The sequence below is a fragment of the Oncorhynchus clarkii genome, chromosome 23 (genome assembly GCF_045791955.1).
Source record: "Oncorhynchus clarkii lewisi isolate Uvic-CL-2024 chromosome 23, UVic_Ocla_1.0, whole genome shotgun sequence".
Taxonomy (NCBI): domain Eukaryota; kingdom Metazoa; phylum Chordata; class Actinopteri; order Salmoniformes; family Salmonidae; genus Oncorhynchus; species Oncorhynchus clarkii.
In genome coordinates this window covers 29,489,977-29,543,653 of record NC_092169.1, presented here as the reverse complement: position 1 = coordinate 29,543,653, position 53,677 = coordinate 29,489,977, and the positions used below count along the sequence as shown (strand labels likewise).

Genomic DNA, 53,677 nt, shown 5'->3' with positions numbered 1-53,677 from the left:
AGCCCTCAGAATGCATTGCTCTCTCACATGCACACAGCTGGATGTCAGTGTTTTATGGCCAGTGTTCTCTCCCCTGTAGCAGATGCAACACCCTCACAACTATGTGCAGCAGGCCTGAACCAACCACGGAACAGCTGTGGTCTGACTAGTAGTTAAACATAGGCCTGTAGGAGTCGACTGTGGCGGAAGGCTGCCACACACACACACAGAGAGGGAGCTGCCCCATTCAGGGGCCCAACCAGCTGGGCCTTTTCAATGTCAAAACCAGCTGACCCCACCTGTGTGAGGCGAGGTTGGTCTGTGACCCCACCTGTGTGTGAGACGCTAGTGTTTTGGAGATGGAGAGACCCCGCACCAGAGCCCTTTACAAGGACTGGCAAATATACAAGGGTATAGGCAGCGAACAGGTAAAGTGGTGTCCTCCATAGCTCATCACACAGAAGTGTGTGTGTGTATGTGTGTTGGCTGGTCCTCTTTTTACTACCACGACAGCCAGCTCAGAAAACAATGCCATTTTTTCCCATCACATTTTATTCACGGACCTTCAATCCTTGGACAGATCACATTCAAGAATATTAAAAGGAAAGAGCCTTGTTTAAATTCCCTCTAAAACCCAAGACAATGAAACACTTGAGAAATACACTGGTCATTTATCTCTGTTAAAATCTATCAACACCAGTGGAGGCTGGTGGGAGGAGTTATAGGAGTACAGGCTCATTGTAATGACTGGAATGGAAAGACCGGAACAGAGTCAAACATGTGGTTTGTTTGATACCGTTCCAATTATTCCATTCCAGTCTATCCTCCTATAGCTCCTCCCACCAGCCTCCACTGATCTACATATGCAAATACAATAGATTACATAGTACAGGTGTAATATTTACTCTACTGCATGCACATAACATATGAATAGGGGTGGCAGGTAGCCTAGTGGTTAGAGCGTTAGACATGTAACCGAAAGGTTGCAAGATCAAAACCCCGAGCTGACAAGGTAAAAATCTGTCGTTCTGGCCCTGAACAAGGCAGTTAACCCACTGTTCCTAGGCCGTCACTGAAAATAATAATTTGTTCTTAACCGACTTGCCTAGTTAAATAAAGGTAAAATAAAAAAATATGGGGGCGAGTTATATACAATTGATCATCAAAAATGTAGTCTTTTTCTATTTTATTTATTAGGTTCTGTCCAAAATGGCACACTATTCACTAGATATATATGTATATATATGTATATATATATATATATATACACTCATATGGGCTGTGTTCTACACTAGTTAATTATTTAGGGAACAGAGTGCCATTTCAGAGTTGTCCTATAGCGTTTTTGTGTGTGCGTTTTTTAAATGTACATATTAACACACGTAACCTTTTCTCAGGGGAGTAAAGCACAGTGTACAATGTTGCCCTGTCATCCTAGTAAACCAGTAACCACACACCGTATCTATTATTTGTAAGCAAATTACCCTCTACTTCACCATAAATAGAAAATTACAAAAATATACCCTACTTCCAACAGAACTGCAGCGAGAAAAGAGCTTGGAGCATGGAATAAAAAACTGAGCAAACTGTACAAATAAGAAAAATATGGAAAGAGAGGAAAGAAAGATCGAATGAGAGGTGGAGAGAGGTAGTCTGGGTAACAGTCTGTTTTGATATCATTCCACTCCTTGCCACTCCTGTTATGCTTTGGCATACAGTATGACAGTACAAGGAGTGGAATATAAGACAAACGGACTGGTACCGAGGCTAGGAGAGAGGGAAGAGGCTGGTGTTGTGGTGAAGGACAGTAGAAAGGTCTGGAATGTCCTGGGACGGAATTTCTTAACAGGGTGGAGGTGATATGGTTAGGCTGGTGGGTCTCCTGGGATGGGTTTCCTTCCCTTTGTACCCCCAAATACAAATAATCAATTTTGAAGAGCAACAATGGAAGTTGTAGTTTTCGCGAGAAATGTAGTTTAGTAAACAACGTGTATTGACCAGCAAGGCAGTTAAAAACTTTCTTCAAGTCCATGTTTAGTGTGTACATTCACAAGTACAACCCGTCCTCCCACAGGCTTAGGGTGTGTGTGTGTGTGTGTGTGTGTATGAGAAAGCAGACAGCTGTGCTACTTCTTCTTAGCATTGACACTCTTGCAGACCCAGTTCATTCCATCCTGAAAGGAAACAGAAATAATAAAATGTCACTTCCTGAAGTGAAAACATGAATTGACCCCAACCCCTGTTGTAGATTGATGGGTTAGGGCTGGTGTCTCACCTGTACACCCTCTCCAGTGAGGGCGGAGCAGGACTGGATCTGCCAGACGCGGTCCCGGATAGTGTGCAGGTTGAGTCCCTCAGCAATCTCAGAAGCTGGGGCAGCCGTCAGCAGGTCTTGCTTGTTGGCAAAGATCAGCACTGGAACCCCACTCAGCTTCTCCTCATCCAACAGCTCAGCCAGCTCCTAGAACACAAACCAGCATGGGGTCCCTAATATAAACGTATGTATACGTCGAATGTGCACATTACACAGCCCACAAACATCACTGAAGAAAAAGAAAACTCACCTGTCCCGTCTCTTCAAATCGTTTTCTGTCCGCACTGTCGATGACATAAATCTGAAATACGGTAGTATCTCCATTCAAAATGATTATTCACACACTACTGGTGGTGTGTGTATGTATATATACACACACATATTTATATTTATTTATATAAGTCATACCCCCATAAAGGAAGCTACGGTTGAGCCACTCACCAGCACATCAGTGTTCTCAAAGTAGTTTCTCCAGTAGGGTCTGATCTTCCTCTGTCCCCCGATGTCCCACACATTCAGCTTAAAACCCTGAGACTGAACACTCTTTATGTTGAAGCCCTGGAGAGAGAGGGGGGGCTTGGGTTTAGAAGTGTTAGGGCTCTATTTTAACAAAACTAATGCAATGGTAAAACTAAGTGCTGGCAGCAAGGCTGGGTTTCGCTGAATAAACAAGCTGTAGGTGTGACGAGGGCTTGGCCACTCACTGGCCAATCAAGGCGTTCCATGGCTTAATACTGGATGAGTTTCTCTTGTTCTGTAGGTTATTGACTGTTATGACTAACATACTCTTTCACGGAATCATGGCTCTCTCCAGATATACCGTCACCGTCTATACAGCCAGCTGGGTTCTCAGTACACCGCGCACAGGAATAAAGAACTCACCGGGATGAAGAAAGGCGGGGGTGAATGTTTCATGATTGGTCATGGTGTGATTGTGATAATGTACAGAAACTCAAGTCCTTTTGTTTACACAACCTAGAATACCTCACAATCAAAATGGTGACCGTATTACCTCCCAAGGGAATTCTCTTCGGTTATAGTCACAGCCGTGTATATTCCCCCTCAAGCCGATACCACTAATGCACTCAAGGAACTACACTGGACTTTGTTCAAACTGGAAACCACATATCCTGAGGCTGCATTTATTGTAGCTGGGGATTTTAACAAAGCAAATTTGAGGAAAACGCTACCGAAGTTCTATTAACAACTTGACTGTAGTACTCGCGCTGCTTAAATTTTTTTTTTTTTAAATAAACTTGACCACTGCTACGCCAACTTCCGGATGCCTACAAGGCCCTCCTCGACCCCCGGCAAATCCGATCATGACTTAATTTGGTTCACCCCATCCTATAGGCAGAAACTCAAACAGGAAGTACCCGTGCTAAGGTCTATTCAACGCTGGTCTAACCAATTGGAATCCAGGCTTCAAGATTGTTTTGGTCACGCGAACTGGGGTATGTTCCTGGTAGCCTCTAGAATAACATTGAGGTACGTATACACAAACGGTGACCGAGATCATCAGGAAGTGTATGGCGGATGTTGTTTCCACTGTAACTATTAAAACCTAACCAAATCAAAATCTGTGGACACTAGGCAGTATTTGCACAAAACTGAAAGTGCGAACCACTGCATTTAACCATGGCAAGATGACTGGGAATATGGTTGAATACAAACACTGTAGTTATTCCCTCTGTAAGGCTATCAAAACAGTACTGATCCTCAACACAGGGGCCCCGCTCAGCCCCCTCCTGTACACCACAGCTGTCGTCTACAAACTTGGCGATGGAAGAAATGGCAGCAGTTTTAATGTGTTTTTTCCACGTTGTAACTTATTTTGTACATAATGTTTCTGCCCATCTTACGGCAAAAATGAGCTTCTGGACAGCGATCACTCACCTCGGGTTAGACAAAGATTTTTTCTTCAGCAAGCAGGAAGCACAGGATATACTGCGAACACCCGACAAGGCCAACATCCCCGTTATTGGCAAGAGAAAGAGATGCAGGTACAGAGGACAGATCGGGGTGCCTCGTAAGGATCCGGAGAAGGCGAGTGGGGAAGCTGCCGTTACCGTCAATATTACTCGCCAACGTACAATAAATTAATTATACGAGGTACGATCACGAATATCCTACCAACGAGGCATAAAAAAAAACTAACATCTTATGTTTCACAGAATCGTGGCTGAATGAATGATGACATGGATATTTAGGTAGCAGGATATATATATATAGATATGCATATTATTATTAGTATTGGATAGAAAACACTAAAAAGTTTCCAAAACTGTCAAAATATTGTCTGTGAGTATAACAGAAATGACATTGCAGGCGTTTTGCTACCTGACAAATTTACGGTTTTTACTTTTTAATTACCGTTTATATTTTTGTTTTTTCCTCCTCAACTTTTTCACTCCGGACGCTTTATCTGGACACGATTCGTCAGGACCTCCAACAGCCGAAGCTAAGTAGTAACATTAACATGATGCCTTCTAATTGCAGTCGCTGTACTCGCCTTACGGCGAGGATAGCTGTGCTACAAGCCCAGCTTCAGACGCAATCGCTAGGCAAGGGTAATTTGTAGGAAAGGATGAAACAGCGTCTGTGCCACCAGTAAGTACAGATAGTAGTATAAATCCCCTGGCACAGTCCCCGCAGCCGGACAACTTTCTCACGGTTTCTGGAAGGAAATGCTGTAGGAACGCTCAACCGGTGTCGCTCATTCAGCCGACAGAAACTTTCAACCTGTTTTCCCCATTAAGCAGCGGGTCGGAGTCAGAGGCCGAGTCTTCTCTGGTCTCTACTCCTCCCGTTACGGGGTCTGAGACGCCGAAGCTTCCCACCATTAGCTCTGACAAATTGAAAACTCTAGTCATTGGCGACTCCATTACCCGCAGTATTAGACTTAAAACGAATCATCCAGCGATCATACACTGTTTACCGGGGGGCAGGGCTACCGACGTTAAGGCTAATCTGAAGATGGTGCTGGCTAAAGCTAAAACTGGCGAGTGTAGAGAGTATAGAGATATTGTTATCCACGTCGGCACCAACGATGTTAGGATGAAACAGTCAGAGATCACCAAGCGCAACATAGCTTCTGCGTGTAAATCAGCTAGAAAGATGTGTCGGCATCGAGTAATTGTCTCTGGCCCCCTCCCAGTTAGGGGGAGTGATGAGCTCTACAGCAGAGTCTCACAACTCAATCGCTGGTTGAAAACTGTTTTCTGCCCCTCCCAAAAGATAGAATTTGTAGATAATTGGCCCTCTTTCTGGGACTCACCCACAAACAGGACCAAGCCTGACCTGCTGAGGTGTGACGGACTCCATCCTAGCTGGAGGGGTGCTCTCATTTTATCTACCAACATAGACAGGGCTCTAACTCCTCTAGCTCCACAATGAAATAGGGTGCAGGCCAGGCAGCAGGCTGTTAGCCAGCCTGCCAGCATAGTGGAGTATGCCACTAGCACAGTCAGTGTAGTCAGCTCAGCTATCACCATTGAGACCGTGTCTGTGCCTCGACCTAGGTTGGGCAAAACTAAACATGGCGGTGTTCGCCTTAGCAATCTCACTAGGATAAAGACCACCTCCATTCCTGTCATTATTGAAAGAGATCATGATACCTCAATCTCAAAATAGGGCTACTTAATGTTAGATCCCTTACTTCAAAGGCAATTATAGTCAATTAACTAATCACTGATCATAATCTTGATGTGATTGGCCTGACTGAAACATGGCTTAAGCCTGATGAATTTACTGTGTTAAATGAGGCCTCACCTCCTGGCTACACTAGTGACCATATCCCCCGTGCATCCCGCAAAGGCGGAGGTGTTGCTAACATTTACGATAGCAAATTTCAATTTACAAAAAAAAAAAAAATAATGACGTTTTCGTCTTTTGAGCTTCTAGTCATGAAATCTATGCAGCCTACTCAATCACTTTTTATAGCTACTGTTTACAGGCCTCCTGGGCCATATACAGCGTTCCTCACTGAGTTCCCTGAATTCCTATCGGACCTTGTAGTCATAGCGGATAATATTCTAATCTTTGGTGACTTTAATATTCACATGGAAAAGTCCACAGACCCACTCCAAAAGGCTTTCGGAGCAATCATCGACTCAGTGGGTTTTGTCCAACATGTCTCTGGACCCACTCACTGTCACAGTCATACGCTGGATCTAGTTTTGTCCCATGGAATAAATGTTGTGGATCTTAATGTTTTTCCTCATAATCCTGGACTATCGGACCACCATTTTATTACGTTTGCAATTGCAACAAATAATCTGCTCAGACCCCAACCAAGGATCATCAAAAGTCGTGCTATAAATTCACAGACAACACAAAGATTCCTTGATGTCCTTCCAGATTCCCTCTGTCTACCCAAGGACGCCAGAGGACAAAAATCAGTTAACCACCTAACTGAGGAACTCAATTTAACCTTGCGCAATACCCTAGATGCAGTTGCACCCCTAAAAACTAAAAACATTTCTCATAACAAACTAGCTCCCTGGTACACAGAAAATACCTGAGCTCTGAAGCAAGCTTCCAGAAAATTGGAACGGAAATGGCGCCACACCAAACTGGAAGTCTTCCGACTAGCTTGGAAAGACAGTACTGTGCAGTACCGAAGAGCCCTTACTGCTGCTCGATCATCCTATTTTTCTAACTTAATTGAGGAAAATAAGAACAATCCAAAATTCCTTTTTGATACTGTCGCAAAGCTAACTAAAAAGCAGCATTCCCCAAGAGAGGATGACTTTCACTTTAGCAGTGATAAATTCATGAACTTCTTTGAGGAAAAGATTATGATTATTAGAAAGCAAATTACGGACTCCTCCTTAAATCTGCGTATTCCTTCAAAGCTCAGTTGTCCTGAGTCTGCACAACTCTGCCAGGACCTAGGATCAAGAGAGACGCTCAAGTGTTTTAGTACTATATCTCTTGACACAATGATGAAAATAATCATGGCCTCTAAACCTTCAAGCTGCATACTGGACCCTATTCCAACTAAACTACTGAAAGAGCTGCTTCCTGTGCTTGGCCCTCCTATGTTGAACATAATAAACGGCTCTCTATCCACCGGATGTGTACCAAACTCACTAAAAGTGGCAGTAATAAAGCCTCTCTTGAAAAAGCCAAACCTTGACCCAGAAAATATAAAAAACCATCGGCCTATATCGAATCTTCCATTCCTCTCAAACATTTTAGAAAAGGCTGTTGCGCAACAACTCACTGCCTTCCTGAAGACAAACAATGTATACGAAATGCTTCAGTCTGGTTTTAGACCCCATCATAGCACTGAGACGGCACTTGTGAAGGTGGTAAATGACATTTTAATGGCATCGGACCGAGGCTCTGCATCTGTCCTCGTGCTCCTAGACCTTAGGGCTGCTTTTGATACCATCGATCACCACATTCTTTTGGAGAGATTGGAAACCCAAATTGGTCTACACGGACAAGTTCTGGCCTGGTTTAGATCACAAGACGCAGGCCTCCTCAATTGTCCCTAGAATTTCTAAGCAAACAGCTGGAGGCAGGGCTTTCTCCTATAGAGCTCCATTTTTATGGAACGGTCTGCCTACCCATGTCAGAGACGCAAACTCGGTCTCAACCTTTAAGTCTCTACTGAAGACTCATCTCTTCAGTGGGTCATATGATTGAGTGTAGTCTGGCCCAGGAGTGGGAGGGTGAACGGAAAGGCTCTGGAGCAACGAACCGCCCTTGCTGTCTCTGCCTGGCCGGTTCCCCTCTTTCCACTGGGATTTTCTGCCTCTAACCCTATTACAGGGGCTGAGTCACTGGCTTACTGGGGCTCTCTCATGCCGTCCCTGGAGGGGGTGCGTCACCTGAGTGGGTTGATTCACTGATGTGGTCAGCCTGTCTGGGTTGGCGCCCGCCCCCCCCTTGGGTTGTGCCGTGGCGGAGGTCTTTGTGGGCTATACTCAGCCTCGTCTCAGGATGGTAAGTTGGTGGTTGAAGATATCCCTCTAGTGGTGTGGGGGCTGTGCTTTGGCAAAGTGGGTGGGGTTATATCCTTCCTGTTTGGCCCTGTCCGGGGGTGTCCTCGGATGGGGCCACAGTGTCTCCTGACCCCTCCTGTCTCAGCCTCCAGTATTTATGCTGCAGTAGTTTATGTGTCGGGGGGGGCTAGGGTCAGTTTGTTATATCTGGAGTACTTCTCCTGTCCTATTCGGTGTCCTGTGTGAATCTAAGTGTGCGTTCTCTAATTCTCTCCTTCTCTCTTTCTCTCTCCCTCGGAGGACCTGAGCCCTAGGACCATGCCCCAGGAATACCTGACATAATGACTCCTTGCTGTCCCCAGTCCACCTGACTGTGCTGCTGCTCCAGTTTCAACTGTTCTGCCTTATTATTATTATTCGACCATGCTGGTCATTTATGAACATTTGAACATCTTGGCCATGTTCTGTTATAATCTCCACCCGGCACAGCCAGAAGAGGACTGGCCACCCCATATAGCCTGGTTCCTCTCTAGGTTTCTTCCTAGGTTTTGGCCTTTCTAGGGAGTTTTTCCTAGCCACCGTGCTTCTACACCTGCATTGCTTGCTGTTTGGGCTGGGTTTCTGTACAGCACTTTGAGATATCAGCTGATGTACGAAGGGCTATATAAATAAATTTGATTCTGATTTGATTTGATTTGAAACCCTGAGGAAAATCAAACCAGGAAGTGGCTTCTATTTTGAAAACTCCATGTTCCATAGCCTCCCTTTGCTCCATTTAAAGGGATATCAACCAGATTATTTTTCCTATCGCTTCCTCAAGGTGTCAACAGTCTTCAGACATAGTTTCAGGCTTTTATTTTGAAAAATGAGCCAGAAAGATAACATCGCGTCAGGTGGTCGCATGAGTTTTGCTCGCGAGTTTGGGCTGCGATTACCTTTCCCTCTCCTACTGATAAAGACATTTGCGGTTGATATATTATCCATTATATATTTTAAAAACAACCTGAGGATTGATTATAAAAACCGTTTGACATGATTCTGTTGAGATTATGGAAACTATTTGGAATGTGTCTGCGTTGTCGTGACCGCCCTTTCCTGTGGACCTCTGAACATAACCCGCCAAACAAATGGAGGTATTTTGGATATAAAAATAATCTTTATGGAACAAAATGAACATTTATTGTGTAACTGGGAGTCTCGTGAGTGAAAACATCCGAAGATCAAAGGTAAACGATTAATTTGATTGCTTTTCGCGACCAAGCTACTTGATGCTAAGTGTACATAATGTTTTGTCGAGTGATAAATAAACTTAAACGCTTGGATTGCTTCCCCTGTAAAGCATATTTTCACGACAGGTGGATTAACAAAAGGCTAAGCTGTGTTTTCCTATATTACACTTGTCATTTCATGAATATAAATATTTGTAGAAATATTCATTGAATGTGGCGCTATGCAATTCAGCGGTTGTTGATGACAATTATCCCCTTAACGGGATTGCAGCCATAAGTTAATACAGGGAAACTTAAATCAATTTTACCTAATTTCTATCAACATGCTAAACGCACAACCAGAGGAATAAAAAAAAAAAAAGTCTAGATCACCTGTACTCCACACACAGAGACGCGTACAAAGCTCTCACCCACCCTCCATTTGGTAAATCTGACAACAATTCTATCCTCATAATTCCTGTTTAGAAGCTAAAATTAAAGCTGGAAGCACCAGTGGTCAGATGAAGCAGATGCTAAACTACAGGACTGCATGGCTATCACAGACTGGATTATGTTCCCTGATTCTTCCGATTGCATTGAGGAGTACACCACATCAGTCACTGGCTTCATCAATAAGTGCATCGATGATGTCCCCACAGTGACTGTACACACATACCCCAACCAGAAGCAATGGATTACAGGCAACATTCGCACTGAGCTAAGGGGTAGAGATGTCGCTTTCAAGGTGGGGGACTCTAACCCGGAAGATTTTAAGAAATCCTGCTATGTCCTCCGACAAACCATCAAACAGGCAAAGCGCCAAAACAGGGCTAAGATTGAATTGTACTTCACCGGCTCAGACACTCGTCTTATTACAGACTACAAAAGGGAAGCACAGCCGCGAGCTGCCCAGTCACACATGCCTACCAGACGAGCTAAATCACTTCTATGCTCGCTTCGATGCAAGCAACTGAGGCATGCATGAGACATGCATGAGAGCATCAGCTGTTCACTCTCTCCATAGCTGACGTGAGTAAGACCTTTAAATAGGTCAACATTCAGACGGATTACCAGGAAGTGTGCTCCAGGTGTGTGCTGACCAACTGGCAGGTGTCTTCACTGACATTTTCAACATGTCCCTGATTGAGTCTGTAATACCAACATGTTTCAAGCTGACCACCATAGTCCCTGTGCCCAAGAACACTAAAGGCAACCTGACTAAATGATGACAGACCCGTAACACTTACGTCCGTAGCCATGAAGTGCTTTGAAAGGCTGGTAATGGCTCACATTAACACTATTATCCCAGAAACCCTAGACCCACTCCAACTTGCATACCGCCCAAACAGATCCACAGATGATGCAATCTCTATTGCACTCCACACTACCCTTTCCCACCTGGACAAAAGGAACCCCTACATCAGAATGCTATTCATTGACTACAGCTCAGCGTTCAATATCATAGTACCCTCAAAGCTCTAAACTAAGCTAAGGATCCTGGGACTAAACGACTCCGTCTGCAACTGGATCCTGGCCTTCCTGACGAGCCGCCCCCAGGTGGTGAGGGTAGGTAGCAACACATCTACCACGCTGATCCTCAACACTGGAGCCCCTCAGGGGTGCGTGCTCAGTCCCCTCCCGTACTCCCTCTTCACCCACGACTGCGTGGCCAGGCATGACTCCAACAACATCATTAAGTTTGCCGATGACACAACAGTGGTAGGCCTGATCACCAACAATGATGAGACAGCCTATAGGTAGGTCAGAGACCTGGCCGGGTGGTTACAGAATAACAACCTATCCCTCAACGTAACCAAGAGTAAGGAGATGATTGTGGACTACAGGAAAAGGAGGACCGAGCACACCCCCATTGTCATCGACGGGGCTGTAGTGGAGCAGGTTGAGAGCTTGCTGCTACTCTCCGTTTACCATATATACACATAGTCACCTTAACTATACAATAATGTACATACTACCTCAATTAGCCCGACTAACCGGTGTCCCTGCACATTGGCTACCTGGACTATCTCCATTGTGTCCCGCCACCCCCCAACCCCTCTTTACACTGTTGCTACTACTCTCTGTTTACCATACCAACATGCACGTACAACCTCAATTAGCCCGACTAACCGGTGCCTGTATATAGCCTCACTACTGTTATAATTCACTGTCTTTTTACTGTTGTTTTTTATTTCATTAATTATCTATTGTTCACCTAATACCTATTTTTTTTACTTAAAAATTGCACTGTTGGTTAGGGTCTGTAAATAAGCATTTCACTGTAAGGTCTACACCGGTTGTATTCAGCGCACATGACAAAAGAAAAAGCTTTTATTTGATTAATAGGCCTGATTACCAACAATGATGAGACAGCCTACAGGAAGGAGGTGAGGGCCCTGGCGGAATGGTGCCAGGAAAATAACTTCTCCCTCTACGTCAACAAAACGAAGGAGCTGATCGTGGACTTCAGGAAACAGCAGATGGAGCACCCCAGTATCCACGTCAACCCGACTGCAGTGGAGAAGGTGAAAAGCTTCACCAACGACCTGAAATGGTCCAACCACACAGACAGTGTGGTGAAGAAGGCGCAACAGCATCTCTTCAACCTCAGGAGGCCGAAGAAATGTAGCTTTGGCCCTAAGACCCTCACAAACTTTTACAGATGCACAATTGAGAGCATCTTGTCGGGCTGCATAACCGCCTGGTACGGCGACTGCACTGCCCACAACCGCAGGGCCCTTCAGAGGGTGGTGCGGTACCCATAACGCATCACCGGAGGTACACTGCCTGCCCTCCAGGACACCTACAGCACTCGATGTCACAGGAAGGCCAAAAAGATCATCAATGACATCAACCACCTGAGCCATTGCCTGTTCACCCCGCTACCATCCAGAAGGCGAGATCAGTATAGGTGCATCAAAGCTGGGACCGAGAGACTGAAAAACAGCTTCTATCCCAAGGCCATTCGTCTGTTAAATAGCCATCACTATGTAATTCTGCACCTTAGAGGCTGCTGCCTTAAGACATGGACTCACTGGTCACTTTATTAATGTTTACATACTGCTATACTCATTTCATATGTACAGTGCCTTGCGAAAGTATTCGGCCCCCTTGAACTTTGCGACCTTTTGCCACATTTCAGGCTTCAAACATAAAGATATAAAACTGTATTTTTTTGTGAAGAATCAACAACAAGTGGGACACAATCATGAAGTGGAACGACATTTATTGGATATTTCAAACTTTTTTAACAAATCAAAAACTGAAAAATTGGGTGTGCAAAATGATTCAGCCCATGATCACTCTGGATGAACTGCAGAGATCTACAGCTGAGGTGGGAGACTCTGTCCATAGGACAACAATCAGTCGTATATTGCACAAATCTGGCCTTTATGGAAGAGTGGCAAGAAGAAAGCCATTTCTTAAAGATATCCATAAAAAGTGTCGTTTAAAGTTTGCCACAAGCCACCTGGGAGACACACCAAACATGTGGAAGAAGGTGCTCTGGTCAGATGAAACCAAAATTGAACTTTTTGGCAACAATGCAAAATGTTATTTTTGGCGTAAAAGCAACACAGCTCATCACCCTGAACACATCATCCCCACTGTCAAACATGGTGGTGGCAGAATCAGCAGGGACAGGGAAGATGGTTAAAATTGATGGGAAGATGGATGGAGCCAAATACAGGACCATTCTGGAAGAAAACCTGATGGAGTCTGCAAAAGACCTGAGACTGGGACGGAGATTTGTCTTCCAACAAGACAATGATCCAAAACATAAAGCAAAATCTACAATGGAATGGTTCAAAAATAAACATATCCAGGTGTTAGAATGGCCAAGTCAAAGTCCAGACCTGAATCCAATCGAGAATCTGTGGAAAGAACTGAAAACTGCTGTTCACAAATGCTCTCCATCCAACCTCACTGAGCTCGAGCTGTTTTGCAAGGAGGAATGTGCAAAACTGATAGAGACATACCCCAAGCGACTTACAGCCGTAATCGCAGCAAAAGGTGGCGCTACAAAGTATTAACTTAAGGGGGCTGAATAATTTTGCACGCCCAATTTTTCAGTTTTTGATTTGTTAAAAAAGTTTGAAATATCCAATAAATGTCATTCCACTTCATGATTGTGTCCCGCTTGTTATTGATTCTTCACAAAAAAATACAGTTTTATATATTTATGTTTGAAGCCTGAAATGTGGCAAAAGGTCGCAAAGTTCAAGGGGGCCGAATACTTTCGCAAGGCACTGTATATACTGTACTCTATTCTACTGTATTTTAGTCAATGGCACTCCGACATTGCTTGTCCTAATATTTATATATTTCTTTATTTCTTTATTATATTTCTTTATTCCATTCTTTTACTTTATGCGTGTGTATTGTTAGATATTACTGCACTGTAGCTAGTAACACAAGCAGTTCGCTACACCCTCAATAACATCTGTTAAATATGTGTATGTGACCAATATATTTGACTTGATAAATACCAATTCGACTGGGGGCACAGAATATTCTCATCATAGTACAGTTTACAGTATTAAATAGCATAGGCTACAGTAATTAGTGATAGCAAAAACATCCACTGTTTGATATTACTGCACTTCTACCGCAAAAAAAAATAATGCTAGGCTCCCCTAAAGGTGTGTGTTCCTCATTACCTGTGTGGGAGTGATGTGACTGATGTCCTCAGAGGCCAGTTGTTTCAGTAGCGTGGTCTTTCCTCCGTTGTCCAAACCCAACAACAAGATCCGAACCTCCTGATCAGGTGTGCTCTTTAGCTTTCGAAGGATTGACAGCAAACCCTGCAATATATCAAAACACAATCCATTATGGGTTATCCCGAGTCGTGACATGACCAACGGAGGAGCATACCTGCTATTTGCCAGAAGATTCCGACCCTACCGTTATACTAGTTTACAAGGGTTCAGAACGCAAACATGGTTACATTAAAAGGAAAATCCACCCAAAACCAGTAATAACTTTAATTTACAGTGTTAAATAACAATGTGAAAACAATATTTTTTGAGAACAAATGTTTCATTTTGGCGTTATAATAAGGTTGGTAGCAACATGGAAAATCGTGGTGATAATCTGTTGCAGCTCAAATAGACTACAAATTCCACAACGCAATGCTCGCTCTATGGGCGGGCTAGCTAGCAAATGTAGCTACACACAATAATACCAACAACAATATTAGCATGTAAAGTAACTAGTTATCTGTAAAAAAAATAGCCTAAACAAACTGCACCATCAATTTAGGGGTCTACAATCTCACCATATTCAACCTGCAGATAGATGTGCCGCTAACATTCGCAACGGCAGATATACTTTGAGGAAATGGGAAACGTTGCCCACGCTAAATCAATGGGCCGTGCGGTGCATTCTGGGCGATTCTGGGACAAGGAGCGCTCTCCTTCAAGGAGTGAATGGGAGTCTTGGGCGCTAGTTTAAAAACCCAACATGGAAAACAATTTTGTCAACAAGAAGCACAACATTACAAATATTTTCCGAGATGTGAGATAATTAACCTGCTATCTGTAATATCTTATAGCTTTGGAATCATAACATTACGTACTTTTAAAGAAAATATGCACGTTTCTTGAGAAGGGATTACGTGACGAATAGTTTAGCAACCGCTTGACGCATCATGTCAACATCAACGCGATTGGTCGACAGTCTGCTGGGTGGGGCGTTGTGTTCCTTAATTAATTAGATTCCTATAACCTTGATATAATATCTTTAGCAACGGCATCATGCTATGCACCCTGAATTAAACAGGCAGACAAATAAGAAAAATGTTTTAGACGCTCCGTTAAATAAAAAGATCGGAATATCGGTAGGAATATCGCAAAAAGATTATCAATGGCTCATTCGAGAGAAGACATCGGCCAGTATTGAAATCATTTTCGCGATCTAAAGGTCTTATTAACTTCCAGTATTCCTATTAACTTCCAATGTAGTGAGAGCGACTATCACAGTGCCACGTCAAACAGGCCGGATTTCTGCCTGCTTGAATGCCAATAACTTAGATACACAATCTTGAAATGACCCGGGGAATCAATAGAACATCACTAGGAAACGCACAAAAACAATATAACATTCAAAATGGGTGAATCTTTCCTTTAAGACACCATGGAGGTGGCGCTAAATATACAGTACCAGTCAAACGTTAAAAACATTTCAGGGTTTTTCTTCTTTTTTTTCTTTACATTGTAGAATAATAGTGAAGACATCAACACGATGAAATAAGATGAGATTCTTCAAAAACCCTTTGCACACTCTTGGCATTCTCTCAACCAGCTTCATGAGGTAGTCACCTGGAATGCATTTAAATTAACAGGTGTGCCTTGTTAAGTTCATTTGTGGAATTTCTTTCCTTCTTAATGCGTTTGTGACAAGGTAGGGGGGTATTCAGAAGATAGCCCTATTTGGTAAAAGACCAAGTCCATATTATGGCAAGAACTGCTCAAATAAGCAAAGAGAAACAAAAGGCCATCATTACTTTAAGACGTGAAGGTCAGTCAATCAGGAAAATGTCAAGAACTTTGAAACGTTCTTCAAGTGCAGTTGCAAAAACCATCAAGCGCTGTGATGAAACTGGCTCGCATGAGGACCACCACAGCAAAGGAAGACCCAGAGTTGCTTCTGCTGCAGAGGAGAAGTTCATTAAAGTTACCAGCCTCAGAAATTGCAGCGCAAATAAATGCTTCACAGAGTTCAAGTAACAGGCACATCTCAACATCAACTGTTCAGAGGAGACTGCGTGAAATCAGGCCTTCATGGTTGAATTGCTGAAAAGAAACCACAACTAAAGGACATCAATAAGAAGAAGAGACTTGCTTGGGCCAAGAAACACGAGCAATGGACATTAGACTGGGGGAAATCTGTCCGTTGGTCTGATGAGTCCAAATTTTAGATTTTTTGGTTCCAACCGCGGTATTGTGAAAAGCAGAGTAGGTGAACAGATGATCGCCGCATGTGTGGTCCCCACCGTGAAACACGGAGGAGGATGTGTGATGGTGCTTTGGTGACACTGTTGGTGATTTATTTAGAATTCAAGGCACACTTAACCAGGAAGGCTGTTTATGTTATCCAGAGTGCTGGTGACTGACTGTGCTGCTGGCAACAATTTAGTTACGCTTTTTTTTGCCTATGTTTACTGACACCAGCCATATTCAACGGGTGTTGAGTGTTCGTAAATTCATCAGTTATTCTGCGCTCTGGCACACAGACGAGTGCTCTGAAGTAGATGGCCAGACTGAATTTACGAACGCATCCAAAATGGTTACTTGCATAGTGGAGTATTTTGTTAAGACATGTGGCTAGCTAGCTCTGCAGGTAGCTAACCAACCAGGTTCAATGTTAGCTAGCTAACATTAGGCTATATCTAGCTAAGCAAATGGCTCTGAGATACAAATAATAAAGGTCATACACGTAACGTTAGCGAGCCAGCCAGCTAACGTTAGCTTGCTAGGTAAACAATGAACCAATCACAACTCATTATGTTACTACCCTGCATGAATCTGCAGGTAACTTAGCTAATCAACCAGGTTCAATGTTAGATAGCTAACATTAGGCTATAGCTAGCCAAGCAAATAGCTGAGATACAAATAATATGGTCATACACGTAACGTTACCTAGCGAGCCAGCCAGCTAATGTTCGCTGGCTAGCTAGATAAACAATTAACCATAATCACAACTCATGACATCACAATCCTGCATGAATCTACAGGTAGCTAACCAACCAGGTTCAATGTTAGCTAGTTAACATTAGGCTATAGCTAGCCAAGCAAATGGCTCTTTCTGTCAAAATTAGAAATGTGTCATTTCTAAAAATGTAGCTAGCTAGACTATCTTACCCGTAATACATCATTCCTGGTTGGACGAGTCTCCGCTCTGATGCCATGGTTGCCCTTAGTTTGAATATGTAATCCTGAGACACGTGTTGTTTTCTCAATCTCCTTAGCTATCATACTCGAAATCCACTGATTTCAAAACTCAGTCCTCCAGAAAGTGGAGAGCAACACTTATGCAGTGTTGGATTACCTAGACATACTGACAGGCTCAAATAGACAGAAGTGTGCTATATGGCAGACCAATCCCAAATCATCTCTCGGCATGTCCGGCCCACTCGGGGCGGCAGGTAGCCAAGTGGTTAGAGCTTTGGGCAGGTAACCGAAAGGTCGGTAGATCGAATCCCCAAGCTGACAAGGTAAAAATGTGTGCTTCTGCCCATGAACAAGGTTCCTAGCCCGTCATTGTAAATAAGAACTTGCTCTTAACTGACTTTCCTAGTTGAAAAGGTTCCATTCGGTATTGGCTTTTTTGGTCCTCCAATAATCAGTATTGGCGTTGAAAAATCATAATCGGTCGACCTCTAAACCAAAGCCATGAAAATGTTAAAATGGACCCATCATCCATGTCTTGCCCACACAATCAACCTGATTGTAAGAGATGCTCTGAAGGTGATGAAGCACACTGTGGACAAAGTGAAAGCAGCTGTGGAATACTTCCACAGGAGCACAGTAGGTGGTGAAAAACTAAAGTCTACACAACGCCAGATGGGGATGCCTGAGCTGAGGCCTAGGCTGCACTACTAGGTGGAATTCAACATTTTATATCTTGAAGCGGTTTCTTGAGTCAAAGGATGCCATAATCCCTACCCTGGCCATTGTCAATGCACCTGTTGATGCTCTGACCCAAGAGGAATGGGAGGTGGTGGAGGAGATGTGCAGAGTCCTGGAACCCTTTGAGCAGGTCACTGTGGAGATCAGTGGAGAGAGGTACAGTAAGCAGTTATTACTACATCATTATTTAATCCAGTATTATATATGTATATGAGCAGTAGATGAGAATGTAGTATTAGTAGATAAAACATGAACCTGAACTAGTAAGTTACTGTTCTCTCTTTTCAGCTATGTGACAGCCTCAAAAATTATACTCCTGTGTAAGGGTCTGCAGCAAATCACAGCCAACCGCGAGAGAGAAGCAAATGTAACCACAGGACATGTGACAGAGTTGATGGACACCCTATGTTCATTAATGGACAGAAAGTTCCACAGAATGGAATATAATCACGTGCTATCAGAAACCGCTGCACTTGACCCCAGGTTTAAGAAGTTAGCCTTCAGTGATGCCAGAGCGATTGATGAGGCTCTTCAAAGAATAACCTCCGCAGCAGGGAGGGACAGCCCCAGCAGTCAGCTGGCTCAGGCACCATGGCAACAGGAAGAAGAGGGATCAGATGGAGCAGAAGCACCAGCAGTAGTGCCATAAACGTCTGCTGTTTGGATGCTGTTTGACGAGAGAGCAACTGGGGAGGCAGCACAAAGGAATCCCTCAGCAGATGCCATAATGGAGGTCCGATCCTAATTGGAGTAGCCCCTCCTCCAAAGATCTGCAGATCCTCTGAGCTGGTGGAAGAACAAGGCCTCTGTCTACCCACGGCTTACCAAAGTCATGACAGGGAGACTCAGCATAGTGGCCACATCCGTTCCCTCTGAGAGGGTCTTCTCGAAAACGGGACAAATAATTACTGAGACCGCATCAGCACCTCGAAAGTGAGGCAGCTTGCATTTCTGAATGCAAATCTCACATAAAAGCAAATTATGGTCAGCATTGCTGTGTGCTGCTGGTTATAACAGGCAGTGGTTAGAGCGTAGTGGTTAGAGCATTGGACTAGTAACCAAAAGGTTGCAAGATCAAATCTCCGAGCTGACAAGTTAAAAATCTGTCATTCTGCCCCTGAACAAGGCAGTTAACCCACTGTTCCTAGGCTGTCATTGAAAATAAGAATTTGTTCATAACTGACTTGCCTAGTTAAATAAAGGTAGAATAAAAAAAAACATGTCAATAAAGGAGAGAAAAGACGGAACAGTTTAAGGTTTTATGTGGGAAGCTGCAGTTTTGCACATTTATTTATTTTTCTTTGATATGGAACAATATTCTATTATTTTGTTCAGATTGTATTAGTTTTGAATTGTTACATTTATATGCACTTTGTTTATATACATTTTAAAAAGTTATACTTTGGAGGTCGACCGATTAATGGGCATGGCCGATTAATTAGGGCAGATTTCAAGTTTTCATAACAATCGGTAATTGGCATTTTTGGACACCGATTATGGCCGTTTACATTGTACTCCACGAGGAGACTGCGTGGCAGGCTGACCACCTGTTACGCGAGTGCAGCAAGGAGCCAAGGTAAGTTGCTAGCTAGCACTAAACTTATATTATAAAAAACAATCAATCTTAACATAATCACTAGTTAACTACACATGGTTGATGATATTACTAGTTTAACTAGCATGTCTTGCGTTGCAAATAATCAATGCGGTGCCTGTTAATTTATTATCGAATCACAGCCTACTTCGCCAAACGGGTGATGATTTAACAAGCGCATTCGCAAAAAATAAGCACTGTCGTTGCACCCATCATCAATGCCTTTCTTAAAATCAATACACAAGTATATTATCTTTATACCTGCATATTTAGTTAAAAGAAATTCATGTTAGAAGGCAATATTAAATAGGGAAATTGTGTCACTTCTCTTGCATTCTGTGCAAGCAGAGTCAGGGTATATGCAGCAGTTTGGGCTGCCTGGCTCGTTGAGAACTGTGTGAAAACCATTTCTTCCTAACAAAGGCCGTAATTACTTAGCCAGAATTTTACATAATTATGACATATTATTGAAGGTTGCGCAATGTAACAGCAATATTTCGACTTAGGGATGCCACACGTTTGATAAAATACGTAACGGTTCGGTATTTCACTGAAAGAATAAAAATTTTGTTTTCGAAATTAGAGTTTACGGATTTGACCATATTAATGACCTATGGCTCGTATTCCTGTGTGTTTATTAATTTATAATTAAGTTTATGATTTGATAGAGCATTCTGAGCGGTGGTAGGCAGCAGCAGGCTCGTAAGCATTCATTGAAACAGCACTTTCCCACGTTTGCCAGCAGCTCTTCGCAATGATTGAAGCACAGCAGTGTTTATGACTTCAAGCCTATCAACTCCCGAGATTAGGCTGGCAATACTATAGTGCCTATAAGAACATCCAATAGTCAAAGGTATATGAAATACAAACAGTATAGAGAGAAATAGTCCTATAATAACTACAACCTAAAACTTCTTAACTGGGAATATTGAAGACTCATGTTAAAAGGAACCACCAGCTTTCATATGTTCTCATGTTCTGAGCAAGGAACTTAAATGTTAGCTTGGCACATATTGCACTTTTACTTTCTACTCCAAACACTATGTTTTTGCATTATTTAAACCAAATTGAACAGGTTTCATTATTTATTTGAGACCAAATTGATTTGTATTTATGTATTATATTAAGTTAAAATAAGGGTGTTCATTCAGTATTGTTGTAATTGTCATTATTACAAATATATATATATATATATATATATATATATTATACACACACGTACAAAAATCGTCCGATTAATCGGTATCAGCTTTTTTTTGGTCCTCCAATAATCGGTATCAGCGTTGAAAAATCATAATCTGTCGACCTCTACTTTAAATGCACGTGTAATAGCATCCTTTTTTAGATTTATTTCAATTTGTGGGATGTTGCCGTTTTGCAAATTGTTATTTATTTTTCTTTGATATGGTGCAATATTCTATTATGCTGTCCCGATTGTATTCATTTTGAATGGTTAGATTTATATGCACTTTGTTCATATACATTAAAAAGTTATACTTTAAATGCAAATGTTTAATAGCATTCTTTTTCATAACAAACCAATGCATTTTTAAATACATTGTGGTTAAGGTATAGTATGATTTCATTTAATAATTTAATTATAGAATTGTTTTAACACCAATCATAGATAAATTATCGCAAACTGTTTGACTTGAAAAAATACAAAACATTTTTTTTTAAAGAGCCGTTTGTGAGCCAAAAGAGCCGGTTCATTTTGGTGAGCTGAGCCGAACGAGTCGGCTCACTGAAAAGAGCCGGAATGCCCATCACTACCAAAGATTATAGGGTCGCCTAGGAAACACGTTACATCCCTTTGGATCCTACCCTGTTCAATTACTCGTCCATGGCATTTTCATTCGTTGTCATGTAAAACAACAAAATAAGGCCCATATCGTGGCAGTGTGGAAATAATCTCAAATGAGTGCAGGAAATGCAAGAATTGATGGAAATGCAGGAAATTATTTTAGTTTGAAGTTGAATTTAACAGTATAAAACAATCCGAATGGAGAAAGACCCATTGAAATAATGTAGAATATATGTGTTCCCACCCTAGGGTCACACACTACTCATACAGCAAATGTAGAACTTTTATTAATCAAAAACATAAAATACCGTAAAATTTGAAAAATACCATGATATGATATTTTGGCCATGTCGCCCAGCCCTAAGAGGATACAGAAAATAGAGAACTATTCTCGAAATAATGACGCTCTCTTCAGGATGACACGGTGGTTTCAAAAAGGGAAAGTGTTCTGAAGCGACTGAACTAGCTAACTAATTATGCAGCTAGCAACAGTTTCAATTGAGTTTACCTCGCTAGTTAGCTATACTACTAGGCTGCACATCTCATAATGATGCTAGCTAAACCAATAGAGCAACAAGACCGCTGGCCCTGCAGTCAGCTTTTCCAACATCTTAATTTTTCACCAATTTATGAAGGGTACAGTGGCAGTAATTTGAAGAGGAAACATTATAATACATTATAATAGCAACGTATCCCAGTAAATTTACCTCACCATATTGTTGCTTTAGCTAGCGATCTATCTTCCCAAGACCCTGTCGAGGTTACTAGGGCGTGATGACGTTTTACACAAACTCACACGTAAAGCAAATTAATTTATCGTTACAATTAGCCACTTTCGCTAATATTAACATCTCTGTAAACAAAACATTCCTCACTTCAAAAATACAAGCGGAGGCATAAATAGCAACACTGTGTATTTATCTATATTGCCTATTTATCATTGTGAGGTCGATTTAGCCATAATTATGTATTTTGCCTTTGCTTTAGAAATACAAAGGTAAAGATCTACTGCATACAGAGTTTAAAAGATGAGACGACTGAAAGTACATATGAGTATATATTTTATTTGATTAAAAAGTATTTATTTATGGAGGCCGAAGTTCGGAAAGGGAGCTGCCCCAGGCTGTGATTGGAGGAAGCGGTGCCACGTGCACCCTCCCCTTACTACACCAACTGCTGAGATCTTGACTTGAAACATTTAGCAAGTGACATTGTGTCATCTTGCAGTCCAGCGCTGAAAGGTAACGTATGTTTCTTCTGCTACTTTGTTGCAGATATTGATACAGTTAGTGTTTTTGTTGCCAGCTATCTCTTCTCTCATTTCTGGACAAAGCTGCTAGCATGCTTCGCAAAATGCGGGTAACGTGACAGGCAAGTTGCATCAGTCTGAATTATAGCTTTTTTTAAATTTAATTTAACTAGGCTGGTCAATATGATGGTCCAATGCATAAGGATGAGTGCAGCTGTTCTAGACTTGGAGGCACAGGATGGATGTCAACAACTAATCTAGCTTCTCGACAGTCTTGCACAATTGCTTTGAATCTAGCTAGCTACTTGTTTACTGCTGCAGATAATTGCACATCGACATGTCTTTACTAAAGCCTTTTTAGGTTACTAGTTCTCTCATGTTTTAACTACACAGACTCGGAAAATCTATCTTTGCTTCTCCTCCTCATTTCCTTTCCTTTATTTGCACCGGTTCTGAAGAACAGGTTTCACTTGCATGTCAACCCAACCACATTGCTCCCATAGACCTTAAAACTAGTAGCTAGTGTTAGCGCTTACGTCATACACGTAATCTTAAAAACATCTCCCGATGGTGCATGAAGCCGGAAGTATTTGAAATTGAAGCATGCCGCCTTAAAAAATCTCCGACTTCCGGGCGTTCAAGACATCTGGGAACTCGGGAAAAAAACGAGCTCCGACTGAGATTTTCGAGTTTCCAATTGTTTTGAATGCGGCATTTGAGTAGAGAAACCAGCCTAAGTCATGTCACGATTCCAAAGCTATACGATATTACTAGAACAATTTAACTATCTCGGAAAATATGTGTAATGTTGTACTTCTTGTTAACGAAATTAATGCTAATGTTTATTTTTTGACCTAGAGCTCAATTCACTCCCATTCACTTCCTGAAGGAGCTCACTCCCTGAAGGAGCGCTCTCCTTGTCCCAGAATCTCCCAGAATGCACAGCGGGGCACATTAACGACGCATGGGCAGCGTACAAAATGGGGATTAATAAGATTCTAATGGAGTTTCCCATCTCCTCAAAATTATCTCTGGCTGAATGGCACCAGCAAAGGATTATGGTCGACATAGTAGTTTTCATCCTGCTTGAGAGTCAACCAGAGCCTCTAGACTGCAGCCCATGGTTGGTCTGTCAGCATGTGGTCCTGTGTGACGACAAATGTAGTAGTCAGAATTGATCACTAGTTAATGAAATATCTCAATTTGTAGATGACTTTCCAAGAATTCACAGCGGGGATCGAACATGATCACAATAAACAGATTTTAGAGCCCCAAAAAGTTCTGACAATCGTAAATTACATAGGGCAGATCAGGGCTTTTGGACCTCTATGTTGCTATGCATTAGCCGACCAGTAGAGCTTGTGACTTCACCCTCCAGACCGGACACTTGGGGACCAACTGCCCAGCCACACCCACAAACATGTATTTTCTGCGATCATATAGCAGAGGAAGAATTCAGTTTGAGTCGTCAAGCAAAGGTTTCACACCCTGTGTTTTCAGATAAGTGCAGATGAAGGAGAGGAGAGGGGCCACTCTAGAGTATTGAGATGTAGCCGTTGATGATTGAAGTCCAGTCTAACTAGCCCGCCCTGGGGGAAATAAATACCTGTGGTTGATAATATCCTTACTTTATTCTCAACCTCATCACATCACACACTTTCAGGCTTCTCTTCAACTCCGACCCCCTTGTTATTAATTCACATCTTCCTCCCAGTCCTCTCTCTCTCGGCCCTTACTCTATCTCTCTTCACACCATTCATACAAAACGTTTGTTCATTAATTAATGTTTATTCATCCATTTACTTGGTCAGTGATATAGTGATATGTCGCTGTACTGAGATGCTGGGCTTGGTCTGGGTTCATTCCTGCTCATTGTGCAGCTACAGCAGAGAGTGCATGACCCTGCTGTTCAAACAAACAGCTCTGACCAGCTCTGGATCCAGTCTGCTTCTAGCCTGGCTGTCCTGGGTGCATTTCAATACTCTCTAGAATGGCCTCCTTTCCCTCCTCCCCTAGTCTTTTTGCATGCACTGCTCTGATCTAAAAATTATACTTTAATCTGGAGATCTGTTTGAACTTATCTTTTTTTTTTTACATCAATACAGATGAAAGAAAGGAGACAAGTAGAGGAAGCCATTTTCAGTCTATTGAGATTTAACCCTGGTCAACACACTGTTTTTTTGCTGCTTCAGATGCTACGCACTCTCTCTGGCTATTTGAAATGGGTAGGAAGGAAATGCTCTGATGCAGACAATGCCACACTGTGACCCCAGATGAACTTTGAGGGAACTCTGGAAGGGTGGTTTATTAATTAAACTGATTCTGTTACTCAGTCTCCTGTGAGAGAATCAACTCTGATTAGTTGTTTGCTGAGTGAGAGACAGAGAGACACCGCAGGAACCACAGGGAGGGCTGCCCCAAGGCTGGGTTCAAAAGTTATAGCTCTCTGCTCTGAGCAGGTCTGATTGGTTAGAAAGTAGGTTACCCAGAGAACCCTGGGAGGAGAGATTTTATTTTTTTACAAAGGATACTGAGGATGCAAATTATATGATACTGTAATAACATACTGTATGTGGTCCCAAGATTAGTTCTACACTTTTTTTTAAAGCTTATACTAAAGTCAAGGCTATTCTAACAACTGAAAACAGGAAGACTCATGAGTTTCTGTATTTACAGAGTCAGACTGGAAGAGCTGAGTGGACCAGGTTGGTACAGGACCAAGAAGCCAAACATTGACTGCAGGCTCGACTCTGTTTTGGACAGGTGAGGTGGTTTGGAGACCATATTTGTGACTTTAGACCTAGGTTGTGAGGCGGAGGGTCACGATGGCAGTGAGCGGGTTTGACATTGACGTGCCACGGTGGGATCAGTCCACGTTTATGGGAAGATTGAAGCACTTTGCCAACATCACAGACTGGAGGACAGCACTACTGCCGGACTCACGACTGGATGAGGCTAAAGCACTGGTGGAGAGCTGCAGGTAACGCACACACAGACACCATTAAGTTAGAGCATTTGGCCAGTAACCCAAAGGTTGCTGGTTCGAATCCCAGAGCCGACAAGTAGAAACATCTGTTGTGCCCTTGAGCAAGGCACTTAACCCTATTTTCTCCAGGGACACTGGTTAAATGCTGGACCCTGGCTCTGACCACAACTCTCTGCTGGTGTCTCAGGTGGAGTTAGGATAATATGGAAACACATTTCCAATACACACTTGTACATGTGTCTAATAGGACAAATATAATTAAGCACCACCAAATTATATTATTATAGCACTGAAGTTGTAATTCCATTATGTCTGCAGTTTTTGTTCCCTGTGATGAGAATTTGGGTTCTGTGTGGTTCTCCTGTTCTAGAGCGGGGTCTGTTCCCCCCGGCACCACAGAGGAACAGCTGCACTACGCCAAGAAGCTCTATGACTCTGCCTTTCACCCTGACACTGGCGATCGCATGAACCTGATTGGTCGGATGTCCTTCCAGGTGCCCGGAGGGATGGCCATAACGGGCGGTATGCTACAGTTCTACAGGTACACACACACACACACACACACACACACACACACACACAGATTTGATAACCGATCTTTACGTTAGCCGACCATAGGTGAGTTTGGAGCGGTAACTTCTAATCCTACATTTACATTCCTCTTTCCCCACTCTCTTCCTCTTTCTATCATTTTCTCTCTCTAGGACAGTCCCTGCTGTAGTGTTCTGGCAGTGGGTGAATCAGTCGTTTAATGCTCTGGTCAACTACACCAACAGAAATGCTGCTTCCCCCATCACACCCAAGTAAGACCCTGCAGACCACACTCACCCACACACTGCTGTGGTGAATGTATTGCAATGTACATGGAGAATATTAAGAGCTATTTAAATGTCTTATACTCAATCTCTTTTCTCTACCCCTTCAGTCAAATCGGAGTAGCCTATTTAACAGCAACTAGCACTGCTCTAGCCACTGCTGTGGGACTTAACTTCTACACAAAGGTACAGTTCAAAGAACACAACACAGACTGGTTTGATTTGATTACATGTTGAACTTCCCCTTGCCGTCTTGTCTCCGCCCTCCTCTGTAGAGGGCCCCTCCGCTGGTGGCGCGCTGGGTTCCGTTTGCAGCCGTGGCGTCCGCTAACTGTGTCAATATTCCAATGATGAGGCAACAGTGAGTACATGCTTAATTGAAGTCACTTGAGTATTAGCATCTATTTTGATAGTGTATTAGCGTCCCCCATGAAGACAACAGTGAGTTGTTGACCTTCTCTTTTCTCAGGGAGCTCCTGAATGGCATAGCTGTAACAGATGAGAATGGAAACAAACTTGGCCATTCCAAGGTAGCAGCACTGGGAATGTCTGGATATTTAAATATTCTACTAAATATCCTATTTCTGACTGTTACACAAGAGCAGAGCAATTACATTGTACCTACACCTCCGTTCCCACAATTTCTTTCTTTCCAGAAAGCAGCTGTGAAGGGCATCACCCAGGTGGTCATTTCCCGAATTACCATGGCAGCACCAGGCATGAGTACGTTTCAGAGGTTTAAGGAGGAGGGGAGCTGTAGAGTTTGAGCTCAGTCCTCGCTCCATAGACAATGGAAAGTGGAGCTGTGTTGGTGTGACCCTGTTGCTCCCTTCAATGACTCATTCCTCTCCTCTTGTTTCCACCTGCCACCCTCTCCTTTATCACTTTTTTTCTCCCTTTCCCCCTCTCCTCCTAGTCATTCTCCCCGTCATCATGCAGAGACTTGAGAAATTCAAGTTTATGCAGGTGGGTCTTTTATTCAAATACACCAAATACTGCTACTAGACATGCATATGCTAGCTAGCTACACAGTTATTGAATAAGCATTCCTAGTTACAGTGCTATTGACTAAATATCCACAGTTATGTTGTTCTTGACTAAACATGCTGACAGTGCAGATTCTGTCTTGCGTTGCATTGCAGTTTATTGCTAATAAGCTCTATCTTTCGGTTAACAGAGGATCACCTTCTTCCACGGACCTTTACAAGTCATAATGGTGGGAGCGTTGTAAGTAGGACTGTTTTAGCAGGTTGCACCAGGAAGATTGTTTGGTTCAGGGTGGGGGGTGGGGGGGGCTGGTCAAAAGTAGTGTACTATGTAGGGAATAGGGTACCATTTGGGATGTAACGTACATGGCACAGTCACCTAACTATGTCTGTTTTGCAGCCTGGTCTTCATGGTGCCTGCAGCCTGCTCCCTGTTCCCTCAGCAATGGTAAGTAGCCTGTCGACTGGGCAACATTCAGTTTTGCACCTTCATGATGTTAGTAGCTGTTTTAGTATTAGACTCTCCCTTGGTTTAGGTCTCTCTCACTCTTCCTCTCCCTTTCTTTCAGCTCCATGGCTGTGTCTAAACTGGAGCCAGAGCTAAGGGAGTCCATCTTGTGTCATTACGGGGACAGTGTACAATACGTCTACTTCAACAAGGGCCTATGAACACACGCACACCTGCCTTCTTAATCATTGTCCAATCAGGGAGAGCATCTGAAAGTTTTTATAGATGAGCCAATCAGCATCTTCGGTTCATAGGATAAATAGCTTTCTCCTTGTTTGTCTTTATTTTCAAAGAATCTTTGTAATTCTAAGGGAGATGTTCAAATGTGTTTGAATTCTCTTTTTGTACCACAAACCACCTTTTTATGCGAGTAAAGTACATGTTGGATAAAAAAAAATGTCACGAGGCCTGATGGAAACAGTAGATTTGTCTGTAAACTTTCGAAATGTTGACAAAACAAAATACACTTGACAAAGTGGGATCTTTTTGTGTCTGTAAAATTAATTCTGTGACAAATGGTGGTGGAAACACATATTTATAATAACCATCATATTGAAGTAAACTTGATATGTTGTGTGGTCCTCCCACTATGACTCAGAAAAGCATACAGTTTATTAGGTTACAGAGGAAATAAGTTGTGAGTAACTGATGAAAGTGCATGGTGAGGCGCTTGATGCACCTTTCCACTAAATATCGAGGGTCTTATTCTGGTGACAGGATCGATGCTTGGCTGCCGTTTGATAAATATACTGAACCAAAATATAAATGCAGCAATTTCAATGATTTTACTGAGTTACAGTTCATATAAGGAAATAAGTCAATTTAAATAAATTAGGGCCTAATCTATGGGTTTCACATGACTGGGCAGGGGCGCAGCCACGGGTAGGCCTGGGAGGGCATAGGACCACCCACTTGGGAGCCAGGCCCATCCACTGGGGAGCCAAGCACAGACAATCAGAATGAGTTTTTCCCCACAAAAGTGCTTTATTACAGACATAAATACAAAAAAAAAAATGGGTGTGGCAAAAACAGCAGTTGAGTTGAAAATGCAATGGAAACCCATTTAACTTGTATTTTTTATTCAGTCCATTGGAATGTAACTGCAAAAGTTACTTTGCACTATGTCATCACGCACAGACTTTTATCCGCAACAAGTCAATTTGATGAAAACATATCTCTAGTGGGAAATAAGCTTTTTTTAAGCAGTTTTTAGAATATTCGCTTAAATCTGTAGCCAATTGAATTGAAACCTAGCTACTATCTCAATGTTAATGTGACACAGTGTATAATTCAAGTGATGCTATTCATCATGCACTGTTTGTACTGTCTGAGTATCTCCAATCACACATTCCATAACTGGCTGGAAGGACAATGACTTTTTGGACATTTTGCATGCATTCCAAATGGCACCCTATTTCCTATATAGTCCACTATTATTGACCAGAATTAGAGCACTATATAGCAAAATAGGGTGCCATTTGAGAAGCAGCCTGTGTTAGTGACTCTTGACCTTGGATTCAAATATGATTACTGTGTGTGTGTACACATCTCAGTGTTGGGTGCAAATAAAGAGTAGTGTATTACTCAAACAATGTAATGCCATATCAGGAATAGATCATTACTTAAGCCTTCATGCAGGTGTTCTATAGAATGTTCTTAGGTTTTGCCCTCGGCTCTAGTCATCAGTGTTCTGAGTCTATGGTTCCACAGTTTTTAGTGTTCTAGAAGGTTTGTGTTCACATGCTCAGAAGTGAAGCAATTGAGTTGTGAAGAAGTCAATAATGACAACCGATTGTTATTGACAAGTAGAATTGATTCTCATTGACTAAGCTGCCTTGGTGCGTGCTGTGACAGGAGTCTAGTTCCTCCCTCTCTGTACTACAGTCACGACATACTGAGGTATGTTGTGGTGATATAAAAGAACCACCAGGGGGCAATGTTTCCTCATGGACAGATCAGCTACACATCAGCAAATATTTTTATAACTAACCCAGTTTTCAATGGGAGCATATTAAACATGGTGGGCAGAACAAGCATAAGCTAGCGAGATCCTATTGGCGCGTTCTAACATGAACGCATATTTTCTGTAGGGAACGCCTTCCGTCTGACATGCTCGTGGGCATTAACTCAATTTGCCCTTGCACTCATTGTAAACGATGTAATTTTGAGAAACGTTGACAAAGGGTCACATTTACAAAACCTAGCGCACTCTCTTCGTAACAGATTTTAGTTTTTGGAACAGAACTGTATTGAGATCGGGTTTTTCTTCAATTAGAATAAAAGAATGTCGGCTCAACTCCATACTCCCACTGTCGGCTTCTGGGTTTACTATCCTCATCATATTTGGTGGGGAGGGGAAATTCCAACCGGATGCTTCAGATTTATCCAGCAGGTGAAATCTACAGCAGGTGTAGACTTTACAGTGAAATGCTTAATTACAAGCCCTTAAACAACAATGCAGTTTTAAGAAAAATACCTAAAGAAAAATAATAAATAATTAAAGAGCAGAATAAAATAAAATAATAAATAAATAAAATAACAATAGCGAGGTTATATAAAGGGGGTACCGGTACAGAGTCAATGTGCGGGGGCACCGGTTAGTTGAGGTAATATATACATGTAGGTACAGTTATTAAATTGACTTATGCATAGATAATAACAGAGAGTAGCAGCAGCGTAAAAGAGGGGGGAGTGGGGGGTAGAAGCTGTGGTCTTATGGCTTGGGGGTAGAAGCTGTTTAGAAGCCTCTTGAACCTAGACTTGGCACTCCGGTACCGTTTGCTGTGCGGTAGCAGAGAGAAAAGTCTATGATGAGGTTGACTGTAGTCTTTGACCATTTTTAGGGCCTTCCTCTGACACCGTCAGGTATAGAGGTCCTTGATGGCAAGAAGCTTGGCCCCAGTGATGTACTGGGCCGTACTCACTACCCTCTGTAGTGCCTTGTGGTAGGAGGCCAAGCAGTTGTCATAACAGGCAGTGATGCAACCAGTCAGGATGCTCTCGATGGTGCAACTGTGGAGCCTTATGAGGATCTGAGGCCCCATGCCAAATCTGTTCAGTCTCCTGAGAGGGAATATGTTTTGTTGTGCCCTCTTCACGACTGTCTTATTGTGTTTGGACTATGTTAGTTTGTTGGTGATGTGGACACCAAGGAACTTGAAGCTCTCAACCTGCTCCACTACAGCCCTGTTGATGAGAATGGGAGCGTGCTCGGTCCTCCTTTTCCTATAGTCACAATCATCTCCTTAGTCTTGATCACGTTGAGGGAGAGGTTGTTGTCCTGGCACCACACGACCAGGTCTCTGACCTCCCTATATGCTGTTTCGTGGTTGTTGGTGATCAGGCCTACCACTGTTGTGTCATCGGCAAACTTAATGATGGTGTTGGAGTCGTGCCTAGCCATGCAGTCATGAGTGAACAGGGAGTACAGGAATGGACTGAGCACTTATCCCTGAGGGGCCCCTGTATTGAGGATCATCGTGGCGGATGTGTTGTTACCTACCCTTACCACCTGGGGGCGGCCCGTCAGGAAGTCCAAGATCCAGTTGCAGATGGAGGTGTTTAGTCCCAGGGTCCTTAGCTTAGTGATGAGCTTTGAGGGCACTATGGTGTTGAACGCTGAGCTGTAGTCAATGAATAGCATTCTCACATAGGTGTTCCTTTTGTCCAGGTGTGAAAGGGCAGTGTGGAGTGCAATAGAGATTGCATCATCTGTGGATATGTTGGGGCTGTATGCAAATTGGAGTGGGTCTACGGTTTCTGTGATAATGGTGTTGTGAGCCATGACCAACCTTTCAAAGCACTTTATGGCTACAGACGTGAGTGTTATGGGTCAGTAGTCATTTAGGCAGGTTACCTTAGTGTTCTTGGGCACAGGGACTATGGTGGTCTGCTTGAAACATGTTGGTATTACAGACTCAGAAAGGGAGAGGTTAAAAATGTCAGTGAAGACACTTGCCAGTTGGTCAGCGCATGCTCGGAGTACACATCCTGGTAATCTGTCTGGCCCTGTGGCCTTGTGAATGTTGACCTGTTTAAAGGTCTTACTCACATCGGCTGTGGAGAGCGTGATCACACAGTCATCCAGAACAGCTGATGCTCTCATGCATGTTTCAGTTTTACTTGCCTTGAAGTGAGCATAGAAGTAATACAGCTAATCTGGTAAACTCGTGTCACTGGGCAGCGCTCGGCTGTGCTTCCCTTTGTAGTCTGTAATAGTTTGCAAGCCCTGCCACATCCGACGAGCATCGGAGCCGGTGAAGTACGATTCGATCTTAGTCCTGTTTTGACACTTTGCCTGTTTGATGGTTCGTCGGAGGGCATAGCGGGATTTCTTATAAGCTTCCGGGTTAGAGTCCCGCTCCTTGAAAGCAGCAGCTCTACCCTTTAGCTCAGTGCGGATGTTGCTTGTTATCTATGACTTCTGGTTGGAATATGTACATACAGTCACTGTGGGGACGACGTCATCGATGCAGCACATTATGGTGTTTTTGTTTGACCCACGTGCACGTGACCAAAGACATGACAAAAACAGGAACTAAATTTACTGTGATTACAGTGGATATGTATACATTAATGTGGTATTTGAGGCTCTCACCAACTGATAGTACAATGTACACACACATACATTCACTGGTCAGTTTATTAGGTACAGCACCCAGTTTATGAAAATAGAGCCCTCCTACAGATAGTGAGTCACATGGCTTGCTATATAAAACAGGCAGACAGGCATCGAAGGATTCAGTTACTATTCGATTGAATGTTAGAATGGGCAAAAAGAGTGACCTAAACGACTTTGAGCATGGTATGATCCAGTATCTCATAAACAGCCGCCTACCTGGGCTTTTTTAACGCACAACAGGGTGTAGGGTTTCCCGAGAATGGTGCGACAAACAAAAAACATATAGTCAGCGGCAGTCCTGTGGACGAAACAGCTCGTTGATGAGAGGGGTTGAAGGAGAATGGCAAGAATTGTGCAAACCAACTGGCTGGCCATAAACAGACAAATAACGGTACAACAGTGTTGTGTAGAACGGCATCTCGGAACGCACAACTCGTCGATCCGTGTCATGGATAGGCTATTGCAGCAGGGTTCCACTCCTATCAGCTAAAAACAAGAAGAAGCGGCTCCAGTGGGTACGTGATCACAAACACTGGACAATTGAGGAGTGGAAAACATTGCCTGGACTGACAAATCCCGGTTCCTGTTCAGTCATGAAATTTAATTTGTTCCGAAATCAAAATGAAAGAAAAGTTAACTTGCAAATTCATTAGGCTATGGTGTGAAATAGGCTTTTAGAAGTGCCGCCATTATTTTATTACTTATCGTTAATGCTGTCTTTGGCGTGCTTATCAATGCACAACCACCTTTTTTAATAGATGTTTTATTTATTTAACCTTTAGTCAGTTAAGAACAAATTCTTATTTACAATGACAGCCTTCCAAAAGACAAAATTCTACCTGTGTGGACAGGGGCTTTTTACCCACTCCTGTCGATGTATTTATTTATGAAGTCATAAAGTGTTACATTGCATTATGTTTAAAATGCATTCTGTCATTACTGATATATTTTAACATTGCTATTTAAAAAAAACAAGTTGTAATTTATAAAATATTGCATTTGTTGTCTTCCTTAAATGAAGGGGATGATCATGCAATCTTCGCAAGAAGGACGGAATCTGATTTCATTGGTCCTTAACTCAGTTATTTCATTCAGGGTAAGTGAGTTAGCCTGCCCCGGAGCAGGTTAGTTCTGAATGATTTGTTGCCATAGAAATGTACCTGGCTAAAAGGTGAGACACTTTGGTATGACCGCTTATCCCAGGTTGAACCAAAGTAGCCTTGCTAACTCCTCAAATCTGCTTCGTAGGATTCTCCTCATGGCTCTCATCTCCTCCCGGTAGGCTGATCCGTCGTTGTTGATAATCAGGCCTACTACTGTTGTGTCATCAGCAAGCTTGATGGTTGAGTTGGAGATGTACGTGGCCACACAGTCATGTGAACAGGGAGTACAGGAGGGGGCTGAGCATGACACCCCTGTGGGGTCCCCCATGTTGAGGATCAACGAGGGGGAGGTGTTGTTGCCTACCTTCACCACTTTGGGTTGGCCTGTCAAGAAGTCCAGGACAAGATTCACAGGGAGGGGTTCAGACCCAGGGTTCTGTGTTTAGTGATGAGCTTGGAGGGCACTATGGTGTTGAAGGCTGAGCTGTAGTGGATGAACAGCATTCTTACATAGGTACAGTATTTCTCTTGTCCAGGTGGGATAGGGCAGTGTGCAGTTCAATGGCGATTGTGTCGTCTGTGGATCTGTGGGGGCGGTATACGAATTGTAGTGGGTCTAGAGTGTCGGGTAAGGTGAAGGGATATGGTCCTTAACTAACCTTGCAAAGCACTTCATTATGACAGAAGTGAGTGCTACGTGGCAATAGTCATTTAATTCAGTTACCTTCACTTTCTTGGGTACAGGAACAATGCTGGACACCTTGAAGCAAGTGGGGACAACAAACTGGGATATGGAGAGACGGAATATGTCCATAAACACTCCAGCCAGCTGTTCTGCACATGCTCTGAGGACGCAGCTTGGGATGACGTCTGGGCTGGCAGCCTGAATAGGATGGGATGATGAAAGAAAGAGTGGCTTACTCACATCAGCCATGGAGAACCCGAGCGAGCACACAGTTCTCATGAGTGATGGGGGCCCGTGTCGGCGGCTCAATGTTATTTTCCTCTAAGCAGGATGAAGGTGTTTAGCTTGTCCTGGAGTGAGGTCGGTGTACGTGATGTGGCTGGCTTTCTCTTTATAATCTGTGATTTTCTGGGTCTCGTGTCTAAGCCGTTGAATTGACTCCACTTTGTCCCTGTACTGTCGGTTTTCATCTTAAATTGCCTTAATTAAGGAGGTCATAGCTGGTTCTGTTTGTACACGTCTATGTTCCCAGTCACCTTGCCATGGTTAAATGCGGCTTTCAGTTTTGCCCGAATGCTGTCATCTATCCACAGTTTTTGGTTTGGATCTAATCGTCACAGTGGAGTTCTAATCATCACAGTGGAAACAACATCCACTATGCACTTCCTGATTAACCCAGTTACAGAGTCAGTGTATTGATACTATTCTCACAGGGTTACCTGGAACATTTCCCAGTCTGCGTGATCAAAACAATCTTAAAGCATAGATTCCGATTGGTCAGACCAAGTTTCTGCCTAAAGGTGGGTAGGAGCAGAATGGAGGCATGATCTGATTTGTCAAAGGGAGGTGAACAATGTTTACTCCAACACACTGGTCCTGGTTAAGCAGGTGGGTGTTAAGCGTGGTTTGGCGGGTCATAATTCGGGGGAAGCATGACTCGACCTTCGCCTCCCAAGCCCGTTGGGGAGTTGCAGCGATGATGGAAGATCAAAATTGAGGAGAAAAAGGGGGTAAAGTAAATTTTTTATAATAAATAAATTAAGCCTAATCGAGCTGTAGATTTCATCTTACATTCCAGTGTTCGAACTTGTAAACAAGGCTGCATGCGATTTCTCTTAATGTGACTCATTGCCAAAGGCAATGTCCGCTTCAGGTATAATGCCAGGAGGTGTTTGTGGCTTTGACAGCTCTAATGCAGTCCCACCTCTGACACTGTCGGTTAAAGTGGATCTGATTGAGTAGAGCCCTAAAACAGCCTGCTCTCCAGACCCTATATAGTGCACTTCTTTTAACGATAGCCCTATATAGCGTGCCAAACTCTGTTCACACTTAAGTTTTCCAACTGATGTAGAACACATTTGGCAGTTGTGATGAGTTTTTTTGCCAAAAATAACGAGGTAATATTTGAACCAGGCTATAACCTGGACAGTGAGACTGATTAACAGCTCCATGCTGCCATCTATCCCACGGAGGTGTAATAAATACTGGAGACTGTCTGCCCAAGATGTCCACCTGTTGTTTTCAAGGTAACCTACTCATGTTCACATACACCAATCCATGGACCGTCTATATCCGGGTTGCATCCGGTTTATACGGACTAACAGCAAATGTACACTTGGTGTGCACAGGGATCAGCGACATCACGTTATCCAAAAACATGGCAGACATGTGGATGAATATAAAATGATAATATCTTAGGCTATAAGTGCTAGAAAAAAAATATGTCTGACAACGAATTGAATAATTCAATCGATGTTTAGTGCACAAATTTCAAATCTGACATCTCTATATGCCCGTCTATGGAAATTCTCAGTTAAAACTGTAGTACCGAAGCAAAACTGTAGGAGTAGTCAACTGTTCTTCTAGACCGGAACCCTGGCCCCTTGATCTATCCATGAATTTTGGTTTGGATAAGTTCTAATTGCCACAGTGGGAACAACATTCTCTATGCACTTCCTGATTAAACCAGTCACTAAGTCAGTGTATATGTCGATACTATTCTCAGGAGGTGACCCTGAACATTTCCCAGTCCATGTGATCAAAACAATCTTGAAGGATAGATTCTGATTTGTCAGACCAAGTTTCTGCCTATAAGTGGGGAGGAGCAGAATGGAGGCATGATCCGATTTGTCAAAGGGAGGGCGGAGGAGGGCCTTGTAGCCAACCCAGAAAGGGAGAATAGCAACGACTAGCGAGTCCTCGATGCATTTGGCGGTTGTGGTACAACGGAGAGTTTTATGCACAAAAATAAATGTGAGGTAGTATTTGAACGAGGCTAGAATCTGGCCAGTGAGACGACAGCTCCATGTTAGCCACCATACACTGTCAACAAGAGTCGTCACTATTTACATAACTTATCGTCACACCAAAATGTCAATTCCCTGAGCAGAAAAAAAAGCAGAGCATTTCTTGAAATGTATTAATCTGTTAGCATTTAAGCCTTCTGATACATTTAGAATGGCATTTCCAACATAAGGCCTCATTATTGACCACTGCAAGAATAACAAACAGCACCAAAGTTCTTTCACCAGAAAAAGTGATTCAAGTACTCCGTGCAATTTGGGATGCAGGCTCTATTTTCAGACCCAAAACAGCAATAGTATATTTAGTCAGCACCCTTTAGTGGTGCAACATGGGAAACACTAAATCAAGGGCTGATAACTACCAACAGCACAGACACACAGAGAAAGTTATTTCAAAGGTTTGGTTTTATTTGATAATACTGTTGTATATTTTTGTACATTGGCTGAACGTCCACAAGGGACTTACACAAAGCACTAAACACATGCATAGTCTGGTTGTCTTCACACTCCACCTCTACACCCACAAAACCCCATCAACCCTTCCCTACCAACTTAGCACGTGTACATCTGAAAGCATTGGATAAGGTAGAAGAAATATGGTATTACCAAGGGATTGCCTTCTGAAAGAGAATGAGCACCATGTTTATTACATCCAATCCGCTTTAGATCTATACAAGGGTGAGATTCACAGGAGGTTGGTGGCACCTTAACTGGAGAGGATGGGCTCTTTGTAATGGCTGGGGCGGAATGAGATCAAATACATCAAACAGTTTCCATGTGTTTGATGTCATTCCATTGACTCAGTTCCAGCCATTGTTATGAGCGGTCCTCAGTAGCCTCCACTGGTGAGATTCTTTCTCTCACATGCTCCCAGCGCAAGAAGACTTTCACCACTTTAAAGAGAACGACAGACTTGATGGGGAGACAAAAAAACTAAAAAGTTAGATTTAACACTGGAAAACAAAAATGTACTGAAAATGGAAAGTCCACTTTTGTTATTCCATAATTCTTTAAATCCAAATTAATATAATATAGCAATCTACTGAGATCTGAGGAGTATGTGCCTCAGACCTCAGAAGATCTATATGAATCTCAGACCTCAGAAGATGCCATTTCATTTCGATGTGGTTTCCTGAGAAGTTACACTTCTCCAGGCATTGTGAGATCTGATCACCTGCGCAATGCAACTGACTGCAGTTAAGATGACCTGGCTGTCTGGTTGAGTCCCATAAGACACCCTATTTCCTTTGTAGTGCTACTTAATTCCCCCCCTTTTCTCTAAAATTAGTAATTACAGTCTTGTCTCATCTCTGCAACTCTCATATGGATTCGGGAGAGACGAAGGTTGAGAGCCACGCGTCCTCAGAAACACAACCAAACCAAGCTGCACTGCTTCTTAACACAATGCACATCCAACCTAGAAGCCAGCCGCACCAATGTGTCGAAGGAAACACCGTACACCTGGTCAGTGTGCACTGCGCCCGGCCCGCCACAGGGGTCGCTAGTAACCCCTAGACAACGCGGGGCCAATTGTGCACCACCCCATAGACCTCCCGGTCACGACAGAGCCTGGGCTCGAACCCAGGATCTCTGGTGGCACAGCGATGCAGTGCCTTAGACCACTGTGCCACCTGGGAGACTTGTAGTACTACTTTTGACCAGGGCCCATATAGCGCACTATATAGAAATAGGGTGCCATTTGGGATACAGTCTGCCTGACTGCAGTACGATATTAAAAACACTAGAGAATCACATGGTTTGGTCTTTACTGGAATTCCTCTTCAAAGTGCAAATCTAGTTCTAGATCTAATGATGCAAACAAACAAAAAAGTATATGCATAGGTTCTGTACAGCAATCTAGAGGGAGTGGGTGGAGACAGTGAGGAGGGGTGAGGGGGTTGTTGAGTCTAGAAGGGGCATCGAGGTGGGGGGGGTGCAGGGGTAATATGTGATACCATAGGCATCCATCTCTATCACATGCCATAGACTGGTCCGGTGAGACATGCATTCTAGAAGGTTCTTTTAAAATGTTGTTATTCCCATATTTGTCTGACTGGTCTGCTTTGGTTATTCAGACAAAATGAAATGCAACTATTTATAAAAAAAACTAAACACCTTTCTTACCAAATGTCTATTAGAACAAGCTGGGAAGTCCCGCCTCACCATCAATCTGATTGGTCCTAACAGCATGGTTATGAGAAGCAACAAATAGCGTTTGACTAGTTAAAAAGAAAAAAGGCATATTGGAATATGGCTTTGAAATCAAACAGAATGAGGAAACATAAGTAATGTTGAGCCATCATTGAATAGATATGGAGTCGTTCTAACCTGGGTAGTTGGACAGGGGTAGAGAGCGCACTACTTTTGACCTGGGCTCTGTTGCCATAACCCCAAGAAATTATCTGTCCTCCTGACGCCAGCCTCAGGGGGATGTGACATCATCACCACCACACGACCTGTATAGACGGGTCTTGTGGCACTAAATAGCTACACAAACATCCTGAGCCCCTGTCTAGCTCCTTCCCCTAGCCTCTAAACCTTCTGTGTTTTGCAGTTCTGAAGGAACCGGATGGGTGTAAGCAATTTGACAAATACCATTTAGGGGGCTAGGTGGAGCCATCACCATACTATCAACATATCCAGTCCCTTTAGATCTGCAAACACAAGGGGTAGTAGCTGGGAGTTGTTTTTGGAACAGTACATTGTTAACCAAGCTCTCTTAAATCATTCGGCTTTGCCTCGTTATATTTTATATGTGTATCAAATTAATGTTGTCCTTTCACACAGAACTTATTTTCTCCCCTAATATTTCATGAAATGTTTAGAAACATTTTTCTTTAATCAGGTTGTGCAGTGGGCAGCTGGAAGGGGGTAGGGGCAGAAAGTGACTAGGGGTCCTCGATGTCCAGGAACTCCTTCTTGGGCGGAGTCACACCGCGATACCAGGAACAGGAGCCATCGGCCCTCTTGACGCAGGTGTAGTGGTTAGCTTGGCGACCGTGCACCTGCTTCTCTATCATCAGGTCTGTCCACAGACACTCCTCTGGAGCAGAAATGGCACAGGGCAGGGAGGGGCAGCGCACAATCTACACAGAGAGCGAGACAGATACACAAGTTAAAAGGACCAAGTACCTTACTGTAATAGATCTCCATTTAAAATGGGCAAAAATACAGTGGAAAGAAAAAGTATGCAAACCCTTTGGAATTACCTGGATTTATACATAAATTAGTCAATTTGAGCTGATCTTCATCTTAGTCACAACAATAGACAGTGTGCTTAAACTAATAAAAACAAATGGTTTAAATTATGTATTCAATATAGACAAGAAAAATACATTCACAGTGTAGGTTGGAAAAAGTATGTGAACCTCTAGGCTAATGACTTCTGCAAAAGCTAATTGGAGTCAGCTAACCTGGAGTTCAATCAATGAGACAAGATTGAAGATGTTGGTTAGAGCTTCCTTGCCATTTAAAAAAAAAAAACACACAATTTAAGTTAGCTATTCACAAGAAGCATTGTCTGATGTGAACCATGCCTTGAACAAACGAGATCTCAGAAGACCTAAGATTAAGAACTGTTGACTTGCATAAAGCTGGAAAGGTTTACACAATTATCTCTAAAAGCCTTGCTGTTCATCAGTCCACATTAAGACAAATTGTCTATAAATGGAGTAAGTTCAGCATTGTTGCTACTCTCCCTAGGAGTGGCCATCCTGCAAAGATGACTGCAAGAGCACAGTGCAGAATGCTCAATGAGGTTGAGAAGAATCCTAGAGTGTCAGCTAAAGATTTACAGAAATCTCTGGAACATGCTAACATCTGACGAGTCTACGATACGTAAAACAAGAATGGTGTTTATGGGAGGACACCACAGAAGAAGCCACTGCTGTCCAACAAAAAAACATTGCTGCAAGTCTGAAGTTTGCAAAAGTGCACCTGGATGTTCCACAGCGCAACTGGCAAAATATTCTGTGGACAGATGAAACTACAGTTGAGTTGTTTGGAAGGAACACACAACACCATGTGTGGAGAAAAAAGGCACAGCACACCAACATCAAAACCTCATCCCAACTGTAAAGTATGGTGGATGGGAGCATCATGGTTTGGGGCTGCTTTTCTGCCTCAGAACAGATTTCTATCAGACAAACATTTATTCCCAAGTGTATCATTTTGCAGGAGAACGTTAGGCTATCTGTCCACCAATTGAAGCTCAACAGAAGTTGGGTGATGCAATAGAACAACCCAAAACACAGAAGTAGATCAACAACAGAATGGCTTCCACAGAAGAAAATACACCTTCTGGGGTGGCCCAGTCAGAGTGCTGACCTCAACCCGATTGAGATGCTGTGGCATGACCTCGAGAGAGCAGTTCACACAAGACATCATAAGAATATTGCTGAACTGAAACAGTTTCGTAAAGAGAAATGGTCCCAAATTCCTCCTGACTGTTGTGCAGGTCTGATCCGCAACTACAGAAAACATTTGGTTGAGGTTATTGAATCAAAGGGTTCACATACTTTTTCCATCCTGCACTGTGAATGTTTACACTGTGTTCAATAAAGACATGAAAACGTGTAATTGTTTGTGTTATTAGCTTAAGCAGACTGTCTATTGTTGTGACCTAGATGAAGATCAGATCAAATTTTATGACCAATTTATGCAGAAATCCAGGTAGTGCCAAAGGGTTCATATACTTACTCGTGCCACTGAAACTTTTTAGCAAAAAAAAAAAACTTGTTCTTAACAAGAATTTTGCTAAGTCAGAATAGGGAGGGGAAAACTAAACTAGCTGTTATTATTGGCAGAGAGGTTTGTTACTGGTCTATTAACCAATTTGCACTGTAAAGCCAAAACTCCCACCCAAGCAAACTTGCTGATTAGAAGGCCCTCTAGATAGTTGCTGGTTGAAAATACAAAAATCAGGAAATAACTGATAAAAAAAAAAAAATGAAAAAAAAAAAAAAACAGCTGATGAAACTAGGATAGAAAACACAGGGAAACAGAATTGACTGCACTAGGCCTTTAAGATTGGTTGTCCTAGCCACATTACTCCTTGCTTCCCACCACCTCCCTCCCTACCTTGCAGTCACAGCCCATCTGATAGCGCTGAGTCAGACTCTTCTTCTGAGTGGGGCTCATGGACTCCCAGGGCGTTATGTAGTCACACAGGGTCACATGCATCTTCCCACCTGCCTCCACCTTGCCTACAGGGAGCAACAGAGGGAGAAAGAGAAGGAGGGTGAGAGCAAGGTGGGGGGGGAAAAAAGAAAAAAAAGAGGGGGTGGGGTAAGGAGGGAGCGCAAGAAAGAAAGGTTCTCTAAAACAGCAACAGATGTGGTTCTGAAACGTGATAACTGAGTCACTGAAATCAGACAGCAGCTTCTCTTTTACTAGCCCCCCCCCTATAGATCGGGGCAGACAGCGATAAGAAAATGGAGAAGAGATGGTGAGGAGGGACGAGAGGGGTGAGTTGTTGAAATGCTTGTCGGACAGAAACTGGTTTTCACCATACTGAGGTCCGTCCGGAGTCCTAAAGAATCCAGAAGGAGGAAAACGCTAGCCTCAGCAGTTCCAGTTCTGGTGTTCCCTGTAATTAAGCGGAGTGTGTGTGTAGGGAAACCAGAGCGTGTATGATCTAATGCCCCTCTGTATGTCTACTCCGTCTGCTCCAGTTGTGCTCACTCAGCACCATCTAGCATAGCCTCATCCCAGATCTGTTTGTGCCGTCTTGCCAATTCCTATGGTCATTGTAATACCAACAACCGTAGGAGTAGGCACAAGAACACAAACAGCTCTGGGAGCAGACTACTTCTAGCACACAGCGGAGGGAGATTATTATGCCATGTCATCAGTGTCTGGTCAGGTCAGATAACTAGCCTTACCGGATATTAGGTACTCCTTCTTGCCGCTAGTATCCAAGGTAACACCACACACAGCAGAGACCGGTGAAGTGAAGATCGCCTCAATGTCCTGGTCAGGACCCTTAAACATCTACAACACAATAACAGGTAAGGGGTTAGATGAACACAGGTCTTAGATCAAACAACCCCAGGTCAGGGGGGGGGATTAAAGTTCATGGATGTATTGTCACCTTGATCTGCTTGACCTCATACTGGATCCTCTTGATGGGGTTCCCATAGATATCATTCCCAGTATCCACCTCCTTCTCCCCCACCACCTTCGCTCGGATCACTGCAGGGAGACAGAGATATGGGGTCAGAGGACATCAAGAATACACACACACACACACACACACACAAAACAAAGCAAAGCTTCTGTTTGAATACTTCAACAGTACAGCTCATTAACCACCTGCAGATGGAGCCCAGGCAGCCTAAACAGCAGCTTGTAGTTCCTACATCAATAAGCCCCAACACAACCCACAATACAATGAGTCAAAACAACTTTGTTTTGACTGTTTCAGGTTGTGAACTAGCTGCCAGTACCATTCCACATCACGATTTGTTAGCACATATTGTCAGGGAGGGATGTGTGCTTCACTGAAAGGGAGTGATTGAGGCACATTATCAAGGAGAGAGCACGCAAGAGAGACAGGGACAGCAATAGCAAGATAAAGAAATCAGAGGACACAATATAGGGACACTGAAGGATAGAGGACAGAAAGTGTGAACGAGCTGTAGTTCCTGTGTGTGTGTTAAAGACCTCTCAGACTACATCATGCTTCAGCTATGGGAAGGGAATGGAAAATATGAGCAATAACGTAAAATCACCAGAGAAACACACACTCCACAGGGGTGACTGCCATTGCTCTACACCCTTGGGTTCTCTTTATGGCATGGAACAGACAAATACAGAGGGGTTCACTGCTCCCCCCCGCTCTCTTTCGCATGCTTTTCTGCACATGTAACCACTTCAAGTTCATACACATGGTGCTGACTGAGGCTGATGCAAAACACACGCCAGCGGTGTACCTGGCTGGCTCCCTTTCCTGCATTCCGGGGAGTTTTTCCCCTCTCATTTCCGGACCTCATTCAGGTCCAGAGGCTAATGAGCACTAAGGACCCTGGGTATACAACAGTGTAGAGAGAACTAGTGATACATTTTTTTGGGAAACCATCACATATCGGGATATTATTTTTGACAAGATATATCGTTTTGACAATGTGGCAATATTAATTTTTGCGCTAGTTGGCTGCAGTATTTATGCATTTCCATCACTGATCCAAACTCGTTTGTGGCTCTCTTGTCCCTCTGCAGCAGACATACAGTGAGCAATTTGTTTGGACTATGGAATCGCAATACAGTCACAGTATTGAGTCGCAATACATATAGAAGCGTGAGAATAGCAATACATATTGTATCGGCACCTAAGTATCGTGATATCGTATCATGAGGTCCCTATCAATTCCCAGCCCTAGAGAGAACGCTCAGCTCAGGGTAAAAGTGTAGGGGCGGCAGGTAGCATAGCAGTTAAGAGCATTGGGCTAGTAACCGAAAGTACGTGGGTTCAAATCCCAGAGCTGACTAGGAAGAATCTGTCGATGTGCCCTTGAGCAAGGCACTCAACCCTCCTGTAAGTCACACTGGATAAGAGCGTCTGCTAAAATGTAAAAGTGATTCAGGACTGCTGCCTGTTTAACGACTTTTGCAGGAAATATGTTGTTTTCCTAAATAGGCACCATTTCCCCTGCTTGCGATTTCTTAACTAGGTCATATGAGCACCCCGTGTTGAGTGCAGCAGAAACTCTAGGGTAGCAGAGAAAGCTAAGAGGTTAAAACACACACACACACCATAGCTATGCAGAAGTACTTATACATCCCAGCACTAAGCAATGTCTTTCCATGAAAACCATCCTGAGTTCACCCAACCCTCCACCACACCCCATCTCTCTCCATCAGAGCAGTGGTTCTAGGGGGTGACATGGCCTCCCCCTTCCCAGCCCCTGCTAGAGCAGGCTGGGAAGTCCCCTGTCTTTCCCAGGGAATAAAGATGTAACATTAGCTGTAAAATAAATCTGGTGCAATGCGTCACTTCCCACTGGTTGATGCAACATTGTTTCCGTGTCATTTCAATTAAATTACATTGAACCAAGGTAGAATAGTCATGTGTCCAGTGAGTTCTCACTTCGGAGTGATGCTTTTGTTGTACATTGTCCCTGTCCAAATAAACGTAATAAATAAAATCTGCCTACAAGTTAGACATGGGAGCAGGGAGGTGTGTGTGACACCAGGGACAAATGTTAATCACTTAGCTGTTAGTGCCACTACTCTGTGTGTGTGGGCTGCAGAGGATACAGACTCTGTTCTATCAACTGGCAGTAGTACACATCCTATCATACGATCCTCTCCCTCTTCTTATTTCCTCTGAATATGGACGGGAGCATAGCTTAAGCATATTCTTGGCCTCCCACTGCAGTCCAACTCATTTTGATGAGCTTGGTGGGACTGCTACACTAAGAGGTATGTACGTATGCTCAAAATGACCAGGACACAGAGGGATTCTGAAGAGGAGTCAACACTTGAAAGTCAGAGGATCCCATCCTGTAAGTCAATAGTGTGTGTGTTATTTAAATTTAACTAGGCAAGTCAGTTAAGAACAAATTCTTATTTACAATGACTGCCTACCCCGGCCAAACCCTAAACCAGACGACGCTGGGCCAATTGTGCGCCGCCATATGGTAGTTCCAATCACAGCCGGTTGTGATACAGCCTGGAATCGAACCAGGGTCTGTAGTGACACCTCTAGCACTGAGATGCAGTGCCTTAGACCGCTGTGCCACTCTGGAGATGTTTGAGAAAGATGATCATAGAGGGAATGGTCAGAAGGATAGGAGGGAAGTTTGGATGGATACCATGCATATGTGAGAAGTCCTTAACTTTGTTTTTTTCTTTTGAGTACCCAAAACTGACAGCCAGATGTTATAAGCTGCCATGTCAATGCATTAGAGAGAAAGATATACATTTCTTTGTAGTGTATGCATGTGTGTGTACTGTATGTCTGTACAGTAGTGTGTGTGTGCACAGCACCCATCCCACTGGGCAGAGGCGTAATTTCAATGACTAGTTTTGATTTACACTGAAAAATATTTTTAAAACGCAACGCAAAGTAAAGTGTTGGTTACACACGCATAAAAATATTATTTCGCTCAGATTTTATCCACAAATTTGATTACAATCAGGAAGCTGAAGAAATTTGGCTTGGCACCTAAAACCTTTACAGATACACAATTGAGAGCATCCTCTTGGGCTGTATCACCGCCTGGTAAGGCAACTGCACCGCCCCCAACCGCAGGGCTCTCCAGAGGATGGTGCAGTCTGCCCAATGCGTCACTGGGGACAAACTACCTGCCCTACAGCAACCAAATGTCACAAGAAGACCAAAAAGTTCAAGGACAACAACCTGAGCCACTGCCTGTTCCCCCCGCTATCATCCAGAAGGCGAGGTCAGTACAGGTGCAAAGCTGGGACCGAGAGACTGAAAAACAGCTTCTAGCTCAAGGCCATCACACTGTTAAATAGCCATCACAAGCATATTAGAGGCTGCTGCCTAGACTTGAAATTACTGGCCACTTTAATAATGTTTACATATTTTGCATTACTCATCTCACATGTATATACTGTATCTTAGTCTATGCCGCTCTGACATTGCTTGGCAAAATATTTATACATTCTTAATACACACAAGCTAAAGTAAAGGAATTGTTAGATATTACTGCACTGTTGGAGCTAGAAAACAAGCATTTCGCCACAATATAATCTGCTTAACACGTGACCAATAAAATGACATCCGTGTTAGTGAGAATTTCTCCTTTAGCAAGATATCCACCTGACAGGTGTGGCATGACTTATCAAGAAGCTGATTAAACAGCATGATCATTACACAGGTGCACCTTGTGCTGGGGACAATAAAAGGTCACTATAAAAATGTGCAGTTGACACAACACAATGCCGCAAGTTGAGATTCCTGCAGTCAGCATGTCAATTGCACAATGTCCGCCAGAGCGTTTGCTAGAGAATTGAATCTTCCATAAGCCCCCTCCAACGTCGTTTTAGAGAATTTAGCAGTACGTCCAACTGGCCTCACAACCGCAGACCACTTGTAACCACGCCAGCCCAGAACCTCCACATCCAGATTCTTCACCTGGGGGATCGTCGGAGCCCAGTCACCCAGACGGCTGATGAAATCGTGGGTTTGCACAACCAAATAATTTCTGCACAGAAATTGTCTTAGGGAAGCTCATCTGCTTGCTTGTTGTCCTAACCAGGGTCTTGACCTGAATGCAATTTGGTGTCGTAAGTGACTGTCGCTTCATTTGGCAAACGCTCACCTTCGATGGCCATTGGCACACTGGAGACGCGTGCGCCTCATGAATGAATCACAGTTCAAATGTACATTGTCATTTAGCAGACACTCTTATCCAGAGCAATTTACAGGAGCAATGATTAAGTGCAGATTTTTGACCTAGTTGGCTCAGGGACTCGAAACAGCAACCTTTCGGTTACTGGCCCAACGCTCTTAACCGCTAGACTACCTGCATCAGGTATATGGAAGACAACATGTATGGCATCATATGGGCGAGCGGTTAGCCGATGTCAACATTGGTGGACAGAATGCACCATGGTGATGGTGGGGTTATGTAAGGGGCAGGTATAAGTTATGGACAATGAACACAATAGCATTTTAGTCGATGGCAATTTGAACGCACAGAGATATCATGACGAGATCCTGAAGCCCATTGGTTTGCCATTCATCGGCTGCCGTCACCTCAAGTTTCAGCATGATAATGCACAGCCCCATTTCGCTAGGATCTATAGACAATTCCTGGAAGCTAAAAATGTCCCAGTTCTTCCATGGCCTGCATACTTACCAGACACGTCACCCATTGAGCAGGTTTGGGATGCTTTGGGTCAACGTGTACAAGTGTGTTCCAGTTCCCGCCAATATTCATCAACTTCGCACAGCCGTTGAAGAGTTCTACAACATTCCACAGCCCAAAATCAACAGCCTGATCAAGAAGGAGATGTGTCATGCTGCATGAGGCAAATGGTGGTCACACCAGATACTGACTCGTTTTCTGATCCACACCCCTACCTTTTAAGGTATCTGTATTCCCAGTCATGTGACATCCATAGATTAGGGCCTAATGAACTCATTTAAATTGACTGATTTATATGAACTGTAACTCCGTAAAAATCTGACATTGTTTGCATGTTGACTTCATATTTTTGATCAGTGTACATTTGGTTAAGTTGTCAACGAACTTGAATTCAACAAATGTCACCATGTCAAAAAAAAAATGCAATTCCCTTATGTTGATGACTTCTTGAAACTCCAATATTTTTCACGTTGATTCAACGTTGTATTTATTTTTGTTGCTGAAGTGACGTGGAAACAACTTTGGCTCAACCAGTTTTCCCCAGCAGAATCTCTTTGAAGTGGTCTGTGTGTCTGTTGCTGTCCCACTGCATTAGTCTGGTGCGGAGCGGGAAAAACCCAGGAACATTCCTGTCATTCCTCGCAGCTACACCCCTCAGAGGAAGGAGGGAAAGAAGAAAGGAGGATAGAAAGAGAAAGAGCAAGAGAGGACTTGTGTGAGACTGTAGTTCTTAGAGGGACTCTAAAGCAGAATTTATACTAACCTACTTAGTCCATCTTATCCTCCCTTGCTCGCTCTTTATGTCTTCCTCTCATCCTGCTGTGCCACGTCCACAAACTAGGCAATACGCCTAGCCCCACAGCAGACGCTGAAGCACTGTAAACTCACAGGGGACTGTGTGCAGTGTTTCCCCTGTATTATTTTAGCAGCAGCTCACCGCCACTGCTAAATTTTTGCTGCCACACACAAAAAAAAAACAAAAAAAAAAGTATGTGGACACCTGCAAAAACATCTTATTCCAAATATCATGGGCATTAATATGAGGTTTGTCCCCCCTTTTGCTGCCATTACAACCTCCACTCTTCTGGGAAGGTTTTCCACTAGATGTTGGAACATTGCTGCAGGGACTGGCTTCCAGTCGGCCACAAGAGCATTAGTGAAGTCAGGCAATGATGTTGGGCGATATGGTGTTCCAATTCATCCCAAAGGTGTTCAATGGGGTTGAGGTCATGGCTTTTGTGCAGGCAAGTCAAGTTCTTCCACACCGATCTCGACAAACCATTTGTATGGACCTCGGTTTGAGCACGGGTGCATTGTCATGCTGAAACAGGAAAAGGCCTTCCCCAAACTGTTGCCACAAAGTTGGAAGCACAGAATCGTCTAGAATGTCATTGTATGCTGTAGCATTAAGTGTTCCGTCAATGCGCCAGTCCAATGGCGGCGAGCTTTACGCCACTCCAGCCGACGCTTGGCATTGCGTATGGTGATTTTAGGCTTGTGTGCGGCTGCTAGGCCACGGAAACGGATGGAAATGGAAATTTCATGAAGATCCCGATGAACAGTTCTTGTGATGACATTGCGTCCAGAGGCAGTTTGGAACTCGGTAGTGAGTGTGACAACCGAGGACAGACACTTTTACGAGCTTCAGCACTCGGCAGTCCCGTTCTGTGAGCTTGTGTGGCCTACCACGTCACGGCTGAGCCGTTTTTGCGCTAAGACGTTTCCACTTCACAATAACAGCACTCTAGCAGAGCTTGAGATGCGTGTGTGAATGTATGTGTGTGTGTGCGCAGAGTCAAAGTTGACACACCTAATCATTCAAGGAGTTTTTACATTTTACTATTTTCTACATCAAAACTATGAAACACATATGGAATCATGTAGTAACCAAAAAAAAGAGCTTCAAACAAAATCAAAATATATTTTATATTTGCTTTTCTTCAAAGTAACCACCTTTGGCCTTAATGACAGCTTTGCACTCTTGGCATTCTCTCAACCAGCTTCTCCTGGAATGCTTTTCCAACAGTCCTGAAGGAGTTCCCACATATGCTGAGCACTTGTTGGCTGCTTTTCCTTCACGCTGCAGTCCAACTCATCCCAAACCATCTCAATTGGGTTGAGGTCAGGTAATTGTGGAGGCCAGGTCATCTGTTGCAGCACTCCATCACTCTCCTTGGTCAAATAGCCCTTACACAACCTGGTGTGTTGGGTCATTGCCTGTTGAAAAACAAATAATAGTCCCACTAAGCGCAAACCATCACACCTCCTTCATGCGTCATGTTGGGAACCACACATGGGGAGATCATCCGTTCACCTACTCAGCGTCTCAAAGACAGGGCAGTTGGACCCCCCCCCAAAAAGAAACTAAATTTGGCCTCATCAGGCCAAAGGACAGAGTTCCACCGGTCTAATGTCCATTGCTCATATTTCTTGGCACAAGCAAGTATTCTTATTTGTGTCCTTTAGTAGGGGTTTCATTGCAGCACATTGACCATGAAGCCTGATTCACGCAGTCTCTTCTGAAATGTTAATGTTGACATGTGTCTGTTACTTGAACTCTGTGAAGCATTTATTTGGGCTGCAACTTGAGGCTGGTAACTAATGAACTTCTCCTCTGCAGCAGAAGTAACTCTGGGTTATCCTTGCCTGTTGCGGTCCTCATGAAAGCCGGTTTCATCATAGGGCTTGATGGTTTTAGCAACTGCCCTTGAAGAAATGTTCAAAGTTTCTCCCAGACTGACCTTCATGTCTTAAAGCAATGGACTAATTTCTCTTTGCTTATTTGAACTGTTCCATAATAATGGACGGTCTTCTACCAAATAGGGCTATCTTCTGTATACCACCCCTACCTTGTCACAACAAAAAAACTGATTGGCTGAAATGCATTAAGGAAAGAAATTACACAAATTAAACAAGGCACACCTGTTAATTGAAATGCATTCCAGGTGACTATAAAGCAGGTTGAGAGAATGCCAAGGGTGCAAAGCTGTCATCAAGCCAAAGTGTGGCTACTTTTAAGAGTCAAATATATTTTGATTTGTTTAACACTTTTTTGCTTACTACATGATTCCATATGTGTTATTTACTAGTTGATGTACTCACTATTTTCCACATTGTAGAATGATAGTAAAAAAAATAAAGAAAAATCATTGAATGGAGTAGGTAAGGCCAAACTTGACTGGTACTAATATAAATAAACAAAAATAATTTGTTTAATATAACTTTTTGGGATGGAAAAACACTTTCAGTGTACACTTAAGAGTATAACCAGATAAAGTTTGTAGAAATGATAAAAAAGGTCAATCATTCAATCTTCGATAACTTGAAATGACCCCAGAAAAAGCTCAAGCAATGAAACCAATTTATTTTGTTTGAGCGTAAGAACACATAATTAGCCATGGCAAAATGTGTAGAATTGCAGGAAAGTAGCCCCTTTGATCCAGAAAAAAACCTTGCTTATTTCTAATAGCACACCTACCTGATAATATTGTATGGTGCCATGTACAGGCTAAGAGCCTTAATAATTTTTTTGCCAATATTGGGCTCATTTTTGGGCCGGGATTATAGATAGTTGGTGTTGGCATTATTCATTTTCATTCACTGGAGTAAAAAACACCAGAAATTAGCTTCTCACAGTTCTACAAAAAAAATAAAAAAATAAAACATTCTGGGGGCATGTCACACTCTTTGCCACCACACGCAAAAAAAATCTAGGGGAAACAATGGCATGCATGTGTCACCTCTGCATTACTATCAGACCCTGTCCAATATGTCTGCAGAATTCTCAGGTAGAGACAATGCAAGCCTACAAATCTCTCAAGCAAAGTTACTAATCATCTCCTGCTTACATTTGAGGTTGGAAATTGGTCAATCGATTCTCATCAGTCAACAGCCAGTGTGGAAAAGAAGGGTGGTTCCATGTCATTTCAGCAAACCATGACACCAACCATCTCAGATTGTTATGAAATTAGTTGGGGTTTTGTAAACACATAAAAATGTTTCCTTATGCTTGTTTTAATATCATTTGATGAGACATCAAGCTAATTGATTGATTGGACACAAATTGGCCATTTTAATTTAAATTATTTAACATATTCAATAAATATAGTACCGAACATCCGATTTGGAACAAACTTTTTCTACTAATGAGTAAGACCCTGAAGAAGTGACCAACTCTGCCACCAGTGTAGTGACTTTGGGAAAACAGACAGAACTGGCAAGCACACCTTAAAGGACCAGACTTCTTGACAGAGGCTATAGTAATGACGCAACAACAGAAGGTACACGTGAGGGCGTAGCCTGTCAATCACTTACCAACGTCCGCGTTACAGAAAGCCTGTTGCGGATGCACGGGTGCACAGCTGCAAGCTTCCACTAGCTCCTCTGCCCGCCACAAAATCAGTACGGTCAGCGTACAGAGGACGCCGTTAATTGACAACGCCATTTTCTCCCGCGTTGTTTACTTTCCTTTGAAATGCGGGGGAAAAAAAGTGTCCCTATTGAGAGTGAAATCCGTTGAGCGCGGTCTGTGTGCGTAGGCGATCTGTGTGTGAGTACAACTACAATGAGTGTGTTGCTCCGAGACCAATGACAAGAATAACGGAAGAAGACCGCAGGTCCTGGGTCCCCACACGCAGTTTAGCAGTTCTGAGCAGGAGGAAACGAAAATCCACCTTCAGAACGTCGTGAAGGAACCGCTGATGCACTGTCGAACAGTGCGACCGTTCACTGGAGTCTGTTGCTCTTCCTTTCGGGATCAGATGGGTTTTAAAGGCTGCTGCATGTTGGACTCCTCCCCCCTCGGTAACGATTCGTCCTGCGGTAGGCGCTGAAGCTTCTCATATTCTCCTCTCTTCTGAATCGCATCCCTCTTCTCCGTCTGTAGCTGCTGCTGACGTTATCAGCATATTCAGAGAGAGTGAGAACATTATAAATACCACCATCTGTTTATTTACAGTGAAAATATTCATACCCCTTGACTTATTCCACATTTTGATTAAATTTTTGTTATCTCACCCATCAACCCACAACACCCGATAATGACAAAGTAAAAAAATGTTAGACATTTTAGCAAATTTATTGAAAATGAAATACATAAATATCTAATTTACAGAAGTATTCTCACCCCTGAGTCAATACATGTCAGAATCATATTTGCTAGTGATTACAGCTGAGTCTTTCTGGGTACATCTAAGAGCTTTAGACACCTGGATTGTACAATATTTGCACATTATTCTTTTTAAAATTCTTCAAGCTCTGTCGAGTTGGTTGTTGCTCATTGCTAGGCAGCCATTTTCAAGTATTGCCATATATTTTCAAGCCAATTTTAGTCCAAACTGTAACTAGGCCACTCAGGAACATTCAGTGTCATATTGGTAAGCAACTCCAGTGTATATTTGGCCTTGTGCTTTAGGTTAGTGTCCTGCTGAAAGTTGAATTTGTCTCCCAGTTACTGTTGGAAAGCAGACTGAACCAGGATTTCCTCTGGGAGTGTGCTTCCATTTCTTTTTAACCTAAAAAACTCCTTAGTCCTTGCCGATGACAAGCATACCCATAACATGATGCAGCCACCACCATGCTTGAAAATATGAAGAGCAGTACTCAGTGATGTGTTGTTGATTTTGCCCCAAACATAACACTTTGTTTTCAGGACATAAAGTTAATTTACTTGCCACATATGTTGCAGTTTTTTAGTGCCTTATTGCAAACCGGGATGCATGTTTTGGAATATTTGTATTCTGTACAGGCTTCCTTCTTTTCAATCTGTAATTTAGGTTAGTATTGTGGATCAACTGCAATGTTGTTTATCCATCGTCAGTTTTCTCCTATCACAGGCATTAAACTCTGTAACTGTTTAAAATGTACCATTAGCCTCATGGTAAAATCCCGAGCGGTTCCCTTCCTCTCCAGCAACTCAGTTCGGAAAGAGGCCTGTAGTATCTTTGTAGTGACTGGATGTATTGATACACCATCCAAAGTGTAATTAATAACTTCACCATGCTCAAAGGGATATTCAATGTCTGTTTTTTATTTTTATCCATCTATAAATAGGTGCCTGTCATTGTGAGGCATTGGAAAACCTCCCTGGTCTTTGTTGTTGAAT

The 53,677-nt window shown here is 43.0% G+C and overlaps 3 protein-coding genes across 3 annotated transcripts; 1 reads left to right on the top strand and 2 right to left on the bottom strand.

The window, feature by feature from the left end:
• Positions 1 to 1,321: 1,321 nt before the first annotated feature.
• On the bottom strand, positions 1,322 to 22,268 carry LOC139381806 (ADP ribosylation factor like GTPase 3b). Its single transcript, XM_071125580.1, has 6 exons — positions 22,193 to 22,268; positions 14,114 to 14,257; positions 2,735 to 2,851; positions 2,544 to 2,594; positions 2,255 to 2,440; positions 1,322 to 2,153 (listed from the first exon to the last, which is right to left on the bottom strand). The coding sequence occupies exons 1-6, from the start codon at positions 22,193 to 22,195 to the stop codon at positions 2,106 to 2,108; spliced, it is 549 nt and encodes a 182-aa protein (XP_070981681.1). The 5' UTR covers positions 22,196 to 22,268; the 3' UTR covers positions 1,322 to 2,105.
• Positions 22,269 to 22,358: 90 nt separating this feature from the next.
• On the top strand, positions 22,359 to 28,502 carry LOC139381385 (sideroflexin 2). Its single transcript, XM_071124868.1, has 12 exons — positions 22,359 to 22,721; positions 25,406 to 25,709; positions 26,086 to 26,256; positions 26,420 to 26,518; positions 26,641 to 26,716; positions 26,806 to 26,891; positions 27,000 to 27,060; positions 27,187 to 27,253; positions 27,447 to 27,496; positions 27,708 to 27,757; positions 27,917 to 27,964; positions 28,086 to 28,502. The coding sequence occupies exons 2-12, from the start codon at positions 25,555 to 25,557 to the stop codon at positions 28,183 to 28,185; spliced, it is 963 nt and encodes a 320-aa protein (XP_070980969.1). The 5' UTR covers positions 22,359 to 22,721; positions 25,406 to 25,554; the 3' UTR covers positions 28,186 to 28,502.
• An 8,621-nt stretch (positions 28,503 to 37,123) lies between these two features.
• On the bottom strand, positions 37,124 to 52,336 carry LOC139381980 (TIMP metallopeptidase inhibitor 2a). The gene is made up of 5 exons (XM_071125879.1): positions 51,889 to 52,336; positions 42,828 to 42,928; positions 42,619 to 42,727; positions 41,816 to 41,940; positions 37,124 to 39,822 (listed from the first exon to the last, which is right to left on the bottom strand). Exons 1-5 carry the CDS (start codon positions 52,016 to 52,018, stop codon positions 39,625 to 39,627), a joined length of 663 nt encoding a protein of 220 aa, XP_070981980.1. The 5' UTR covers positions 52,019 to 52,336; the 3' UTR covers positions 37,124 to 39,624.
• Between the last annotated feature and the right edge of the window lie 1,341 nt (positions 52,337 to 53,677).

What these genes read in the sequence shown, in the direction of transcription:
- LOC139381806 (XM_071125580.1), bottom strand. An exon ending in GTCACATCACTCCCACACAG is followed by an intron (nt 2,852 to 14,113) that starts GTAATGAGGAAC and finishes CTCTCTCTCCAG; the next exon opens with GGCTTCAACATAAAGAGTGT. An exon ending in GATTTGAAGAGACGGGACAG is followed by an intron (nt 2,441 to 2,543) that starts GTGAGTTTTCTT and finishes TTTGTGTTCTAG; the next exon opens with GAGCTGGCTGAGCTGTTGGA.
- LOC139381385 (XM_071124868.1), top strand. Translation starts at nt 25,555, where the DNA reads ATGGCAGTGAGCGGGTTTGACATTGACGTGCCACGGTGGGATCAGTCC. An exon ending in CATGGCAGCACCAGGCATGA is followed by an intron (nt 27,254 to 27,446) that starts GTACGTTTCAGA and finishes CTCTCCTCCTAG; the next exon opens with TCATTCTCCCCGTCATCATG. An exon ending in GTCATAATGGTGGGAGCGTT is followed by an intron (nt 27,758 to 27,916) that starts GTAAGTAGGACT and finishes TCTGTTTTGCAG; the next exon opens with CCTGGTCTTCATGGTGCCTG.
- LOC139381980 (XM_071125879.1), bottom strand. Translation starts at nt 52,018, where the DNA reads ATGGCGTTGTCAATTAACGGCGTCCTCTGTACGCTGACCGTACTGATT. An exon ending in TTTCTGTAACGCGGACGTTG is followed by an intron (nt 42,929 to 51,888) that starts GTAAGTGATTGA and finishes GTCTCCCTGCAG; the next exon opens with TGATCCGAGCGAAGGTGGTG. An exon ending in ATGAGGTCAAGCAGATCAAG is followed by an intron (nt 42,728 to 42,827) that starts GTGACAATACAT and finishes ATTGTGTTGTAG; the next exon opens with ATGTTTAAGGGTCCTGACCA.